The 72,089-nt window shown below is 43.3% G+C and overlaps 2 protein-coding genes and 1 pseudogene across 2 annotated transcripts; all 3 read left to right on the top strand.

The window, feature by feature from the left end:
* The first annotated feature begins 19,842 nt into the window (after positions 1–19,842).
* Positions 19,843–20,521, top strand: LOC147429994 (uncharacterized). The gene is made up of 2 exons (XM_086495083.1): positions 19,843–20,462; positions 20,512–20,521. Exons 1-2 carry the CDS (start codon positions 19,843–19,845, stop codon positions 20,519–20,521), a joined length of 630 nt encoding a protein of 209 aa, XP_086351209.1.
* Positions 20,522–20,529: 8 nt separating this feature from the next.
* On the top strand, positions 20,530–21,465 carry LOC147429993 (uncharacterized; annotated as a pseudogene).
* A 24,571-nt stretch (positions 21,466–46,036) lies between these two features.
* On the top strand, positions 46,037–69,238 carry LOC147429992 (putative E3 ubiquitin-protein ligase XBOS34). The gene is made up of 9 exons (XM_086496179.1): positions 46,037–46,179; positions 46,532–46,645; positions 46,886–47,000; positions 47,087–47,167; positions 67,361–67,449; positions 67,618–67,709; positions 67,813–67,894; positions 68,014–68,116; positions 68,199–69,238. The coding sequence occupies exons 2-9, from the start codon at positions 46,544–46,546 to the stop codon at positions 68,963–68,965; spliced, it is 1,431 nt and encodes a 476-aa protein (XP_086352305.1). The 5' UTR covers positions 46,037–46,179; positions 46,532–46,543; the 3' UTR covers positions 68,966–69,238.
* The last annotated feature ends 2,851 nt before the right edge of the window (positions 69,239–72,089 follow it).

Raw genomic sequence — 72,089 nt, 5'->3', positions numbered from 1 at the left:
ACGTCTACATGATAGTGCATGTAGTGGACAAAACCCCTTTGCCTCTTCTCTAGCTGTAGCATTTCACAGCATCTTAACATCTTTTCACATAGATCTTTTCACCGTTCGTCTAACTCTAAATTTTTTATCGTAATCTCAAAGGTAGACTCTAATATAAAAACTCAATCAAAATCTAATCTTAAATCTAACCTAATTGAACATGTGGTGATTCGCTCCATTGAAGGGTAAAAGACATACCAATGGGGCTACTAGCTGCGTAGATGTGAATGGGCCTCACATATACAAATACTTCAATGCAAGAGTTTAATAATCTCACCTCTCCACCCCGTCGACACTCCTCTCTTTCAAGCCAGTCAGGTCTGGCATCTATGCGTCTGACCTCCGATGCTTCATGCATGTAGTCGCGTATGCGTCTCCTCATCCAAGCATCGTCAAATGTATTCTCTAGAGAGGGAACTGGAAACTCCCGATGCAGTGTAGCAATAAGATCATCCTTGGAGGCTTTATCCTGAGCCCTCCGAGAGACCATGACAGACTACAGTGTGTCAGAAAACCTGTCTACACAATTGTCGTATTGCGGCCCATCACCTGCTTCCCCTCATGGGTCATGATGATCTCATCGGACATACGATCGATGAGGTACGCGTATCCCTTTGGCATGTCCCTCCTGTGAACTATAGTAACCCTGTCCAGGGAATGCTCATTGTCCAGGCCTCTAGGCGACCCCGATGAAGTGGTCGGATCACTCCTCAGCATCTCCGACGCAGTGGCCGGGACACCACTCTCAAACGCGTGGGCAATATGATCCTTCGATGTAGTCTGAGCAGTCTCACAAGCAGGGACACTCCTCGGTGTGTCCTAGGGACTCTGCAACACATGAGCTCCAGGAACGACGTGCTCCTCGCCACAACAACCACCATCGCTAAACTGTCGTGGAATTGCTCGTCCGCATGGTCCATCGAACATAAATCTAGATCTAATTTAATCTTAAACTCAAAATAAACCTAAATTTAATCTAAATTAACGTAAATCTAAATCTAATGCACGTAAATAAACCTAAACTAATCTAACGTAAATCTAACTCACAATAAACCTAAATCTAATATAATCTAACCTAAATAAATATAAATGTAATCTAACGTAAATCTCAATCTAACCTAATCTTAAACGATAAAAAGAGGAAAATGGTATAACCGTTCTATCACCGAAGTGTGGTAGATTGGTTATGCCATTTCCCTCTTGAATAACAGGTCTTGAGTTCAACTCCTCGTGGACTAGATCTTTAAGGTCTCTTGGGATAGTTTCCTACAACGTTAAAACTTTCTTCTTCTCGGGTGTGTGTGTGTGTGTGGGTGTGTGTGTGTGTGCCAATAAAAAGAGGAAAATGGTATAACCTTTCTACCACCCAAGTGTGGTAGATTGGTTATGCCATTTCCCTCTTGAGTAACAGGTCTTGAGTTCAACTCCTCGTCGGCTAGATCTTTAAGGTCTCTTGGGATAGTTTCCTACGACATTAAATTAAACTCTCTTCTTCTCGGGTGTGTGTGTGTGTGGGTGTGTGTGCGCACCAATAAAAGGAGGAAAATGGTATAACCTTTCTATCACCCAAGTGTGGTAGATTGGTTATGCCATTTCCCTCTTGAATAACAGGTCTTGAGTTCAACTCCTCGTCGACTAGATCTTTAAGGTCTCTTGGGATAGTTTCCTACAACCTTAAAACTCTCTTCTTCTTCTTCTTCTTCTTCTTCTCTCTCTCTCTCTCTCTCTCTCTCTCTCTCTCTCTCTCTCTCTCTCTCAATGTGTGTGTGTATGCATTCTTTGTTTCTGCATGTGTGTGTGTGTGTGCGTGTGTGTGTGTGTGTGTTTTGTTTATTCATGTGCTCTCTCTCTCTCTCTCTCTCTCTCTCTCTCTCTCTCTCTCTCTCTCTCTCTTTCAAAAACACAATGTGTGTGTGTGAGAGAGAGAGAGGGAGAGAGAGAGAAAGAGGGGAAGGGAACATGAGAAAGAGGAGAGGGAAGGAGCATACCTAGCTTTCCTTCCTCTCCTCGTGTGTGTGTGTGTGTGTGTGTGTGTGTGTGTGTGTGTGTGTGTGTGTGGAAAAAAGAGAGAGGGAGGGGAGAGCGCGGGTTACCTTTGCTTGCTTGAGCGCCAAAAACTCAGATCTGAGATCTGAGTTTTCGGACGCTCTCGGTTATCCTTTTACCCCTGTCGGCGTCGCTATGAGCGTTGCTAGTTTACTTGTAACTTAGCGACGCCCTGGGTTTTCACTTTTGAGCATCGCACTGCGAGCATCGCTAATATTAAGTACCTCTTGTAGTGTTCATTACCTCTGTAGGTGGTAATGTCACACATCTTTTTCCACAATTGAAACTCACTAGGATTTTTGGAATTCAGAATAGTCTGAAAGAAAATGCCTAGCTTTACTACCCCACATACATATTTTATTACGACGATCTTGTGTACTTCCAGATGCCTTCTTGTCCTTTGATAGCTCAACTGCACCCCCATGTAGATCAACACTTAATAGAATAGATTCAAGTTCTCTGATACAGTCTTCTCTTCTTTCTGCATGCTCCATATTCCAAGCATAATTAATATGGTTCATAAGCAACTTGTCAAGAATTTGTATACGGGCATGAAGAGTGCACATATGCAAATTTATGAGAGGAATCGGTAGAATAGGATCCCAATTTGGATCGTCCATGTCTCGATTATTAGGGGACACACACTCGTTACAACTGAGAATACCTTGAAACATTGTTTTAGTGCTTTACCCACTGTTGTGTAGTGGGCATACCTTTCGGAGAGTTAACTACAGCTTTGCCACCCTTACCCTTTATGCCCTTTGACTTGCTGACCTTTGCACCCTTGCCCTCAGTTCTTGATGAGACTTTACTATGGTAGCAATAAATGCATGGAAAGAGAGTCATTGCACCTTGTTTGCACCCCAACATACACTTGAGAGTTTTCATGTCTCCCACCAAATGCCACTCCACTTGGAGCGTACCCAGACTTGAAACCTACAATCGTTGTCCTTCTTGTTGTTGCCGAATGACATCCACAATTGGGGTGTGATTAAAATACCATTTGAGGGACTCATGTGTCTCATGTGGGAGATGAAAAGCTGCCAACCACCAAATATTCTTCTTTGGTTGAACACCTAAACATGTGTTTTCCTTCTTGTTGGCATTTAGCTCAACATCGACATCCACCAAGGCTCTATTCATGAGTGTAACACTTACCCTTTCGAGCCATTGACCTTTGACAATCTGGCACTCATCAAGCTTCATCACAAATATAACTTTGCCATCACACTCTTTCTGTGTCAACCCATAAAATATGATCATTGATTCTTGGAGCTTCAACAAGTCAACATAGACATTATTGAACTTGTTGTTATGGAAGAATTTGCTCTCTTCCAATGGCAGGGCATCCTCCACATATTGAAATCCACCCAACAAGCTTGCAATATCATGTGCACCTTTTTGCAACACTGACATTGTAAGGTATTGAAAGCAACATAAACAAACCTTTTTCTCTGTGACCTAGTGTGACAATTCTATACAAATCTTCGTAGACCTTGAAATGTATTCTTACGCTATCACACACCTCCATCATCTCCTAAGGAGACACAATGCTCTTTAGCTCACTGAAATACTTCTGGCACAAAACATCAGCAATGCCAGCATTGGGTGGATCATCCAATAGCTCCACCAACTCCTTTGGCCTGATGATATGCTACAGCAGAGTATGTTCAATCGTTTGAGAATTAGAATCGATTCCCATCATCATCCGAGCCAAGTTCCTACATATTGAAATAATATTACAGCAAGATTACATCAACCTACAAAAAATGTAAGAAATTAGACTCTTGTACTTGTATCCTTATCGAGTTTGACGAATACGTTTCTTTTGAGCTTGAAGGTAGCATAGACATGGCATGTCTCTTGCGCTTGCAAATGTGGTAGCCCAATGAAATGCATGTGAGATGATCGATTTGCCGGTGCATATTACGTGCAGTGTGTTGTAGTTGAACATAATTGTCTAGACGACGCGCTTGCTACTTTTTTTGATGCTCTATTTTTTTATTAAGCTTCACTATCTCATTATTTAGCTGCTTCGTCTTCTTGTTGGCTTCCTCTCTGACTTGCTGAATGCCTTTCACGTACTTCTCTTGCAATGATGAATAGGTAGCATAGAGATGTTTTCTTGCTTTTTCATTGAAGAAAGCTGAATATAATCTCCAACAATAGCCAAACAATCCGTCTCTCCCATCTTTAATAAAACACAGTAGCTTAGTGATGCTACAAAAGGGTGGCGATGCATTGGTCATTGGATTGCTAGGGTAAATATGGCCATCAATCCATAAGCTGATTGCATTGCATTTTGGTTTCTTCTTATAAATATTTATACCTAGGTGTGTGTTTTATTAGGCTATGTATGCCTTCTTTTATCCTATTGCACCATAACTATATTTTTTTTGCCAATGTGTACATTCTCTAATCTCATAAATATTTTTTTCTTTTATACAAATCACCTCCATATTTTTTCCTCACCCTTGTGAAAACAAAAAACCGGCTCCTACTCACTTTTTTCATATAATTCTCATTTACTTGCATACTTTTCCTCTTTCACCCAAAATAATACAAAAGAGGGACCATATCATATGATTTCAATATCTTTTTTCATATCCATAATTCTTTCATATTTTTCATTATGTACTCATTATTCTAACCTCATGTGCTCATTGAGCTAAAATCCATGAATAGTCCATACACTAGTCCCACCATGTATATATTTCTTTATTCACTGTTAACCCTCACGGCTCACGGACACCCCATGTTGTCGTCACAACACGACAAGGCAGAAAATCATTTTTTATTTTCTGCAGTTAGCTTGTTTAGCAGACAGACTTGTATGTAATTTGGGGTCAGCAAGGACCAAATGTAATGATTTGGGGCATATACCTCCAGCTTGTAACATATGTACACAGTAAGACATGTGAGACCCATAGAGGGGTTGAATTTTGGAAGGAGGGACGAGTTTTTTTGGGGGGGACTATGAAGTGAAGAGAGCAGAAGAGGTAAAAGCCTCTTGACAGGCATATCTTTATGGGTCCATATCTCTCTTTGTGCTAAGTATTTTGCTATGAAGTTTTGTGTATGCAATGTTGATGCTTTGATTTACACTTTGATGTAAGTTGTTGCATGTAAAAAACAATATAGGCAAACATCACGACACTTTTTGGCCGTGTTGCTATTTTGCTCATATCTTGAGGTAGGAGTGTCCAAATTAGATTATTTTTGGTGCATGAGGTCAGGCTCACAAAGGGCTTTACACTGATGTCATCAATCGTCATTTTTCATGACCTGCAAACATCATTACGTTTTTTGTCCACGGCTTGTAAATTGCAGATCTAGGACATTCTAGCTTCCAAAAGTGCATTCTAGTGATACCATTGGCATTAGGGACCTTGTGGGGTGTTGAGGAGTGATTTTGGAACATTTTCATTTTTTACAGCATTACGCCCTACATCATTACGCGTATTGGTGTCAAGTACCCAGATGCTACAGGTGATGCCAAAGTGTTGGGATATAGTCTAGACTTGCTTTTAGCATGTTTCCTTGCATTGTTGATGCCCAGAGGACCTAGTTTAGTGCCTGGACTCTTGTAGACGGAATAGCGTCGTGCTGACTAGAGAGTCGTAGCAAGTGCTAGTTTAAAGGACTCCATGGCTTGACAACCCATCGGGGCCTCCGACTGCCTATCCGTGGTCCATACTCCCTGTATCGACAATTAGTAAAGCTAGTTGTGAGACAGATCCACTATACTGCATAGAGTAGTGGTGACAATCCCCGAGGCGCAGTGTTGATCCATGAGACGATATTGCGTCCGACAACAAGTTTTTGGCGCCGCTGCCGGGGAGTAAGACCTAGGATAAAGTCCTTTTGAAAGAGAGCATAGGTAGAAGGATCTAGTCCTTAGCTCTATTTGCGAGACGGCTAGCGAAGTGTTACTCTTAGGAAGTGATTCCTTGTGAGTTAGTGCTTGCGAGCTAGTTTGAGTCGATAGTGGGATATTTTGTGTGTCAGTTTAGCGACTGATTGACAAGTGTCCTAGGAAGGTCGTAACAGAGTCAGATTTGGTCGTAATTTGGTAGATAGCTGAAATAGATGATGTATTTTCATTGTACAGTGTCATTTTAGGTTTTAGGATTAGGTTAGGCTAGGAAACTGAGTGGTTTTCACAGTCATTCCAGCTAGGTTATGGTCAACTTGACCATAAACTCCAAAGTCGCAAAAGCAAACAGAAAACTGAGCATAACTTGAGATCCAGAGCTTCAAATTGAACCAAACCACATAGAGAGGCTCAGGAGACTAGGGGCAAGGTGAAGGAGTAATCACAGTCAAAAAAGGCCAAGTCTGGAGCAATTTGACATCAACACGCATGTTGATGTTGGACAGCATCTCGAAAAAGTGATTATACTATCTGATAGAGCTAGGTGAGGTGGTCTCATCAAGCCTACTTAATTCAGATTTGGACAAGGTTGCTAGAGTAACTTGGTCAAGAATTCATTTCTGGAGTGTCGTGCTGTGAAGCAGGCCTCTTTGAGTGACTAAATCAAGTCCAAATTGAATAAAACTTGGGATACAAGGTCTAGAGGACTAGGACAACACACCCTAGAGTCTGGGTTGCATTCTTACAAACTTTTTGTCAAATAGCAACACGCGTATTGATGTTGAAATTGGCCCCTACCCAACTTTTGATGGCACAAACCTGTAGAGGGTGTTGAGGTGAGCACATTTCTACCCTCATATCCCAGTTTGGACAAAATTTCATATGCCAAAAGGGTCTGGAGCTAGGAAGCTTTGCAACTAGGAACTGGTCTCAAACACTAGCCAAATTTGATGCATTTGCTACCAAACTCCACACAAGTGCTTAATACACCTAGGACAAGCTACCATACAAGTTTGGTGTGAAAAGGACAAAATTTTTCTAGAGCATCAACACGCGTAGTGATGTTGGAAATTTTCAGAAATTGGAATCTGACCATACCAGCTTGTAGTAGACATTGAGGGGATCCTAGTGGTACCTTTGGATCTGAATTTGGACAAGTTTTGGTGTGCTGAAAAGCCCAAGAGCTAGCAGATCTTGTAGCTAGAAATCAGAGCTAGAAAGTGGTCTTTGGGAGTAAAAGTGCAACCAAAACTCTGACATAGTGCTTAACATACCCAAGGCTAGCTACCCTAGAAGTTGGGTACAGTTTGGACAAAATTTTCCCAGAATAGCAACACGCGTGTTGCTGTTGGAATTGCAGATTTTTGGGAAGCTGGTCACATAGCTTGGAAGCCCTAGACATTGTGAGCACTGTTGTATAATTTTGGTCAAGTTTGGATCATTAGTTTGCAAGTTAGGAGCAGTTTAGTCTGAAGAGCACGACACTGCATCATATTGCTAAATGGAAGTTTGTTTTCGTCCAGAGTTCTAGCAAAAAGTGCGAGCAGCTAGTGGAACTTCGGAGATTGCAAGATGGACAAGAGGAGCTAAGTACCGGCAGGTATTCCTCTATCCTTGTGTGTCTATATGTATTTGAGATCAGGGACTTACTACGCTACGGGAGGAGCTAGTGTGCCAAGCACAAAAAGCGGAAAATCTTCGGAGGAGAGTATCTCGAACTTTCCTGCACATCTAGAGCCAATCCTAGAGGAGGTAGAAATCCTATCCACGACTAGCTCAAGCATGTCGATGGACATGAACATGAATGCGGATGGAAGACCAGAGAGTTCACGGAATCCGTACACCATCTGTCTGGTTTATGTCAAGACGAATGAGTATGGTGCGAAGTTGTTCCAGGATCCTTATAATCGTTGGGCTGTGAAGGTTGAAACCCATCCTACGGAGTTCAATCAAGCACCAATGGTAAATTTCCAAGGAAACAACACTTACATCGCCATAGATGGTGCAAGTTATGTATTGACTGATGAACCAGAGAGAGTCGATAAGTTTGGAGTGCTTGTCAATGCGTTTCGAGAGGAAACCGTGCAAGACAGAGATCCATTCTTAGACAATGAAATAGGAAAGCTAGTGGCAAGTTGGTATGTGACTTTAGTGCCGACGGATGATCTAACTAAGATAGTTTACCGACGACAAAGCGGTGACAACATGGTGTATTACGCCAAGAGACCAATGGCAATGACTGAAGTTAACCATTGAGCCAAAAGCTGTATATGTACACTTGCGGATTAGAGACTGGCAAACCATATTTTGCCTTCTTTGACTGCAATGGTGGTCAGTACGAAGGATTGGATGCACAGCAAGTGAGAGCATCGACATACAACGGAATTCCTGTAGAATTCGCAACGAGAGTGGACTCACCAAGTAGGAACGACAAGTTCAATGAATTTGCAAGAACATCGAGTGCAAGTCTTCGAAGACCTCTTGCACCAGAATTTCCGAGTACAAGTGCCATGTCAGGTCAAGCTAGTTCTAGACCTGGAGCGACTTTTCATACATCATATCCACCACCACCATGGGTACCGCCAGCTAGAAGTGCTTCAATGCATGTGAATCCACCAGTAAGTGCGTTTAGGGATGGCAATGCGACTATGAGAGAGTCAGGAATGCCATACGACCATAGGCTAGGACGAGAACCTCCAACGATGGGTTCATGGAATCCTTTTGCGAATCGATTTGCAGAACACTCCAGGAGAGTAAGACCAAGCCATTTCCAGAAAGGAGTGAAAGCTTACAACGGATCAGGTGATCCTCATGATCACTTGGCAAGAGTCAGGCAGTTTGCTAGAGCCGAACACGTTCAGGACTTACACACGTTGATAGAGGGATTTGGATTAACCCTAGAAGGAAAGGCTGTTCAGTGGTTTCAAACTCTGAACTTGGAGAGCTTTTACAGCCTAGAAGAGCTTGAGAGGGAATTCATTACGGAATTCTCCAAGACGGGAATGAAGCACGATGAGCTATCAAGCTTGTACGGGTTCAAACAAGAGAAGGGAGAGTCGATGAGGGATTGTGCGGCTAGGTTAAAGAAATATCTGGCTAGATGTCCACAAAACGAGAGACCGACACAACCTAGACTCATATCCATCTTCTTAGAAGGTTTGTTAGACAAGGCAATGTATAAGACTCTGTACATGAAACATCACGTTGATCTCGATCAGTGCAGCCATGATGCGATTGATTATGAAGACAACTGCAATGATGTCAAGAGTATACATAGTGCCAAAGAAGAGGATCACAAGTCAGTGCAAATTCAAGTCGAGGAAATAACTAAAGAAGTGGTTGAGAAAATGCGGCAGATGTTTGTGACGCAACCACCACGAGTTCACGAACAGTATTGGAGACCGGATAGACCATATGTCTATGGAGTGTGTGGAGGCAATCACCCCACTGCTCAATGTTTACCCAAGCCGAAGATGGTGCGACCAGATGGCAAACCGTCATTGTGGTGTGACTTTCATAATAAATGGGAAACCATGAGACAAAAGAGTGTTACAATAGAATACGACACATGAGGGAGCAAGCTATGAAGCAAGCAGGTGTAGCAGCAGGGGATATGGCTAAGCCAGTACTGGAAAGGCAACCATTACCTCCGGGTGCCGCTGCAGCTGTGCGCTTGTACAATCCTGAGGAAGAGGATCAATACGCGAAAGCCTTAGTGCCAGTAACACCTTATGTAGAAACGGAAAAGTTTTGGAAAACGGATCCAGCGGAAACATGGAGACCTCCACCAATAGGGTATAATGAAGGTCAATACAATATGGACTTGAATACGCTCATGTTCATAGCAGGACAAGGGAGGCCGGCTCAGCAGCCTAACGCTTATGCAAAAAGAGCGCCGAACGCACCTTTGGGACCATGCTATAACTGTGGAGGAGATCATTTGATCAGAGATTGTCCCGATCCAAAACAGCCAAGAGCGGTAGACGGAAACACTGTGCCTATGCTGGTGCGATACTGCTTGGAATGTGGTATCAAGCATTTGGTTGCAGATTGTCCACAAAATCCGGAATTTAAGAAGAAAACAACATTGAACTCGGTCACGGTAGAAATCTCGACAAGCAGTGGAGAAGAAAACACTGACGTTGTGCCAGTAGATGTGTTAACCCGTGCCCAAGCCAAAGAAAAAGGGGAAGATCCAACCGAAGCAGCTATCCTGACTAGCGAAACAGAGAAACTGGCTAGACGTAACTACTGGAGAGCTAGAAGACAAAAAAGAACTGAAGCAAGGAAGAAACAAAAGGAAGCTGAAACCATGAAAAGCGAGGTTCATGAGGAAGTGAAACAGAGAGCATACGAAGTAGGGTCAGTCCTAGCAGATAAGATGGCTCAGCCATTAAAGGCCATGATGGATGCATATCAAGCAAGGCTAAAACCAAACGATACCCTAGAAGAAAGATACAGGAGTTACCCGGATCCCTTGTTGGAAACGAAATGACTGGAGGTGTTCCAGAAAATGATAGAGGTAATTCAGGCTGCACTAGAGAGACAGGCAATTCCGACTAAGTCAGAGTCCGCGAAGCTTGTAGAAACAAAAGATGACAAAAACGCAGAGACGAAGGAAGTAGGTGAAACCAAAACAACGAAGAACTCTAGGAGGAAACGCAAAGCGAAAAAGAATCTGGACAAAACAACCACTGAGGCTTTGGTCGAAGATACTTCTGCGGAAAAGCCAGTGACCAAATACCCGAAAACAAAAGAAAAGAGCACACCAATGATGGTACCAGATAGTGTATCGCCAGAGGAATCAGAGAATTGGATGCAGACCTTATGGAATGAGATTAGAGACGAGAAATGCAAGGAAATTCCACAAGAGGATGCACCAATCATAGAAGTGGATCTAGACAAACCATGTGTTGAGCATGGAGAAACTCCTAGATCAGACTCAGGTGAATCGAGACATGAAAAGGGAAGCAAGGCTAATTCTGTAAGGACTTTGCCTTCTTTCGTGGGAGACTATGAGGTCAAATCGGACATTCGCAAAGTTCCCACTCAATATAAGAAATCACCTAAAGTATTGGACACCGACAATCGTCAAGCATTGTTGTCAACGAAAGTGAAAGTAACGCTACCCTTGGCGGATGTCTTGAAGATCAGACCACAACTGTGGAAAGAGGTGCTCATAGGTTTGGAGAAACTGGGTATGAAAGTGCCTGATCAGACTCCGGACATGGATACCAAGTCAGAGAAAAGGAAAGGATCAAAGTGTGAGCCTGTTCCAATCAACAAAGTGGGTGACTACTGTGAAGGAGAGGACGGGAATACTACTTTACCTGTAACCTATGAAGAGCACACGAGTCTAGCAATAATGGACAGTGGTGCAGGAATTGCTATAGCTACCAAGCAAGTATGGGAAGCATGGGACAAACCAGCCATCAGGAAAACTAGGTTGAAATTACAGTTGGCAGACGGCTATGTCGAACAACCTTTAGGGTTGCTAGAGAAAGTCATTGTTTCTTCATGCAACATTGAGTATGAACCACACCTTTGCGGTGGTGGACTTCGGGAAGAAACCCAACTATGAAATCATCCTAGGACGCCCATTCATGCGGCAGTTGAAAATGATTCAAGATTGGGGCTATAACTACTTGTACCTTAGACAGCCTAATGCTACCATGAGGATTTATCTTAGGGATCATTCGTTTAGAGACGTTGTCAACACTCCAGTGCGAGACTTAGTGTCAACCACAGCAGAAGAAATAACGCCATCTTGGTTAATTCAAGACAAGCCAGTATGGTTTTGCGATCCAAGAGACGACGACATTGCAGAAGAAAAGAGTGAAAAGAGTTCTGACGACTACATTGCAGAGCCATTTCCATAACATCAATTTGAGCCTTATGGGTGGCAGGACATCCTTGCCACATTGGATGTGTGTGTGGACAAGATCCATGCAACCAGACATTGCGACGAAGAGGGATACGACATAAGATCTATTAATATGGTGAGTGTCATCCTGGAAGAACTTTCAGGAAGCGATCTAGAGAGGAATAGATCTTTACAGGGAATTCATTCAGAGAACTCGGGGAGTAGAGATGAGAGTATAGAAATGGAGGGACCAGGCGCAGACATGTCCAAAATAACTCAAGTTGTCTTTGACGGCAAGAGATATGTCACGGACATCAAACAGCTGAGAGCCAGAAATGAGATCTCATCCTTCGAAATGGAATCTAAGACCAGGGAAGAAGGGTTCGAGTCAGGGATTAGTCTAGAGGTTGAACAAGCGGAATGTTACGACGCATCTGACGACTCTTTCCTTGACGACGATAGAATTAGTGTTGTTGCGAATCCCAGACTGCGGAGAAGAGATGGTATGGAAATTTCGTTTAAATGGGATAATGAAGCATCTCTAAAGAACCAGAATAAGACTAAAAGACGCAGAAATGTTCTAGAGCGAAAGCGCAAAGACAAAAGAGTTGAGAAGCGAACACAAAAACCTGTAAAAGTCAAAGAAAAACAAGGGGAACAATGGGAAGACTCCGGTCCTATTCCGGATCTGGCTAACTCAAAAGCATACTTGGCTTTGGTCAATGCAGAAGATTGCATCAAGGATCGTGTAACCGGATTATATTCGATGCATCTGCAAACAACCTTGGCAAGTAGGATGTCGAGGAAACAGGAAAAAGCAAAGAACAAAATGAAAGAGATGACAAAGAAGCAAAAACAGAAACAAAATAAAACCACCGAGAAACTCGAGGAGGCTAGTCTTCACAGGTGGAGCACAGAATCAGAGTCTAGTTATGAGGAAACAGAGAAAAGAAAGATGGATGTAATTAGTATGCCCTCTCATTACAAGAAGTATACGGTGGAAGAGAGAAAAATCATGGCTCAGGCTCCAGAGAGAAGAGGACAAGAAGGGGTGTCTTACGATGGTCCCGAAGTCGCCAAGAAGATAGACATTGCGGAACCAGGAGAAGAGTCAAGACCAATGTATATTGCGAATGATTTGACTCCTGAAGAAGAAGATGACCTGATCAAGTTATTGAAAGAGTTTAGAGATGTGTTTGCATGGTCGATCAAGGATCTGAAAGGCGTGGATGCAGCAGTCTGTCAGCATACCATCCCTATGAGAGAAGATGCAAAACCGAGCAAACAACGTCCATACTCGTATAATGATAACTTTGCAGCCAAAATTAAGGAGGAGATTGATAAACTAAAAGATGCAGGTTTTATCTATGAGATCGAGCATACGGAATGGGTCTCACCAATCGTGGTGGTGCCTAAGAAGAACGGTAAATTGCGGGTTTGCGTAAATCTCAAAAAGGTGAACGCTGCAACTATTAGAGATCACTATCCTCTACCGATCACGGATCATGTCTTGGAGAGAGTAGCAGGAAAGAAAGCGTATAGCTTTCTGGATGGATTTTCGGGATACAACCAATTGTCCATTCATCCCTGGGATCAACATAAGACAGCATTTGCTACAAAATGGGGGACATTTGCATATAGGGTTATGCCATTTGGTCTAACCAATGCACCTGCAACCTTCCAGAGACTAATGTGTCACATCTTCAAAGAATTTCTCCGAGACTTCTTGGAGGTGTACGTAGATGACTTGTGCGTTAATTCCAAAGAGAGAAGGGATCATCTACAAAAATTGCGACAAGTGTTTGAGAAGTGTCGAATTTACAGGCTATGTCTTAACCCTTCATGGTTAGACAGGGAAAGATATTGGGACATATCGTCTCGGAAAATTGCATTTCTACAGACGAAGAGAAAATAGCAGCTATCGTAAACATGCCAAAGCCTCAGAAAGCAAAAGATGTCCAGTCTTTTATGGGACACTGTGGCTACTATCGCAGATTCATATTTCAGTTCGCCATAATTGCCAGACCTCTTTATGCCTTGATAGTAGAATTCAACTGGACGCCAGAGTGTGATGAAGATTTTGAAAAGCTTAAGTCGTCTTTGATAACAGCACCCATTTTGAGAGCACCAGATTGGAGAAAGATCTTCCATGTTCATGTAGATGCTTCAAACTTCGCTATTGGATGTGTCTTAACACAACCAGGAGAGCATAACATGGATTTTCCTATCTCATACGCTAGTCGACAACTTATAAGTGCAGAACGCAACTATACGACTACGGAACGCGAAGGACTAGCAATGGTATATGCGGTTAAGAAATTCAGACACTATCTGTTGGCCAATAAGTTTGTTTTTTATACTGACCACCAAGCATTGTTATATCTAGTGAACAAACCTTGCCAAACAGGACGAATAGTGCGATGGTTTCTTATACTGCTATAATTTGACTTTACGGTAGTGGTAAAGAAGGGTGTGACTCATCAGAGAGCTGACCACCTTTCTAGATTGACCAATAAAGAACCAGCTACAGGAATTCAGGATGATCTACCAGATGCATATCTGTTTAATATTGACATGGTATCAAGTTGGAGCAAAGATATTGTGCCATTGTTGACGTTGGGCAAGCTCCAATTAACTTCGTCAATTGACGCAAATTTGGCTCAAGTAGAGAAATCCAGAAACTTTAGTATGCTGGCAGGTTGTTTGTACAAGCAATGGCAAGACCAAATATTGCGTCTTTGCATAGACCCTAGTAGCGCAGAACCATATCTTGAAAGAGCTCACGTGGCAATTGGCAACATTCATCTCTCTCCAGAGCAGACATTGCGAAGGTTGGAAAGAATGGGTGTCTATTGTCCCACAATGAGACAGGATATGTATAAAAGAGTGCGGGAGTGTACATGCGGGTTAGGGAAGCAACCGATCGAGACAAATGCCATTACCCTATTCCAAATCAACACTCTTGCACCTAATTGGGCTAAAACCATAGTGGAGTATCTGCAAAACAAAACGTTTCCAGAGCACATGAGTAAAGTTAGGCAAAGATATCTGCAGAAACAAGCGAATGATTTTACTGTCATTGCCAACCAACTTTACCATCGTGAAAAAGATGGAACCCTAAGAATTTGTGTTCTAGAAAGCGAGTATGTTTCCGTGTTGGAGCACGCTCATTCAGGAGTCCCAGGTGGACATTTCTCAGCGGATGTAACGGCAAAAGCGATCATGAGAGCAGGCCTTTGGTGGCCGACATTATTTCAAGACGCCACGATGTATGTAAAAAGTTGTGAAGAGTGTCACAGAGCCAAGGTTCCTGTCCGGAGGGATGAGATGCCTCTCAGACCAATGATGGGAGCAAGAGCGTTTGCTAAGTGGGGAATAGACTTAGTAGGTCCTATTCATCCTGCAGCAATGCGTACACATGCAGAGTACATCATTGTCGCAACAGATTATGTTACCAAATGGGTAGAAGCCAAAGCAATGGTGAAGAATGATGCATACACCACCGCGAAGTTTTTGTATGAAAATGTCTTCACAAGATACGGGTTGCCGATAGAGATAGTCAGCGATAGGGGTACACACTTCTTAAATGAAGTCATTGAGAACTTGCTTAGCGAGTTCATGGTGATACATAAGAAGTCAGCTCCCTATCATCCCCAAGCGAATGGTCAAGCAGAAAGCACGAACAAAATTATGTGTACAGTGCTCAAGAAGATTGTCAGTGATACGAAGACAGATTGGGAAATGAAACTGCCATCTGTTCTGTGGGCTTACAGGGTTGCTTATAAAACGGCAATTGGTACGACTCCCTTCAACATGGTTTTTGGGTTGGATTCCATACTGCCAATGGAGTTCCTAATGCCAACCCTACGTGTTGCAAAAGAACTAGAATGGACACGACATGAGTTGTCAGAACGAATAGAAGAGCTAGAAAAGCTTGATGAGACTAGACTGAAAGCAGTCGCAAGAATGTACGCTTTGAAGCGAAGACAGAAGCAATTTCACGATGATCATATCATCACAAGGCAGTTCAAGCTAGGTGATCTGGTGTTAGTATACACTCTGAAGGAGTTTGCCAAGAAGTTCACCAAGCGCGGACGAGGTCCTTACGTGATTAGTCAATTGTCTTCAGGAGGCGCAGTCAGGCTTTCAACTCTAGATGGAGAGCAGATGCCGAATTGGATCAGTGGCTATCGTATAAAGAAGTATCATATGCCACTGACCAACGAGCAACTAGCTAAGTTGCACAAAGCAAAGTGGAGACAGGAGAAGAAGCGTCTTACAATTGAGTTAGCTCAAGAGGAGGCAAAAATTCGGGCTCAAAAACGCAAAAAAGCAATTCCACTCAAGGAAGGTGTAGGAAAGCGTTACAAGATAGAGTTCATAGATGATTCGCTAGTAGATGCACCTCTGCCTTTCATTGAGGTCACAGTAAATAATCAATTGCAAACACATGCATTCATAGATACAAGAGCAGATGGTAATACCATTTCACATGAACTGTATGGGTGTTTGAATGACATGTCTGTATGTCCTACGGTGTTACAATTTCAGGATTATTCAAGACATAGGTCCACTGCATTAGGTGCTTGCGATTTGATGATAAATGTTGGTGACCTAACCTGTGGGGACGAGTTCTTTGTCACCCAACCTAAGTTGCAGGACGTGCCTATCATTTTGGGAAGGACATGGCAAGCGAAATACGACTGTTACTTCAATTGGGGGGAAAGGTCAGTACACTGCAAGGTAGATGGACAACACAAGTGGGTGGATCTGGTGACTCCAACTCAATTCTATGGTCCACAAGTGCTGCCATTACCAGAAGCACAGGCAAAAGAGGCATCGGATTCACCACAAGACTCCACAAAGGAAAAAAAAACTACACTAGCAACAGGGACTAACAAGCAAATCACAACTCACACTGATAAACAAGAAAAAGAACTACCAGAAAGAGTCGCGGCAAAAGGGAAGTGGATATGGGTAAAGAAATCCAGCAAAAAAAATGTCAAATCCACGACTCACACGACTCCCAATTAAGCAAAGACTGAGAAAGAAAAGCAGACAATCAAGAAGCCAAGCATAGCCGCGCGAAAAGAGCAATGGATTTGGAAAAGAAAAGATACACGGCTATGCAGAAACAAGCAAAGACAAATGCCAAGAATACCAAACCCAAAGAGCAAGCAAAGTCTAGAAACACACGAACTCATAGTGGTACACAGGTTTGGATCAGAAAGGATGAAGTGCAAAGCTTGACGAAGCAGGAAACAACAAAAAAGCTGACACGAAGAACACACGAAGAATACCCAAAGGGGAAACACTAGATGAAGTGGGTTCCCAAGAGTCTAATTCATCCGGCTTATAATGGTATGAGTTGGGTTCCCAAAACGCTAATGTCGCAAAAGCCATCAAAGACAACACACAACAGTTCTCAAGGAGTAAAGCGAGACATGCAAATACTAAAGAAACCCAAGATGCATAGCAAGATATGGGTGAAGAAAGTGAGTTTTGTTCTCATACAAAACACAGCAAGGGTAGACGTGGCGATTCCAAGCAAAAAGACGATTTGGTATCAAGCTATGGAATTGTAGCGTAAGCTATTCGGATGGAGCTCAATGTTACTGCCAACAAAGTCATGGTTACAAATGGTTCGTCACCAACAAGGATATGTGAAGTTGCCATCACAACCCTGGCAAGAGAGAGTTCGGAAGAAGCAAGGATATCAACGTATCCCTATGACACCATGATCTTCAAGGTCATTCTAGTGACAAAGCACCAAAGACATCGCCTACATTGTACATAATCAATTAGAATAGGATGGGATAGAGCTTCGCCATCGACAGCCCATGGAAACATCGTCCATGACCCATTCTTGCACAGCATATGGTTTAACATGCATGATCTGTGTACGCATACATAGGGTCACTCAAGACCTTGCATAGACACGAGCTTCGTACCCGACACACTCCTACAACAACCACGTTGTCGCACGTAGTGCTTCGATTAAGTGGGGGGGAGTCACGAGTGATGGACAGGTCAACCGTGAGGAGGATTGTTTTTCAATTTTTAAAATCTAATGTCTCGAGAACACATTGGGCTTCGTGTGATGTCGCGCGGCGTGTGTGTATGGTTGTTTTCTTGAAATTTTTTGCCTTTTTGAGCCAAAACGAGCCCAAAATGCACTTTCCAGGCACTAACTAGGAGAATTCAGAGCTCAAATGGAGTCCAAAAGGTGTTATCATGAAAAAAGTTGAGCAAATGTGCTAAAGTGTGTTGATGAGCTTTATTCGTGTTTTTTTTTGTCAATTTTGACATTTTTCTTTAATTTTCCTTATTTTTCTTCAATTTCTTTTGAAAAAACCATAAAATTTGCTGGAAGCTCCAAATTAGAAACGGACTTCAAACGCCGAAGGTACAAGTGAAGAGGTTTCTAAGGAGTGGTCAAATGACAGAATCGGAAAAGAACGCCCGAATGGCCACTTAACGGCAAGAGCTTGAAGATGTCAAAGACTAGAGAAGAGCGTCGTCAAGCAAAGCATGTGATGTATACAGTCAATTTTGCATGTCACGGAATATGCTACACAATGGTATGCTCAGAATCAAGTGTCAAGGTAAGTCACGGAAACCTGTGGGTATATAGGCCATTTGGGGACCTCATTTGGTCATTGCACTAGTGAGAGAGCTAGAGAGAGAGCTTTTCTGTGCGCGCAGTCACTGGCCTAGTAGAGCTCGAGCACATCACCCTTTGCAGTGAGAGTGCACAGGAGTGCTCACCCTACATTACAAAGCGCACTCACTCACCCACGCAACTCAGATCCACACACAGACGGCTAGCACGACACTATGGCGTCGGGATCCCACCGCCCCGATACACGCGGTGCAAGTCATGTTCCGCAGTAGGGAACAATGGAAGCGGGATCCAGTCAAGTGCCGGCAACACAAGTCGAAGGTATAGTGCCACAGTTTGAAGTGATCGCACAACAGGCTGTGATCAAATGTTTCATCAGTTGCGAGAGCTTGGAAGCTGTGAAGACATTCGTGCTGAAGACAAAGTATCAGACTCCAGCAGGCGACAACCTGACAATCATGTCAGTGCCGCAGTCTTTTCGGAATTTACAGAGAATGTCCGAAGTGCGGAAAGTGATGCAAATGATTGGATTAGAGAATTGGAATTTGCAAGATGTGGTGGCGGTCCACGCACGAAGGTGCTACGAGCTTATGACATCCCTCAAGGAAGACGGCACCGCATCAGTCACCTCAAACAAAGAGAAGCTTCTCCAAATCCAAATCACATCCGACGTGATTAGAGAAGCCCTAGAAATCAAGACTGGAAGATTCAACATAGCTAAGCTGCGGACAACTCAGAGCATGAAGAGTTCCACATTTCTGCAGACTGATGGGCAGAAAACTTTCTATGATATACTTAACGATCAGATAATCTTGCCCATGCAGATTTTACATCAGATGTTCAGCATCATCAAACCACAAAAATATACACATCTAGAAGTGGGACTCACCTATTGGCTAACTACAGCAATGAGCCATCCACAACCACTGAGATCCAATATGCCGGAGAAGATCTTAATGGATATCAAGAGAGCGGCAAAGACGCAAACAGTGCAAAAGAAGGGTTATTTGGGAGCTGGGCAAATGCTTACACGAGTAGTCTACCAAGCTCTTGGCATGAAGGAAGACTTGAAGCTGCAGGCCTCAGATAACGCAACCCTAATTCACATGGCGAGGCATTTGCGCAAGAATCTCCTGTCAAGCCAAGCAGAGGAAGAAGAGTCTGAGGATGAAGAAGCCACTGCCACAGCCACAGCTTCAGTCCACAAACCAATAGAAAGGGAAGAAGAAGAAGCTACAGTACAACCTGAGCCGCACAAAGAGGAGACACGATCCGAGACAAGAGCAACAAAGGGTAATAGAGGAGATTAGTCATCAAACCGAACCTCAACCCAAGAGGCAAAGGCAAGTTGCTCCCCACAGACAAAAGCATGAAGAGCAACTACAGCATTTGACTCGCATGAGTAGATTGGGACGAAGATTAGCTGAAGAAAAAGTGAGAAGAAGACATGATGAAGAGGGAGCTCCACAAGAAGAGACAACTGCTGTTGTAGAAGAGGAAACCGTGCAGTACTCTGAGACGGTACAGCATATGGAAGTGGAACTAGAAGAAGAACTTCGAGCAGCTTATGACGAGCGCCAAGTACCACGAGCATCCACAGAGGAGCCAGAAAGTCTGCTAGAGGACATTTCTACAAAGGAGGACTGGACATCCATGATAAATCTGGAAGCAGGCAACACTCTACCTCCTTCACCAAGACAAGATTTGGTTCCTTCACAACCATCTTCTCCATTAATAGCTCAACCTGCAGAAGTTAGTGAGCCAAGCCCGGCTCCAATCGAGCAAAGTCCTCCAAGACCAAAAATCGCAGAAGAGGCTCAAGAAGAAGGAAGGAGAGAAGCAGACTTGCCAATGCTCGCCAGAGATGAACAAATAGAAGATTGGAGAAACCGCATGATCCGAGAAATCAATGAGATGGTAGCATTGTCGCAGAGTCAAAGCCAATTAAAAAGAGAGGAGGAGGAAAGAAGACGAAGTGTCCAAGACGAACTTGCCAAAGCCAGAGCAGACGCAAAGAAGTCGGAGGAAGAAAACCAAGCACTGAAGCGACAGATCCATATCCTCCAGACTCAAGTAAAGGAAGCAATGGAAGCAAAGAAAGTGGCCGAGGACAGAAACGCAGAAACTGAAAACCAAATGGCCATTATAAGAAAGGTGCATCAGGTGGCTATGGAAAAGCAAAGGTGGATGCAGGCTCAGCTTGATGAGCTTCTCATGCAGCCGTTATTGGCTCCTCAACCATCCGCGCAGCCAACTCAGAGTATCGAAGGTCAAGAGATGCTCAGGGAGCTGGAAGCACTCAAGAAAGAAGTGGCGGAACTCAAGGAACAGAGAGAACTAATGACAGCCACGACAGCTCAAGCATCAAGAACTAATTTTGAAGAGATGCCAGAAATGGAACAGACTGAAGCAATGGACACAGAGGAACCTACATAAATCGAAGAGCCGATGGCCGAAGAACCCAGTGGGGAAATGGCTGCGGAAACCGAAGACAACGAACTGCTCCGCACTATGCAGCAGGAGGTAGAAGAAGAGCAAGAGCCTACTATCAAGGCATACAAGAAGTGGGAGTATGAGGTAGTGTCAGTTGCGGTGAAGCAGTATAAAAATGCACAACAGATCATTGACAGTATGATACAACCGTCCCTACCTTATCCTCTCCTTCGGCTCATCAATACCATGCAAATAAAAGAATTGTTGCCTTCTTGCACTATGGAAGAGACAGGAGGATATGAACCTCTCACATCATCTGAAATGTCAGGGACTGCTCCTCTCAGGAATCAGCCGAATTGGCGGCTAACATGGTTCGCCCAGCACATGGGGTCTACCATAGAATACAACATGGCACCCAGGGCTCAAAGGATTGATCCAACTTATTGCCCAGTCGCCAGACGAAGGGTGTGGACAGTGTTTCAACAGACAAAGGTCAGACATCCGAATTGGCTAAATTACCCAGAACTGCCACGACCCTCAGGATTCACTACGAATGCATACTTTGTCAGAGCCTGGAGGAGAACATAGGACAAATTTAGGGGCGTTCCAGATCTTGCATGTGTCGTGCTTACAAAGGTAGCTGATCTTTTTATCAAGATCTTCCAGACCTTCAAAGAAGACCTACCTGACGACACAACATGGGAACTTTTCTTAGAAGGCGACGAGGGATTGGCATATGATTTGACAAAGCAGCCAACTCATCACCAAATGATGGGACTATTTGCCAGATGCCAGTTCCTACCTAGCTCTTACATGATGACATTCGAAGAGCTATTTCACACAGGATTCTTCGAGGTGGACACACACTTGTTCAAGCCAGTCATCCAGAACTTGGCTTTGAGGTATGTAGCATTCAAAGATGCACAGAATGCAAATCCAGTGCATGAGCGGATCAGAGAAGCAGAAAACAAAGAGAGACAAGAAGAAATACGAAGAGCTATAGCAGCCCGACGACATTCCCAAAGCACCTAAAGAAAAAGTATGTCCAAGGACGGACAATGGATTAAGTGGGGGGGAGTGTTGTCATCACATCATGACAAGGCGGAAAAGCATTTTTTATTTTCTGCAGTTAGCTTGTTTAGCAGACAGACTTGTATGTAATTTGGGGTCAGCAAGGACCAAATGTAATGATTTGGGGCATATACCTCCAGCTTATAACATATGTACACAGTAAGACATGTGAGACCCATAGAGGGGTTGCATTTTGGAAGGAGGGATGAGTTTTTTTTGGGGGGGACTATGAAGTGAAGAGAGCAGAAGAGGTAAAAGCCTCTTGACAGGCATATCTTTATGGGTCTATATCTCTCTTTGTGCTAAGTATTTTGATATGAAGTTTTGTGTGTGCAATGTTGATGCTTTGATCTACACTTTGATGTAAGTTGTTGCATGTAAAAAACAGTATAGGCAAACATCACGACACTTTTTGGCCGTGTTGCTATTTTGCTCATATCTTGAGGTAGGAGTGTCCAAATTAGATTATTTTTGGTGCATGAGGTCAGGCTCACAAAGGGCTTTACACAGATGTCATCAATCGTCATTTTTCATGGCCTGCAAACATCATTACGTTTTTTGTCCACGGCTTGTAAATTGCAGATCTAGGACATTCTAGCTTCCAAAAGTGCATTCTAGTGATACCATTGCGGCATTAGGGACCTTGTGGGGTGTTGAGGAGTGATTTTGGACCATTTTCATTTTTTACAGCATTACGCCCTACATCATTACGCGTATTGGTGTCAGGTACCCAGGTGCTACAGGTGATGCCAAAGTGTTGGGATATAGTCTAGACTTGCTTTTAGCATGTTTCCTTGCATTGTTGATGCCCAGAGGACCTAGTTTAGTGCCTGGACTCTTGTAGACGGAATAGCGTCGTGCTGACTAGAGAGTCATAGCAAGTGCTAGTTTAAAGGACTCCATGGCTTGACAACCCATCGGGGCCTCCGACTGCCTATCCGTGGTCCATACTCCCTGTATCGACAATTAGTAAAGCTAGTTGTGAGACAGATCCACTATACTGCATAGAGTAGTGGTGACAATCCCCGAGGCGCAGTGTTGATCCATGAGACGATATTGCGCCCGACAACACCCCATCACCTACGACGGACGTGTATTATGTATTTGGTAGAGTCAGGTACCGGGCTTGTCGGACCAATAGGAAAAGGGTAAGAGTGATCGCCGATGAGAGGCGCACTCTAACTAGGCATTCAAGGGATTAGTTGGCTAAGCATGGGCGCCCAAGTGTGAATGGGGTGAGCTCATATAAAAGCCAACTAAACCTAAAATTCACTCATTCTCTCATTTGTGCAATAGAAGAGTGCTCTTGCTCCATCTCCATCTCCATCTTCTTCTTCTTCACCTCCTTGTGTGTGTGTGTATGTGTGAGAGAGAGAGAGAGAGCGCAATCGAGCATTGCGGCGGCACAACGACGGTGAAGCAGTTGAGCGCGACGTAGCGGCGTCTCCTTCTTCTTTGCAGCGAGGAATCCTCCACGGCAGGAGCATAGAGCGGTGAGTGACACACCATTGCCCTCTTTTGAGCTTACTAGTTAAGCTAGTTGTGTGCTTGGAGCCGTCTATGGCTCGCACACAGTGTAAGGCAAGGCCCTTGCTTCGACAGTGCGGCAAGGAGCGCACATTTTTGGCACCACTGCCGGGGAATCGCCCTACACTAAGCCCAAGAGGCACTTTGTGCTTCTCCTATGAGTTGTTTGCAGTAGGAAAGAAGAGGAAGAGGAAGAGGAATGAGTTATTTTTCTGCAAGTTGTTAATTTCTGTATTGTCTTCAAGTTCTGTGATTTCTGCATAATGTTGTGTTTTCTGTTTGCACACATTCTTTGCACAATTAGTAGTCGTTAGCTTGTTCGCAGTGAATGAATAAGTAGGTAGGCAGTTAGCAATTTCTGTTTGCATACAGTCTGTACACAGTTTTCTGTCAAGGTTTGCCTGCACACAGTCTTTGCACAATAAGGTAGTGAGAGAGGAAGTAGGTGGACAGTTAGCCCACTGTCAGTAAGCAGTTAGCAGAGTGGTTAACAGATTAGTTAGTAGATTAGTTAGTGGTTAGCAGCACTATTAGTAAGTAGATAAGGTAGTGAGCTGTCTGTGAGTTGTTGACAGAGAGGTTAGGTAGGTGTTGACAGTGTGTGTGGCCAAGAAAGGGTCACCTAAACCGCGCGTAGTCGTCGCCCAAAATAATAATAATAATAATAATAATTAAAAAAATTAAAAAAATTAAAAAAAAAACGAAAATTTTTAAGCGTGAGTGACTGGGGGACTACACTAAAATTTTGATCGGGATCGGGGTCATTTCCCCAAGCCCAGGCCCAGGCCTCAGTCCTCAGTCCTATGATATGTACTAGACTCACTCTTATATATATACCCTACCCCCTCAAGAGGGAATGAGAGCATGCGGGGCAAGTCCTCCACTCTCCTCCCTTCTCTTCCCACTTGCACCCTTAGACTTTCTAATTTGGGCCTAGTTCCCTACTAGAAATTGACGGTTTTAGGGATTCTGAGGGCATAAAGTGACCAAACGGAGGGCTGTAAAGCACAGCACGTCCCTCTGACCGAGATGCTCGTTTTGAGCTATCATACGTTCTATAGCTGGTCAGAAAAAAAGGACCAAAAAATCAAAAAATAAAAAAAAATTAAGAAAAGAATTGGGTTGCAAAACACCCAAAAATATAGGTGAGCAGCCTTCACGGGCACTCACTGACACTTCTAGGGGATCCAAGTCATATGAACCTACGCTCTGGACGAGTGTTAGAGCATGAGCATATTGGTAGTGCCTCCATTTACGCGGGCACACATTATTCCTCCACCCTAGGTTTTGGACCTTCGGCCGGAACTCAAGGTAGCGCGACCCAAGATCCTCATATTGCGTCTAGTGATTCTTCCTCTGACTACGAAGTCATGGAGGGGTATCCTACACCAAACCCTGATAGTTCAAGTCAAGACATGCATGCCATGGGCCCACGGCCCAGGTCCAGCGTGTTTAGCCGCTTAAAAGAGACCCTTAGTAGAGCTACTCGCTCCGAACATGCGGTTAATGAAATAAATGAAGGGAGTGGGGAAGTAAATTCGTCATTCATGCCTAAAATAGACCCTATGCTTCTTGAGAGTGTGCATGTGAATGTTCCATCCACTGCACCTCCTGATCCTTTAGGACTATCTCCCTCTGAGGTTTTACTTCCCGATGGTAGGAGTCTTGCCGAAGTACAAGAGATCGAACGCTATATGCAAGCAACAAGGGAGAGGGAAATTGAGAACCTACGAAGGTTGGAACAAAGTCGAGCCCTGAAAGCAAAGGCTCCTATGACAACAATCATGCCAGCCGAGCAACCGAGTGCTCCCAAGGTAGCAGTCACGGAGGGGCAAGCAATGGGGAGCAATAATGCTTCCACTTCGAGGGAAACCTCCAGCACGCCAGGCCTAGATGGGATATTCCTAAACGAAAATTCGGAGTATGACCTACAAGCAGAAGCTTTAACTGATCGGTACACAGGACACACCTATCATGTGGGTTGGTTAGATGTTCTACAATCCACATCGGGTGCTAGTAGCATAGATGAGCAACAACAGACAGTCTGTGATGTCCTCCATAGGATTGTCGAGTTAGAAAGACAGAACACAGGGATCAACATGCCTTCAACAGGCCTAATGAGATTCTTGGATACGGGAAAGGCCAACCAACCAACCCTATCACAAATGGAGACTCCCTCAGTGAGCCCCATTGATCCTCCATATGTTGTTTCGCCAGGAGCCTCAGTACAATCTGAGCCCACAAGTGGCAGCTTTACCTTCCCAGATCTAGCTCATCTTTCTCTTAATGACACTACGGCTACCATGCATATCCCAGTGGTGAGCATGACAAGAAGTACACCATGGAGTTTATTTGTTAACACTGCGTCGATGCCTAGTAGCACAGTGCCCCCAACTATACCTACATGTATGTATCAATCATGTGCACCTGTCGTACCTCAGCCTCATGTAGCTCCTACACCTCCGATTATTCCAAGAGCTTACAATCCACAATGGAATTATCCAAGCGCTTACAAGTGGAGCCATGCCATTTAATAATAACATGCCATATGAGGCACCCCCTATGCCTAGGGCCACGCCTGTAAACTTTGGACCACCGTCTGGTACACCACCATACGAAATATGGGACCTAAGAGCCGCGCGTATGCCAAGGCCAAGGCCAACTCCCATCTCACATGTGGTTCCAGGAGCACATACACCCATTATACCTGCTCAAATAGGAGATTTGGCAGCATTTGCTCAAACTATTGGTCGCTCTATTGCGGAAAACATGCGTAGTGCACCTGATAGAGAGCCTAGGAGCAAGGCAGTTCAAGTAGCTAAGCTCACACAGAAATTCAGTGGAGACGAAGATGCTAGAAAGCATATGGAAGTCTTTGAACATGTGTGCGATTCCTTGGAAGAGCACAATGAGCTACATAAGTGTAAGGCTTTGAGTTTGACCCTAAGCGGAAAGGCTGGAGATTGGTATAGAACCTTAAGAGTAGAAGAGAAAACGATCTACTCTACTCTTAGGAGACTGTTCTTAAAAGAATACATACGAGAGGGAGTACTTTGGGGTGTAGCCTCTCAGCTCCAGAAAGCCCAACGAGAAGAAGGTGAATCCGTGAGAGACTTCATTAGTCGCCTAAAGAATTTGAATTCTCGATGCAATCCAAACGAGCGATTAAACAACAACCAATTGCTCGATAGATTCATTAGGGGACTACGACATGAAAGTATCTATAATGGCCTAGTCATTAGAGGTATCACTACTTGGGAAGCAGTCACCATGAATGCAATCCAATTGGAGGATAATTTAATGATTGCAGGAGAAAGAGTGTCTGCCGAGCCGAAGTCTAGTAGCTCGCAAGCGTCAGGGCATGAGCCAATGAAGATAAAGCCAATCGTGAAAGAGAAAACGATATCTGAGATGACTCTGGCAGATCTCACCAAGGCCATCCAAGAAAGCCTTAGGGGTAATCGTGCTCCACAAAACACTCATATGTATCCAAGAAGGGAGCAACAATGGTGCTCAATTTGCTTGGGCCCACATACTACGAGTGAATGCCCTACTTTCAGAGTAAAGTTTAACGGGACTTGTAACGCGTGTGGTAGGTATGGCCATCAAGCGAAGGATTGCCTAATGCTTAAACACATCATGGAAAATAGACCGCCTATAGCTTGGGCAGACTCACCTCGAGTTCCTGCATTGATGCCTACCCCACCCATGGAGCAACAGTTGCCATTACAGCACATGATCCCTAGAACCCAAAATGTGGTCCACACCACACCGTTGCCACCTCCAGTGCTAGGACCGCAACCCCCTCATCCAAGAGTTACACCTATGAACCAAATAGGTTGCGAGTCATCTAGTACTTATGTAGATTGCGAAGAGGACATAGACTCTAGTATCACCTATGGAGTCGACATGCTTGAGGAGTGTCCCATGTACTATGTGGAAGACCATTGGGGACAAATCAAACCGGTATATCAAGCTACAGCGCTAGCAGCAAGAGGCCAAAACATTAATAGTTTTGCCAAGAGACCACCTCTTCAGTGCCACGAATGTGGTGGACCACATCGAGTAGCTGAGTGCCCCATTAGAATGCAAAAGAATGTTGCACTAATGCAAACAAGTCAAGGGAGTGCATTGGCAATGCCAATACTCACTTGTAATCGTTGTGGCATAGATCATTTGGTCGCACAGTGTCCTAACAATCCAAACGCACCGAAAATCACACCATTGAGCTTAATAGAGATTGTTGATGGGACACCACCAACTATAAACATAGCACCAGTGAATGCACTCACACGGTCGATGCTCCAAAAGCAAAATTACATCCTCGAAGAGAGAGATGCTGCATCCATTGGCCGAGCGAGAAAGAAGAAAACACGAAGAAAGAAATCCCTTAATGCTTCTAGCTCAAAACCTAGTTCAAAAACTAACATAGGGACAGGAGAGGATCCCGTGTATATGAATGACCCTGAGGATGACTCAGATTCGATAGAGACCACGGAGACCAAAACTGTTACTACAAAGGAAAAAGCCAGTGAGGAGGATCACGAGAGGGAATTACGACAAACACCAAAAGAGTATTCAAAGTTAAACCACCCAGTTACGAACCCCCAAGATAAGCCACGAGAGACAAAAAATGAGGATTGCAAGAGAAAGATTGGAACCTATCCAAACCCAACAGTGGAAATTGAACGAGTCCAACAACTGAGGGGTTTGGTGGAAGAAACTCAACGAACATTAGAACCTGAACCCAAACATATCCAGATGTCGGACACAGTGTTTCCCACACAAGTTCAACCTCACAAGAACTAGGCCATTAGCTATACCCAGTATCATTCGGGAAGAGAGTGAGGGTAGGACATCTGAAAGTGGACACACACCTTTCCTACTAGAGAGAATGTTTGGTGAGGGAATGCCCGACCCCCTTGAGGAAGTGGAGATTCCATCTTCACCATTCTCTTGTCAATGTCCTACGTCCCACAAGATGCCATTAAATGTTGCCAAATTGATGGATTTCATGTCTTCAGAAGTTAGAACCACCATCATGTCCAAACTATATAAAGACCCCGAGCTAGTCTCAGCTCTTTGAGCCTTCCTCAATGGAGAATTACAGGCCGGATTACCACAGTTTGCACATATGAACAAACCTGACTCAGTAATGAATGATGAGGAACATTTAGCACCACCATCTGACCTAGCGGGACATGAATCTGTAATTGAAGTACCCGTTAACAAGTTGGGGCAATACTTTGAAGGTGATGAATTTAATGCTACTCTACCAATCACTACTAAAGGATTAACTGTAAAGGGGATCCTTGACGGTGGTGCGGGAGTCAGCATGGTGACAAAGAGTTGTTGGGAGTCTATGGGGCGACCTCACCTTGAAGCCACAAGCGTAGTGGTAAAAATGGCTAATGGATCTATTGTTACGTCTATTGGAATGCTAAAGGATCTCAGAATCAAGGTCTTGGGACACAAGGTAAGGCAGACTTTCATTGTTATGGATTTTTCCAAGCATCCTATGTCATTTGAGATGATCTTAGGGTGTCCATTCATGAGGGAAGCAAAAATGGTGCATGACTGGTCCAAAAACCACGTCTACTTACAGTTCCAAGACTCTGTCATTCGAGTTGATTTTTTAAGTGGTCGAACACATCCTCTAGGAAATAAATTCATCATTGATAATCGATCAGACACAACAATTCACTCAGGTCCATTACAGTATTGTTATACGTGTCACGAAGACACGGATATTGGGGAGAACTCTCCTTATATGGATATCCTACCCGGAATGGCTGAGTCGGACAATGTCGATTGGGTACACCTAGCGGCAACTATAGATACATGGGGAGCTAGAGGAACAACCTGGGTAACACCAGATGGGGAAGAGATACCACACATTGCACCAGTAAACATGTTAGGTGTAGCGCATGTAACATCCGATGATAAGAAAGAGGCACACCTACCTGAGAGTGAAACAGATGATTCCTCACCTACCTGAGAGTGAAACCGATGATTCCTCAAAGGCTTCAGGCCAATACACATCAGAAACGGAATCTCAGGGAGAAATGGATTGAGAACCTGAGGAAACATGGAGTGAACCAAGTATAGAAACTGAACACTCAAGGCCTAGTACGACCATCTATGGTAATTTATATGAGAGTGAAGAATATACAAGCGAAGACCTATCAGGCGAGTCGAATTCAAACATTTACCAAAATCAAAACCTTAACAAGAAACAAAGGTCATATACAAGACGACGATATCGAGAAAATGTGAGAGCTAGGATAAACAAGGAAAGATCTACTGCAGAATGGCTTAGCTATCTAGGGGCATGTGATGCTCATCGAAAGCTAGTAGAAAATTGGGGTGAACATCTCCAGAGTGTCATGTGGTGCAGCCCGCGACCCATTGACCTCGCTCAATTGGAGGTTACAGAGCCGAAATTGAGTCGAACTATAAGAAGACGTCAAAACCGAGAGTTAGCACAACAACAAAAGGAGGCAGAACTAAAAGAAAGGTCTCCGTCAGGACAAGAGCCTGCTGACTTACATACGGCTCCTAAACATTTTAAATCTTATACCACAGGGGAGCGAAAGGTTGTGTATGCCAAAGCCCAACAAATACCTACCAATGGAAGCAGTGGAGTCTTTGATGGTCCAGCGGTAGTTAAAGAGATAGAATTAGCAGAACCAGGTGAGGAGTCTAAACCAGTCTTTATTTCTCAAGACCTTACCGAAACTGAAGAGGTTGTACTTAAGGAGCTCCTCAAGGAATACAAGGATATCTTTGCTTGGACATATCACGACATGAAGGGCGTTCCACCTTCTGTGGTGCAACATACAATTCCCATGATCAACACTGCGAAACCCGTCCAGCAATGACCCTATCCAATGAATCCTAAGTACGCCAAAATTGTACAAGAGGAGATTGAAAAACTTATCCAATGTGGATTCATATACCCTATTGAGCACTCAGAATGGGTTTCTCCAATAGTCATTGTGCCAAAAAAGAATGGTAAACTAAGAGTGTGCGTGGACCTCAACAAAGTTAATGCAGCTACTAGGAGAGATCATTATCCCTTGCCATATTCAGAACATGTGCTTGAAAGAGTTGCCGGCAAGGAAGCTTATAGCTTTTTAGATGGGTACTCTGGTTACAATCAAATCACAATTGCATTAGAGGACCAAGCTAAAACTGCTTTTATCACAGAGTTTGGAGTGTTTGCATTTCGTGTTATGGCTTTTGGCTTAACAAATGCCCGTGCTACATTCCAACGATTGATAAACACTGCGTTTAAAGAATTTCTAAGGGAGTTTTGTGAAGCTTTCCTAGACGACCTTTGTGTTTATTCTTCTTGGGAGAAGCATTTGTTATATCTACGAAAAATATTTGAAAGGTGCAGATTTTATCGCATCTCATTGAACCCTTTCAAATGCCAATTTTGGGTTAAGCATGGAGTCATTCTAGGGCATATAGTGTCCAAGAACGGGATATCCACAGATGAGAGTAAGATTAAAACCATTGCCGATTTGCCACCACCTACTAACTATAAAGGAGTTCAAAGATTTATGGGCCATGTTGGTCATTATCGAAGGTTTATTTTAAACTTTGCGGAGATAGCGCGTCCATTGTACAAGCTTCTTATCGAGTTTCACTGGACGGAAGAATGTCATCAATCTTATGAGTTATTAAAGAATGCCCTAACAAGTGCTCCAATCCTGCGAACACCTGATTGGAATGTACCTTTTCATGTGCATATTGATGATTACTTAGTGTGCAAATGGAAAGATTGATAGCCCTAGAGTGATGGGCGTATATACAATGCACGGGGGAAAAACCTCCTAAAGAGGGAAAAAATGCCCCAGCGGTCCTAGTGTGTTCACACACATCACTACCACATGTATATGGTAGCATGTAAATCATTTTAAGAAATGAAAAAAAAAGTGTTGTCACTTTTAAATTGAGATTCAATGGAGGCCCAACGCCAAATGTTAGGATATCCTCTCTTCTTTAGAGAGCCTGACAAGGATGCCGAGTTATTTTTAGCAAATTTCAAAATGGCTTGCCGCATAAAGAGAGTGATAGGAGATGATGAATGCTTAGAAATGTTTGAAGTGATCCTTAGGAAAGATGTTAGCACTTGGTTTGACTCTCTATCTCAGAAAGTTAAGGGAAACTATAAGGAAGTCATTGATCATTTCAAGTGATACTTCTTTGATCCCCAAAACACTTAATAGCTATGGCAAGACATCATTTTTCTCACAAGCAAAAAAAACTTAGATTACTACATGTACAAACAAGAGTTTCTATGTCTTTGGATTGTATGGGTGAGAAATGTTACCAACCCTGGTGATGGTTCAGAGTTCCTAAAGAAGGAGAGATTCATAGCCAATCTCTTTCCCACACTCAAGATAAAAGTTGAGGCGGGTGCACCTGCTACCTTTGATGCAGCTGAAACTAGGGCTGCTGATAAGTGTCAAAAAACTCAAGTGCCTAAGGGGAGAGGTTCCAATAGAGGGTCCTAGACCCAAGGAAAAGTTGCAAGCATCAACATCTAGAGAGATTCTTGAGGTAACAATTGAGGTGATTGAGAAGATGAATGAGTCATTGAGCAACTTGTCAATTCACCTTGCACAAGCTGTAGGTCCAAGGGACGCACAAAGAAAGCTGAGGAGCAAGAGCCACGACTTAGGTGAGTACTACAATGTTGGAATTGTGGAGAATCTGGGCATGGGATGTATAATTGTCCTTGTCCTTGTGGGGAGCCAGAGAGACCTAACTTGAATTACCGAGTGATGAATGTAGGTGAAGGAACTAGTCAACAACCAAGGCTTCTACAATGGCCAAATGAAGCAAGACCACCTCCACAAGGAGTGGAAAGAGTTCCACCTTTGCCAGATCCAAATGTGCATGTGGTAGAGGTGACAAATTCAAATGAGATTGACATGGAAGCAAATGGTATTAAGCGTGGCCGTGGAAAAGGTAAGGAGAAAGAAGGAGTTACATCACAATGTAACCATGGATGAGAAAAGAAGGCAAAGGAGACCAAGGAAACCAAGAGGGCTCGACATCGTATCAACCTCCAAGACTTTCCTCTTGGACATGGTATGGCTCCATACAACTTGTTGGAAGACATGAGAGGTAAGGGCCCTGATATCTCATGGCCTCAGTTTCTTGCATTATGTCCACAATTTAGGAGGGATTTAACAAAGGCAATTAGCACTAGGAGAAAGGTAAAAGAGAGTGTGTCTGTTGTAAAAATTGCACAAGCTGGAATGAATGAAGACATTACACTGGTGCTGAACTGTTACATCAAAGGAAAGTTAGTTAGGAAAGGTCTAGTGGATGGGGGTGCACAAATTTGCATCATGACAGAGGGACTCATGCAGAGACTAGGCATGCACATCCATGAGACACCTGGAATCAAAGTAAAAATGGCAAACAATAGCAAGGCTAGGTGCGTAGGGATTTGTAAAAATGTTTTTGTGAAAGCCTTTGGCATTAAGAAGGCAGTGGATTTCTATGTTATGTCTACCAAAGGAAATAGTTACCCATTTATCCTAGGAAGACCATGGCTACTGAAAATGAGAACTTTGCAGGATTAGGATTTGCAGGATTAGGAGAGTGGGAAGTTAATTTGCAGGAATGACAATCATAAGAAGGTTGTCTTTGACATGAAGGAGCAACACCAAGAGGAGCTCCAGGAAGAATCATCTCAAAGTGAGATGGAGGAAGACTGGACCGATAGCACTTTAGAAGAAGAAAGTAGCGGCAACATTACTGAAGAGGAGTCTTCCATCAAAGTCATGGGGGCAAGGTTTAAGCCAAACAGCCAAGAGACCTCTTGCCCAAGCTTGGAGGAGGTAGGTCCTCTAGAGAACCAAGGTATGGAAGATGAAGGGATGCTAGAGGGTGTGATATCAACCACACTTACAGTGGAAGAAAGAGGGGAGTTCAAATGTGTGCTAAGGAAGCTTCCTAAGTTTTTTGCTAAAGACTACACCAACGTACGTGCAGTAGATTTTGTTCAACACAAGATTGAGTTAAAGACAAAGGTCACACCTAAGGCTCAAAAGCTACAAAGGCTAGCAGTCATCAAGAAACACTCTCTACTCAAGGAGGTAAGAAAGGTTCTAACAACAGGTTTCATCTATCCAGTGGAGAATTCAAACTGGTTCTCTCCCATTGTTGTCACTCCCAAGAAGAATGGTAAGTGGAGTGTGTGTGTGGATTACGTCCACTGAATGAGGCAACAAAAAGAGATCACTTTCCCCTCCCATTTCAAGATGAGATACTAAATGAGGTAGCCGATCATGAGAAGTACACTGCGTGATGGCTACTCAGGTTACTTTCAAATAGGGACTGCACTGGAGGATCAATTGAAAACAACCTTCATCACTCCTTGGGGTTGTTATGCTTTCAGAGTCATGCCTTTTGGCCAGAAAAATGCTCTTGCAACTTCCAACATTTCATGAACATGGGGTTTCAAGCATTCTTTGGAAAGTCCATTAGGGTTTAGCTCAAAGAGAGAGCTTATCTCCCAACCAGTCCTTATGCTTCCGGGTCTCTCAAAGCCATTTGAGGTCCAATGTGATGCTTGTGGTGATTGCCTTGGAGCAGTCTTGCTTCAAGAAGGGCATGCTATAGCATATGAGAGCCGAAGGCTCAATGCCGATGAGAGAGTCTTGGGCATATACAAAAAAGAGCTTTTAGTTGTTCTACATGTCCTAGACACATGGAAGCCCTATATATTGGGGACTCCATTTATTTTACAAACAAACCACCAAAGTCTCAAGTACTTTATGATGCAAACCAAGCTTTCTGACAAACATATGAGGTGGGAAAATTTTCTTTTGCAATTTTATTTTCATATTGCTCACATTGCTAATAAGCACAATCAAGTGGCGGATGCACTTTCACGAAGACCAAGAGTTAATGCGGTGTCTATAGCAACTCACAATGATCTATCTTCTATGATACATGAGTATGCTACAGACCCTGACTATAAAGACATAATGCCCGTCCTTGCTTTGGGGAAGAAAGAGGAACCGTTCACCTTGCATGATGGTTATCTTCTCCATGGCAATAGGCTATGTGTTACCCACTCCCTTCGTGAGAAAGTCATTTATGAATCCCATGCTCCCTCCTATGTGGGGCATGGAGGCATTCAACCTACTCTTCAAGGAGTACATACGTACTTCTATTGGCCCGCCATGAAAGTAGACATACAAGAGTATGTTTCAAAATGTGTGGTATGCCGCTAAACTAGCAAAAAGATACTATGGTCCTTTTCACATCTTGAAGGCAATGGCTTATCAACTCAAGCTTCCCAACCATTGGCTCATACACAATGCTTTTCATGTGAGCCTACTTAAGCCCTACAAAGGAGAGCCCCCAAGTGAACCAATTATTGAAGACCCCCTAGAAATCAAAGACCAAGAAGAGGTGCTACAACCCAAAGCTATCCTTCAGCATGAAGATAGGGTACAACGGCATGGTAAGATTATCCAACGATATCTTATTAAGTTCAATGAATATGGAAGCTTCAAGCACCAAGCTTACACTTGAAAACACAACATCAATTCCCTCACGGTCTCAGACCAAGACCTCACACACCTTCAAAGATGGTGAGAGCTAGTGGGGTATGAGAGTAGATCCAGAGGAAGGAGTATTCTTACAAGAAAGAAGTATGTATCCTCACATAATCACTCTTAATAGCTTTGCATAGCTTAGTAATTAGCATGGTAGAGGATATGAGCATGCATTGGAGCTTGGCTCTTGGTTGGATTTGCATCACAAAGCCAAGAGCTATTGGTGTAGGCCTCCCTTCTCACAAGCTTGGAGTAGATGATGAGCTTTCTATTAGAGCTTGAGAAGGAGATAGTCTCTTTACTTCACACATGAGATTGTGTGAGTATGTGTGTATTAATTCCTTGCCAAAAATCAGCCCCCTCTCTCTCTTGGTCGACCCCTCTTGCTATTTGCTCATGTTTTCATCCTATTGGCCCCTGTAAAGCTTAGCCAATGACAATTAAGAAGCATAAATGCTAGCCTTGTGACATGTGTCCCCCTTTCCCCTTTTGTGAGCACTTTGGGTATTTAAATAATGCGATTAAACTCTCATTGGACCTCTTAGTCTTCTAGACAATAGGAATCAGGCAAGCCATTGGGCTGTTGAATGCTCATTGGACCCCTTGGGATACTGTCCAATGGTCTTCTAGAGAGCTTAATTTCTATTGGTTCTTTTATCGAGTGTTTTTAAATGAATTAAACTAAATTTACTCTAGCCTAATTCTAATTGGTCCACCTCTAGGGCCATCCAATAGGATCTGAATGCACCTTGGGGGCAATTGGACTAGGAAGCTGACATGTGTCCACTATGCTCTTTGTGTAAAGGGAACTTGGAAGTGTGTGTGTGTGTGTGTGTGTGTGTGTGTGTGTTTTTCTCTCATCCCCTACTAATATGGATCGCCCCCTCCTTGATAGGGATGTGGGAAGACTTTTTAGTCTTCCCCATTACCATCCAATTCCCCCACACTTTGGCCATTTGACATTACCTTCGAATTTTGGAACCTTAGCACTTTGGAGGTCTTAATGGGCTGAACCTTAGAGTCTTTGAAGCCCATTGATGCACGTTGCTCTTTTGCAGATGGACCCCCCTTTGGATCCCTATTTTCCCTGCTTTGGATCCCTATTGTGACCGGTCTGCCAACCTAACCAATATTCTAGCTTTTTCTCCCCTTGTACTTCCCCATATTAAATGATCAGTTTAACATGAGAAAATCATTAGGAGAATTAGATATTAGTTATTATGACATTACCTCTCTTTTGAATTCATAGTCGTCCTCGACTATGAGGTAGAGAAGATAAAGCCTAGTCATTGGTCCTTTTTCTAGCGAGTAGAGGATCCCTATTTTACCCTACGACATCGTCCCAGAATGGATGACTAGTCCATTTGGTGCTTGAGAGCGTTAGCTGCCGCAAGCATGTCTGCACATTAGTCTCTATCAATCTTCCATAGAAGAGTGGCAAGCTCTACTTGGTGTTCGGGAGAGGTCGTCTCCACAAACATGATCCTAAGAATGCATGCTTCTTAACATTTGTGCACAATAAAGAAAAAGAGAGTCTTAAAAGACAAAAACTTTGTTCATTTTAAACAATTTTACATTTGTTTACTCTAGGGAAGCATTGTAAGCATTGACAAGGTTTAGGTTATCCTTTAATTGTATGCCTTGCATCCATCTAGCGTCTTCAAAAGGATAGTTCTTAAACTTAATAAGATACCGTCGGATAATCTTACCGCCTCTCAATACCTTGTCTTCATGTCAAAGAATGGACTCGGGCTGCAGCACCTCTTCTTGGTCCTCGATCTCCGGTGGGTCTTCAATAGTTGGTCCTTGAGGTGGCTCTCCTTTGTAAGGCTTTAGTAGGCTCACATGGAAAGCATTGTGTATGAGTCAATGATTGGGCAACTTGAGTTGATAGGCCATCTCATTGATTGGTCTAAGAATCGAGAAGGGACCATAGTACCTTTTTGCTAATTTAGCATAGTACTTTTGGTGTCCCGGAGGATTCTTGCTCGTTGTGTGCCTTAATCAAGCCTTGGGAAATTTAAGTAAGACCCAATCATTTTGTTTAAAGGTTTGAGATCTTCTGTGCTTATCAGCAGCAGCCTTTTGCCTTTGCTGTGAGATACAGATAGCATCCTTAATCTTTTGGAAAGATTCCTGTAGGTCTCGGCTATGCTCATCTGTAGCAAATATCTTCTCGTGTACCTTAAGTAGCAGAGGACTTTGAGATCTTCCCTCAATTACCTCAAAAGGTGCTTTTTCAGTGGAGGTATGTATAGTGTTATTGTAGGCATACTCCACTAATGGTAAGTACTTCTCTCATTGGGACCTTTGATCTACTTCCGTTACGTAGGCTTTTAGTAGATCAAAGAATTTTTAGGTTAGCTATTTCACTTTGGCCATCCATTTGAGGGTGATAGGCTAAAGAGAAGTTTAGCCTTGTCCCTAAATTCTCAAAGAGACCCTTCCAGAAATTAATGGTCATTCTAGGATCTCTATCCGACACTATGGACATTGACAAGCCATGGTACTTGAAGATTTGTGATATGAAGAGGGTTGCCATTTGATGGGCTTTGGTAGTCTTTTTGACAGGTATAAAATGAGCTTGTTTGTTGAACCTATCTACTATCGTCCATATTCTCGTATTCCCATGGATAGACTTAGGCAATCCAAAGATACAATCCAAAGATAAAATCCATGGATATGCTCTCCCATGGTGAATTAGGGATTGGCAAAGGTTTAGGCAATCCAGGTTGCTTCCCTCTATCAAACTTCGTCGTTTGGCATACCACACATTTAGAAACATACTCTGTATGTGTGATTTCATGGCAGGCCAATAGAAATATGTTTCTATCCCTTTTAGGGTAGACTGAACCCTTCTATGCCCCGCATAAGGAGGAGCATGAGATTCATACATTACTTTCTCATGTAGTGAGTTAGTAATGTATAGTCTATTGCCATAGAGAAGATAACCATCTTGTTATAAGGTAAATGGTTCCTCTTTCTCCCCTAATGCAAAGGCTGAAATCGCATCTCTAAAATCGGGATCAATAGCGTACTCATCTATCATAGAAGATAGATCATTGTGAGTTGCTACAGAAATTGCATTCACTCTCGGTCGTCTTGAGACTGCATCGGCTACTTGATTATGCTTTACAACAATGTGAGCAATATGAAAATGAAATTGCGAAAGGAAATTTGCCCACCTCATTTGTTTGTCGAAGAGCTTGGTCTGCGTCATGAAGTCCTTAAGGCTTTGGTGATCCGTCCGCAGAATGAAAGGAGTCCCCAATAAATAGTGCTTCCATGAGTCTAAGGCATGTAGAACTGCGAGGAGTTCCTTTTCATATATTCCTAGAGCTTGCTCAACAGGGTCGAGCCTTCAACTTTCATAGGCTATGGCGTGCCCTTCTTGGAGCAAAACAGTTAAGACAATCACAACAAGCGTCGGATTGGACCTCAAATGGTTTTGAGAGACCCGGCAGTGTAAGCACAAGTTGAGAGATAAGATTTTTGACAGCATTGTTCTCCTTGGTAGACCATGTATACCTAATGTTTTTCTTTGTTAGGTCATGTAATGGTCCTGCCATCTGTGAGAACTTTTCTATGAAGCGTCTATAGTATGCATACATACTATAGACGCCTTTAAAGTTTCTTAGTTCATGTAGATTCCTTGGATTAGGCCATCCCTTTATCACCTCTAGCTTTGATGGATCCATTTGGATGCCATCTTGAGAGATAATGTGACCTAAATACTGAATCTCTTGTAAGAGAAACTCACTTTTCTTTGGGTTGATATAAAGTTTATTCTCTCGTAAGACTTGAAATATTACCTGGAGATGTTGTGTTCATCTAGTGAATTAGAGTAGATGATTATATCATCAAAGAACACTTCAGTAAAGGTTTGGTGAGGCCTGAATAGTTTCTCCATCAAGCGGTTAAATGTGGTTGGTGCGTTGATCGAGCCGAAAGGCATGACAATGTACTCGTAAAGACCAAACACAGTACAAAATGCGGTCTTTACAATGTCTTGATCAACTATCCTTATTTGATGGTAGCCACTTTTCAAGTCAATCCTACTGAAGTAGGTCGACCCTTGTAGCTTATCAAATATATCTTCTGCCCGTGGAACGGGATACCTATTTTTTATAGTGATACCATTTAGTGCTCTATAGTTGACACACGTACGATATGTGCCGTCTTTCTTTTAACACTAGTGAACAAAATGGAGATGAGCTAGGCCTAACCATTCCCTTCTCAACTAACTCATGCACTTGCCGCATAATCTCCTCTTGTTGAGCTTGAGAAACTCTATAAGGAGGTTTATTAGGCAATGAACTTCCTGGAAGAAGTTCAATTGCATGGTCATCATTGCCCAGTTTAGGAGGTAGTTCACAAGGGATGTCGTCAATAAAAACATCTTGAAATCCCTTGAGAAAATTGGATAACTCTAATTCCTTGTGATTGTTTATATTTTCTTTTGCTAAAGCGCATAGGTTTGTTTTGAGAATCTTTAACAAAAATCATATACACAGAAATAGAGATCTTTATTGACTTATTGAAAGCTCGCGTATGTACAATGGGTATGGTGTTACCCAACTCCTTAGCATATATGTACATATCTTTTTCCCTGAACCTAAAGTAGATTTTCCTTTCAGAGAATTTAACATTGGTAGCCATGCGATCAAACCATGGTGCCCCTAGGATTACATCCTCGTGCTTGAGAGGAGGGATAAAGAAGTCCTCGTTGTCCACATAGCTTTGGACATGGAGCCTCAATTTCCCAATTAAGAGAGTGACTGAGACTTCTTTCCCCTTGAAAGCACCATCGACGGGTAGGACATCTCCCATCTCATAGGCTTGGATGCCTAGCTTGGTGGCCAACTCTATGGATATGAAATTGTGAGTAGAATCAGGGTCAAAGAGAATAAAAGCATCATGTTCTCTTAGCTTTCCCCAAGCATGGCATAGACGAGATCCTTTGTGGTGAGCATCCTCTTCTTGGATTTTGACTAAGGTAGCTCTAGGAGGCTCATTTCATATTCTTATGAGGACAATCACGATAGGCATGCCCTTGCTCCCCGCACTTGAAACAACGGTTATCTTTACAATAACGCTCAAGCTCTTCAGGAGAGATTTTATTTTTGCCTATATAAACTCCCTTCTCCTTAGCTTTGTTGTTGTTGGCATTGCCTTTAGGAGACTTTTGGACATTGTCCTTCCCCTTAGGCTCGTTATTACGGTCCTTGTTCTCCGTGGGCTTAAGATTGCTTAAGATTTCTCTTAGCCCCTTGTTGGAAATTGATTTGTGAAGCCACTATGGTATGGTGTATGACCGCAGCTATGGTGCACGGCCTTTGGGAGTTGACATACTCCACCATATCTTCAATTAAACCCGCAAAAAATTGTTGTTTTTGCTCTCCAAAATCCATCTTTTTGAGACAATGGCTTTGAGATGTAATTCCCAAAACTTGTCTACATATTTGTGAATATATTAGTAAGGAGAGAGCTTCAAGCTTCTCCATTCGATGAGTACTTTGTCTTTGGCATCAGTAGCCAAAAACTGCTTCATGATGGAAGCTCTTAAATCTTTCCATGTTCGTGGAGCTTCACCATTTGACCGTAGGCTAGACCACCATTGCTTGGTAGACTTTTGAAAATGCATAGCTACATGGATAGCTTAGAGGACTCCATGAAGCCCTCATCTCCAAACACCACATCGAATTGATGCATGAAGGACAAAACTTTGTCCCTAGCACCAAAGGTGCCATCGTAGGTAAGGAAAGAGATGTTCTTTCCTCCCTTTTTGAACTTTTTGAGCTTGGACGACCTCTTCCATGCGGCATAGGATTTCCTATGGCCTCTTCTTTTTGGTGGTTCAAAAGCTGCACCATCACTTTCTTTAGAAGAGGAAGAATTTGAGGAGGATGGAGAAGAGGGTGACCTCTTTCTCGCCTTTTCTTCGTTGGTTCCTCCTTGTCTGCACCATCACTTTCTTCATAAGAGGAAGAGGATGAAGAAGATGGAGAAGAGATTGACCTCTTTCGCACCTTTTTCTTCTCTTGTTTGTGTCGTCCCTCTTTGAATTATGGTGTAGAGAAGTGTGCGATGGTCTTCTCTGTTTAGGGGGTGTTCGAAAACATTTTGCCCGCCGTCTTCATGGAGCCATCTCTATCGAGGTGGCAAGAGGCTCGCTTCTTTCTCGTTCTTTTGGTCGGGGCTCTACCATTGAAACTTGAGTTCTCCTTTGGGAAGGAGATGCGTCGTCAAGTAGTAGATTTTTGAGCCCTTTGTAAGGATCCTCTTCTTCTTCCCTTATCGGAGAGAGGCCTCTTTTGGAAGTCTCACAAGGAGGCTTTCTAGGTACTCTCTCTTCTTGGTGGGGAGTTTGGAGAATCCCATGAGCACGTAGCTGCTATTGCACTTCACTTTGGAGGGATGGATTGCCCATGGCTTTTTGAAGCCTAGAAACAAGGTAATTAACAAGCATAGGAGCATCATTAGTAGCCTGTTCATTAGCAAAATCAAAGCTATCAACATTAATTTCACTCTCTTTACTATTGTCAGCCATTCTAACAACTTTTAGGTGTAAAATTTTTAAGTGTACTTTGGCACTTCAAGCTCTAGTTGCTACTTCTCTTAACCCCTTTAGAAAAGCACTCAAGCTCCTATACCCGTGGCTCGAATATCATTAATTGCAAGGAATAGAAGAGAGGGTCTTTCACCACCAAAATAGTACCGGCTCCTGTCAAGCTTCTAATAGCTCAATAGTGGTTAAGCCGTAGGCAAGCCCCGTAGGACTCCACTATTAAGACAATAGCTCTCGACGGTGATGCCCCATTATCTGCACGAAGCAGGCGCACTGCAAGGCTGAAAAATCTCTATTCTACTTACTCAATTGCAATTAATAATACCAACCAATTATAGTTAGCTTGAGGACCTCTCTTCTTGAGCAAGCAAAAGGAGAAACCTTGTGCTCTGATACCAATGTAACATTAAATGGTCTAGTAACTTGTGTGTAGCGGAAAATAACATAGACATAATGAGCATTTCATTAAGATTAGATTCCTAATGAGCATAGCAAGAGTGCTTGGATGGAGAGAGCAACAAAAGCATAACACCTAGTTAGATAGGCATGAACAATACTTCAAAACGAGAGAGAAATTAAACTATTGACAACAGTTGAGGACCGGATTTACATTGAGCCGGTCCCCCCTCCAAAAGGCTTTGTATTATAGGTTTCTCCCATCAAGAGAGACATTTTACAATACAATACTTTGTGTTCCTTCAATAACTTGCTGATGCAATGAAGATGGAAGCTTCAAGCACCAAGCTTACACTTGAAAACACAACATCAATTCCCTCACGGTCTTCGACCCAAGACCTCACACAACTTCGAAGATGGTGAGAGCTAGCGGGGTATGGGAGTAGATTGAGAGGAAGAAGGAGTAGTTTTACGAGAAAGAAGTATGTCTCCTCTTAATAACTTAGCATAGCTTAGTAATTAGCATGGTAGAGGAGATAAGCATGCATTGGAGCTTGGCTCTTGGTTGGATTTGCATCACAAAGCCAAGAGTTGGTGTAGGCCTCCCTTCTCATAAGCTTGGAGTAGATGATGAGCTTTCCATTAAAGCTTGAGAAGGAGATAGTCTCCTTTACTTCACACATGAGATTGTGCGAGTGTGTGTGTGATAATGCCTTGCCAAAAATCAGCCCCCCTCTCTCTTGGTCGACCCCTCTTGCTATTTCCTCATGCTGGCATCCTATTGGCCCCTGCAAAGTTTAGCCAATGACAATTAAGAAGCATTAGTGATAGCCTTGTGACATGTGTCCCCCTTTCCCCTTTTGTGAGTGCTTTAGATATTTAAATAATGCAACTAAACTCTCATTGGACCTCTTAGTCTTCTGGTGACGAATAGGAATCAGGCAGGGTGTGTGTGTTTCTTTCTCATCCCCTACTAATATGGCTCGCCCCCTCCTTGATAAAGATGTGGGAAGACTTTTTAGTCTTCCCCATGACCATCCAATTCCCCCACAATTTGGCCATTGGACATAATCTTTGAATTTTTGAACCTTAGCATTTTGGAAGTCTTAATGGACTGAACCTTAGGGTCTTTGAGCCCATTGATGCACATTTCTCTTTCGCAGATGGTCCCCCCTTTGGATCCCTATTTTCTCTCCTTTGGATCCCTATTGTGACCGGTCTGCCAACCTAACCAATATTCTAGTTTTTTCTCCCTTGGTACTTCCACATATTAAATGACCAGTTTAACATAAGAAAATCATTTAGGAGAATTAGATATTAGTTATTATGACATTAGTCATCCATCTTGAAATGATTTCGTAGGGTGAAAAGGGATCCTCTACCCGCTAAGAAACATTGACTAATGACTAAGGCTTTATCTCTTCTACCTCATAGCCGAGAACGACTATGATTTCAAGAGAGAGGTAATGTCATAAAATCTAATATATAACCTACCCAAATTATTCTCATATTAAACTGATCATTTAATGTGGGAGAATAAATGGGAACAAGGGTTAGAATATAGACATCTGCTTACAGATCTATCTCAACACGGGGCCAATGGTAAAGGGGTTCAAATGAGAGATGGTCTATCAAAGAGCAAGGCTAGCTAATGGAGCTTAAATACCTTAGGGTTAGCTTCAAGACCTCCAAAGGTTAGTGTTAAAAGTCCTTTGACCTTAGGTAAGCTAGGGATGTGCTTGAGGTGCTTGTCGTGCTTGTTGACTAAGGTCCTTGAGGTGCTTAATGACTAAGGTGCTAAGGTGCTAAGGTGTAAGGTTCTTGAGGGGTTAAGGTGTTCAAAAAGTCAATGCACATCCCTACACAAGGGGGGACGATTCCTCATTGTAGGAGCTAGAGAGAGAACACACACACCCTCACACAAGGCAAGCTTGGTATACAGGAAACAACTAGGACACTTGTCAAGTTCCTCTTCATGTTGCCCTCATGGTGTGCCTAAAGCCTATTGGTTGGCCTCCCAAGGGGTCCAATGATAATTTAACTAATTTAATTAATTGTGTCTACATTTATCAAGCCCTCTCTCTCAAAGGGGGTAGAAGGACACTTGTCCTAATGCTACCCTTGTTGCTTGATATGCACTAAACATGTGCTAGAAGAGGGGGTCGACCAAAGCAAGGAGGGGGCTAGCTTGGGGGGTATGCTGCGCCCCCCCCCCCCCCCCCCCAACCCACACACACACACACACACACTCTCATTGTGTGAGGTGCAAAGTGCAAGAGCTCCATCTCCTTCTCCAAGCTTGTAGAGAAGTTGAGAGCCTACACCAACACTATTGGCTATGGAATGCAAATCCAACCAAGAGTCATGCTCCAATGCTTAAGCTTGCCATCTTCTCCATCTTCATTACTATGCTATTATGTATGCTAAGCAAGAAGAGTGATGACAAGTGAGAAACTATTTCTTTCTCCTATGAATGTTTCTTCTTCCTATTCCCTATCCTCATTCCCCGCTAGCTCTCTCCACCTTTGAAGGTGTTTGAGGCCTTGGGACTGAGGCCGGAGATGGTTAATGCTTTCTAAAAAGTCTATGTTATGCTCGTGATGCATGAAGCTTTCCATCTTCATTGCATCACCTAGGTCATAAGGAACACAAAGATTGTATTGTACCAAGTCTCTCTTGATCAAAGAATCTATAATACAAAAGCCTATTGGAGGGAGGACCGGCTCCCATAAATCCGATCCTCAACTGTTGTCAAGTTCTCTAAAACTTTCTCTCTTGCAAAAGTATTGTTCATGACAAGTTAATTAAGTATTATGGTTATGTTATGTTGCTACTGCTAATAAAGTTAATTAAGTATTATGGTTATGTTATGTTGCTACCGCTAATAAAGTTATGTTGCTATGTTATGTTATGTTAATTAAGTATTATGGTTATGTTATGTTATGTTGCTACCGCTAATAAAGTTCACCCTCAATGTTTCAAAGTAGTCTCACAAAAATGCTCACTCTAATTCTCCTAATTCCGCTATTCTCAAAGTTCATAGGCCATTTCCATTACATTTAAACCAATGCAAGTATGGTTTGCAAGATGCTTGTAGAAAAGCCGCCATAACTATTTATGCAATGGACCCTTGACATAGAACATAAAGTTAGATTTGTTTCTCTTTAATTTTAATCAATATCATGTATCTTTTGTATTTGTTTTGACTCCTATTTTGTGTCTGACAAAGAGGACATATATTCACCACATTGGACGTTTTGATTGCACAAGCACGATTTGAACTCGACAACATTGCAATGTCCGTTATTTGCATCTAATTCCCTATGCCTACACGTTTGCTTGGCACACCACATAAATGTTGCGAGACAGAGCACGGCTTCCATTTCTTATTATTTCTTGAGAGACCATAGTGCCAATTCTCCACCATACTTTTGTATGGCACTTTTGCATGGCGTGCACTTTATACTTAGCATTTTCAATATGTGACACTTCATTGCAAAACAAAATGTTTAACTATTCGCATTGCTTTTTTGTAGCTTGACTCGAAGATCAGCGTGTAGCTTGGACAATGGAAAACCACCTGTACAATATTGCAGGTCAGTAAAGCACTTAATTTCTTATTGCAATCATTGATGCTTTATCCATTTGCTTGTTTTAAAATTTTACACATTGCTCCCTTTAGTTTGGTTTACCTGCATGTTGTTTTCAGAATTATACACTCTATGTCGATCAACATTTGTACATATTAATTAGACACACAATTCTTTGCACACAGTTGCTAACCAATGCATGTACTTTATTACACTAGTGAATGCACTTGTGTATCTTTACTTTAGTCCTAAATAATTGATACCATGATCATTCATACCCACCAAGAAAGACTAGTTGAATGCACCTTGTGGATCTTTACTTTAGTCCTAGATAATTGATACCATAAACATTCATTCCCGTCAATCAAGTCGTTTAATAGCATCTTTTAAAGATTCCTGTAAAAAGAATTTTCAAAATTGGGTACACTTGCCCTTCGTCAAGTAAAATATTTCCTCAACTTCGCCGTGCGCGATCGCTGGGACACCCGCACGAACACAGCTTGCCGTGCGATCGCTGCCAAAGAGCACTCCTTTCTCTCGCGCAACACCTCTTAGCCAGGTTGGTTCTCTGAAACAGAGTGGTCCTTAATCAACAATTTCTATCGAGATTCATGGAAATGCCTTTACATTGACTAGCCCCGCCGACAGGAGTTGTATGCAATAGAGGCTCATGTCAGCAATTCATCTGATGTGCATTTTCCTTGCCTTGATTGTGACCATTTGTCTACTTGCCCTTAAAGTAGATGAATGAAGATCTCTGGCAGTAGATTGCCCACTCTGGGCATTCAATGCTCTTTGACACCTATTATCTATACCTTGTCTTAGATTGTATACCATGTTTAGATGCTGAATTGTGCAGAATTGAGCTTGACATTTGATTGAAAAGACCTGCGCTGTGAATTCCTTTGCAGGAGAAACGTCACATGGGTGCTGGCCAGTCCAAGGATGAGCTTCTTTACCAAGAAGTGCAGAATGGAAACCATGATGCTGTGAAGGCCCTTCGTCGGAGTGGAGCGTCCTTAGAAGTAATACCTCTATTTTGAATCTTTGACATTTTATATTCTGTTTTCAATATATTCTCCCTGAGCTCAATTTGCTTGCAACCAAGCATGGTAAAACTTCTGCCCAGTTTAGTGTCCTCGGCTTCATCTATTGTGTGGGCATTCTACAATGCATGTTTGTTACATTGTTTTTTGATCTTATCAAGTTTTGGTGCTAAACATCCATGCACTTTGGTACAAATTCTGATGTTCTTTGCAACCCAGTGGATCGACAAGGAAGGACGATCTCCTCTCATTTTAGCGTGCACTCGGGGCGAGCTGCTAGACATGGCTATCACACTGTTGAACCTTGGGGCCAACATCGATGTATACCGTCCAGGTTTTGTTTTATTGGCTGTGAGTTGTTACCACATCTGCCTTCTGCTTCTATGTTTGAATGTTAATGTTTCAACATAAATACTGTAGGAACACATAGAGGAACACCGTTACACCATGCTGCAAAGAGGGGCCTTGAAAAAACCGTCACTCTATTGCTCTCACGAGGAGGTTAGTTATTTCTTCTTATTTATGTTTGAGTAAGTTAAATTTTTTAGTATTAGATTTCTTTTGCTTATGGGGCTAGTTGTATAAGACAAGGACGTTTTTCAAATGTGCAATGATAAGAGTAGGTTTCTTCTGCGTGAAAATAAGGACGTTTTTCAAATGTGGAATGATAACAGTAGGTTTCTTCTGGTTGAAAATATGTAAGATAGCAATTGTTTGAGTAAGGCAATTAGGACCCCTACATAACCTTCCTGACATAAATGATTGTACAAGGCGCCATTGGGCAATCGGCGGTGTTAGTAGTCATAGTTTACCTTCCATGTGCTTTCCCTTCTACCTACAGGCTTTCTCATCACGTGCATTGGCCCTTGGTTGAGGGTTTGCCCCCGTACATTGCCAAACACGAATCATAGGCACACTTAGGGGTTGCATGGGCATTTGTGAAGTATTTTGAGTGATTCTCTCGTATGTCGTGCTAGATTTCTGACTTGGGGTGCCCAAGTCTGTAACAGTGGTATCAGAGCTTCAGGCGTGTGCTTTTCTCAAAGCATACCGGTCCTACCAAAGAGTAGATAGAGCACTTGGGCACTTTGGAAATTATGTATTGAAGAATCTTCATGTCCCGACCCCGGACTTATTAGCCACTCCCACGCTTGCTTCATCACGCATCAGACGTGCTCCTGTCTTCATCGCTCTGTCTTACAGGGCATAAACCATCAAAAACCCAAGAGTACACATGGGTTTTCACAGAGAATCTGACAGAGATAACATCTCTCGGAGAGCAGGCAAAGAAAAGTTGAAATCCGGTGCGGCAATTGAAGAATAGAATGAAGAATAGGACAAATTTTCGGTAGGGAAGTTTGGTAGAAGACCTTAAAAAATCTCTTCAACGGTTGAGAATTTGGATATGCGACAGAAGGCAAAGTTGATCCTCTCAACAAGCTCTACGTGTTGACACAAACAGATCTTATATCCAACAACTGTGGAAAATTAGGGTTTTTGCATAAATTTTAGTATGTGTGGAATTAATGTTTTTGGAAGCTCTTGTTATCTGTGTGCAGATAACTACTAGGAGCGAGGAACATGCATATGAAAGCATTTGGAAGCATGGAACCGGCCATCGACTCTTTTGCAATGAGGTGAACCATTTGCTTGAAATTTTGCCTGTTTTCCATATGAAATCGAGGATGACATGGCAAGGAATTTGCATCTGAAAGCAATCGGGAGCAACGGTAGTTCAGGAATGAATCCGTCAATTCAAGATAAAAATTATGAATTTTGTTTTTAAATGATAATTCATGAAATGATGAATGATGAAATAAGATTTTAGTACATCAAGATTCCCTTACGAATGAGATGATTGGATACTGTGGTGAGCGCATCAAGAGTTCCTGCGGGATGAGATAGCTATACAAGAATCTAGGTGTATTAAGACTTCTGGACGGATGAGATGACTAGACTCAATGATTGAAACATTGTGTTCAATATGACCTAAGTGTGTGAATGAAGAACTTTGAAATAGGAATTTCCAAAGATGATTTTGATTAATGTATGTAATTAATTTTTTTGGAAGAACTTGCTATTTGTGAATAGATAACAGGTGAAATCAAGAATGAGATGATGACGAATCGTAGCAATGACAGCTCCAGAATGAACCCGATCACGATCATGAATCTTGAATGATGCTGATGAATGATTGAATGAAACTGTGGTGAGTGCATCAAGAGTTCCCAAGGGATGAGATAGCCACACAGCGAAAAGATGACTAGTACTGAATGATTGAAACACTTTGTGTTTGATTGATGAATTGGAATTCCCAAAAATGATTACTCACACATGTGATTGTGTTTGAGTGCAAGATTAAAAGATAGAATAATTGATGAAATGACTGCAGCATTTCGGTCTTGAGAAATCTATGGACATGATTGCAATAAGGACTAGTTAATCCGACATCAGTGAGGTCTCTGATGTGGATCTAGATGCGATTGCTAGATACGTTGCCAGGAATCATGGTCCTAGATTAGAATGGATTCTATGTGATGTGGTCTGAAGGTGATGTGACTGTCGTCTTTGTACAAGTGCTGGATTGTGTTGTCTAGTGCATCGATACTTAAGAGTCAGTGTCTATTGAACTGGTTTATGGATAGTGTCTGATTTTGCAGGTGTAATCGAGGATGGTTACAATTCTTTCAAGAAGGGGGTATGTCACAAAGTGCTGACGTGGCGTGACCACCCGAGATCGGAACTGATGACGTGGGCTGTTGTACGGAAGCCCCGAAATTTGCGTTGACATGTTGATGTGGCAGACAATACGGATTTTCGCGTTTTGCGTTAGTAGTTGCTGACGTGGCAGACTGTACAGATTTCCGCTGTCACAAACGGGAGCGCATAGCAATATAAAATATACTCGGATAAATAAAATTTATCACTTAATATTGAAGCCAGAGGATATAGAGAGAAATAGATATATAGAGAGAGAGAGAGAGAGAGGGAGAGAGATAAAGTGAGAAGATCGACACAGTATTGGGGACCAGAAGATGGGCTGGTCCCCCCCCCCGTATCTTTATTACTGAGGAGAAGTCTATACAAGCACTTGAACCAAACGTATTACCACGAATAAGACTTGATGGTTCCCGGAAGCCTCAGCTTCCGATTCCTAGGGCAAAACCCTATTCCAAGGAACTTCCGTTCCTTATTCCAAATCCTTGAGAATCAAGGTCCTCGCCTCTGGATCTCACCTTCCAGACTCAGGGCATGACCTCTCTTTTCCAACTCCGTTTCCAGAGTCCTCTTCCCGCAGAACAACTCTGCTTTCCCGGACACGAAGTCCTTACTTGGGAATCCCAACTTCCGGATCACAACTTGAGAGACTACCTCTCTCCGATCCGTGGATCTACTTCCCAAACTCGGGTACAAAACCCCTGGGCTGATCTGGCTCTAGTTCCTCAGAGCGCTTTTCTCCTGCAGAGGCTCATACCTTCCTCTGCTCCTACTCCCTCACTAAGAGGAAGTACACCTGCAAACAAATACTCAGAGTTCATAACATGAAAATCGTTACCTTCAAAGTCTCGACGCTCGAAACGCAACTCCGTTCTCGAAAAGCAATTCCCCAGAAGAGATCTCTCCATAGAAAATCCTCTCTTCCAATCCTACACACAAAAGAGGTGTGTTCTGCGGTTCCTTCTCATAAATCAGCCCCGTCTACAACGTTTAGGGGCTGAAATCAGAGAAAAACAGCAGCTTGTCGCGATGGAAACACGCTCCGTAGGCACTTCTTCGCTAGGGAACTCGCGCACTGGGTCTTGGCGACATCTGGTACACTTGGGGCAGCCATGGGCATCACCTGCAACGTCTTCTTTACGACTGAAATTTGCAATAGCATCTCCTCCTTGCAAAGATTAGTCCTCCTCTCTGAGTAAGGGCATGTGATGCTTTTATAGCTCCTAGCCACGGGCACGAATAGCTGCTCGCGTAGAGATCGCGGCCTTTTTTTTTTTTTTTTTTTTAATAAAAAATTTTTGTTTTTCTTTTTCGCTGCTCTGCCAAAAAAAGAGAGAGAGAGAGAAAACGCTGGCTGATCTGTTGCCTTATTTATCAGATGGCTGCCCACTTATTAAGTGGGCGGTCGGTCACCTTTAAAAATGGTATAAATCTGTCCAAAAACTCAATAAAACCTTATAAGTTAAAAACAATGCTTTCACAGCACTTCCCAGGCGTCCCTGGATGCAATCACATGCACAGTTGCAATGCAGACATAGACTTCCTCGCGAGAAAGCATCTGCTTTCCCGAAAGGCAATCCTGCTTTCTCAAAAAGCATGTGTTTTTCCACAAAGTTTCCTCTGAACCCATCTTCATTCAAGTGCTTGGTTTTTCCCTGTGCACAATTCTAACACAGTTCGGAATTTCCTCTCGACTATGGATATTCACTTTCCAATGCACCCGTTGTCACAAAGTGATGACGTGGCGGACAGCAGAAACCCTAAAATTCCTGCAAACCCTAAAAACTGCCAGAAACCCTAACTGCTGGTTGAAACCCTAATTTCTGGCGCCAGTGCCACGTGGCAGGGTTGTACGGATTTTCCGAAAATTGTGCCGCAATTTGCGCTGGCAGCTTTTGGGCGTTGCTTTTTGCATGAAAGAGAGAACTTGTTTTTTTTTTTAAATTGAGACTCTCTCTAAGAGAGAGAACTGATGCTTTTGATTTTGAAAGCTTTTGGGGCTCTGCTTTTGGGCATCCCTTGTAACCTTTAAATTAGTGGTGAGGGCCTCACTTCTCAGAGCATCTGGACGCAGAGTCTGAGAGTGAAACCCTAACCGCTCTCTTGTACTTTGATGATTGATTAATATAAAAAGAAATACCGAAAGGGGCGCCAGTCTTTGGGGCCAATATCTCTAGGCACGGAACTCCGCTGGGCCAGTGCAAATCTATTGTGATCTGTGAATTGTTTTGAAGTGGTTATTTGATGCTGTCGCAATTGATTCTTGACTTGGAGTGTCCAAGTCTGTTACAGTGGTATCAGAGCACGGCCGATTTCTCTTCTACGGGAAATCCGATCCCCGAATTTTTTTCCGCGGCACCTATGGCTTCAGGCAATGATCAGTCGACTCCCTCTGCATCTGGAGATGCGGGCTGGGATCACAACGAAGATTCAGACAGAGTATGGCCTGCCTCGGCCTACTCAGGCGGAGCAAAGAGAGATGGAGCGTCGTCAATTGATTGGCGATGCAACAAAGATGATGCTCAATTTTGCCAAGGACCCGAAGATGGCAAATATATGAACCAGACCTCTTTGGAAGAGGTACAGAGGGAGTGGCAGAGAACCACAACACCACTCCCGAAACCCGCTCTCAAGAAACCTTCTGCCTCCAAGAAATATACGGAGAAGGAACTGGAGAACGTGGTTGATGCACGGATTGCTTAGCTTTTCGACGTGCAAAAGAAAGGCAAAAAGCACGGCAAAAAGCAGAACAAAGGTACTGACTTCCCGGGATATTTGGGTCGTCAGTCGACATTCGACAAGGCAAAGAAACAGAAGAAGCGTGTTCGATTTGAAGGAGTACCCAGTTCTTCTAGCTCCTCGGATTCGAGCGAAGAAGACAGAAAAAGCAAAAAGCGAAGCAAGAAACAAAGCTTCGGAAAGGGCAAGAAAAAAGGCAAAGAAGGCTACATCTCGCCCAGAGACTGACAGTTCTACTCAGGACTCGTCTACAGACAGCTCAGATTCCGATGACGGAAACTTTTATGCGAACAAGAAGAATTTTTTTTACAAAGCCAACCAGTATGACTTTCTCGAAGATGAAAGCAAGAAAGTCCGAGAGTTTAAGGAAGGTGGCCACTCGATCAAGTTTGATACTTTTCAGGATACTCACATGCTTCGAAGGCTTTGTCTTTTATACAGCAGTTTGACATCGCTTTCGCGGGAGGACGCTATTCAGAGCACTCCAAGATTCGGAGAGCTGCCTCTTACTTTAAGGGGAATGCTCGTACTTGGTGGTCCACGCTTCTATTAAGCAAGACTGTGCCAGTTACATGGCTGAAATTCAAGAGGCTTTTTGTTTCTTCTTGGTTGACTCCAGAGTTTGAGCGAGATATACGAGCTGCTTGGAACCATCTCCGGATGACCAAGAGCGATACAGTGAATTCTTATTGTGAAAGATTCTGGAGCTCTTTTCTACCCGCCTCTTCATTCAAGAAGATCTCGTTCAGAGAACAGATTGAACGGTTTACCTTGGGTCTACCTACAGAGATCCGAGATCATTGATTGGAACAGAAGTCAGCTTCTATTCAGGAGTTGATGAGTCATGCGTAGCGGGGCTTTGCCATTCACTCTGGCAGTCTAACCTACCCCACAGATGAGGCCATGACACAACGAGCCGAACAGACTTATGGGAATGAAAGTAGAAAGAAAAAAGAGCAACCCAGAGTAAAATGATGAACGACCCAAGCTTACTCCTGAGGAGAGAGCTCGCTTCATCAGAGAGGGGAAGTGCTTTGGATGCGGGGAACACGGACATATCTCGCGAAGTGCTCTAAAAAGGCACAGAAAGAACAGAATGATAAGAACGACGACAGGCCTCAGAGTTCGAGAGCAGTTGAGGAACGTGGCAGAAAAGGCAGATAGAAAAGTAGAACTGGTACCACATAGCGTGGGACCTGCACCGAATCTAATGATGAAAGTACAAACTTTGTCGCTTTTGGGGCAAAGTGAAGGATCAGGAAGCTCTTTTGAAGGAGCCAAGGCCAACTTCTTTTCACTTGGAATTGGCGGCTTGATTTGGAATTATGCCCGACAGACTGACGCCACAGGCGGAGGTAGTTCGACTGGCACCCGGATGGGATTTGCCATTACACCAAGCATTGGCAAACTTCGTTTGCAATGACAGGGGTGTTCAGGGCACGCGAGTGACGTTCTACTCGGGATCCCTTGGTACCACAAGAACTACGCCGTGGTTGACTACCGGGCCGAGAAAGCGACTTTGATAAATGAAGGGCTTAAAGATTGTACTTGATGAACTTCAGTTTTCTTACTCATTCTTTTGAGAGAACTGAACGATGGACAAAGGTTGAATAAGTTTTGACCTGAAGAAAAGAACGCCAAGATTTTTCTCCACACTCATGCCGATTGCTTTTCAGAGGGCCTGAAGATCAATGATCAAACCATTGATCTGATATCTAGAAGCACGCCACCGAATCGGCCACCTTATCGTGTGAGCCGAGTACAGAATGAAAAGATTATGAACCAAGTGAAAGACCTCTTGGAAAAGGGTCTTGTCCAGCCTAGTACTTCACCGTATTGCTCTCCAGTGTTGTTGGTTTTGAAGAAAGACGGATCTTGGAGAATGTACATCGATTATAGCACTCTCAACGAAATCACCATCAAGAACAGATTTTCGATTCCTAGGATCGATGATATACTCGACAGGTTACAGGGATTCTCGTGCTTTAGCAGGATTGACTTGAAGAGTGGATATCATCAGATCAGGATAGCGCCAGGAGATGTCTACAAGACAGCTTTTCGGACGACTTTTGGGTTATTTGAGTTTCTGGTGATGCCTTTTGGCTTAACCAATGCTCCTGCGACATTTAACCGAATGATGGACAGGATCTTTTTTTCGAGAGTACAGGCTATTTGTTGGCACTTTCTTTGACGACATCATTGTTTTCTCCAAGAATGAGGCAGAACACAGAGATCATCTGCTTCAAGTCTTTCAGGCATTACGAGATCACACGTTAGTGATTAATGCAAAAAGAAAAGTGAATTTTTCCTACCAGAGATACACTTTTTTGGGACACATTGTGTCAGCAACAGCAGGAGTGCAAATGGACCCGGCCAAGATAGAGACTATCCGTGATTGGCCCGATTTGAGGAATGTCCATGAAGTTAGAAGCTTCTTGGGACTGTACAGGCGGTTCATAGAAAGTTTGTAGAGGTTGCTTCCCCTTTGCATACCTTGACACAGAAAGGAGTACCTTTTCGTGGGGACCCATTGAGGTGACTGCCTTTCGGACATTGAAAGAGAAATTGACTACAGGACCAGAGCTGACTTTGCCGGACTTGCAGAAGTCATTTGAAGTATTTTGTGATGCTTGTGGTTGTAGTCTGGGTGCGGTCTTGATGCAAGAAGGCCATGTCATAGCTTACGAGAGCCGTTTGTTCTCTAGGCCGGAGATGACAGCACAGATCTATGAGAAAGAGCTTTTGGCGGTTATCCATGCTCTTACTCAGTGGCGGCAGTACCTACTCGGAGCGGATTTTCCTGTCTTTACAGACCATCAGAGTTTGCGCTACTTCTTGTCCTAGAAGCAGCTTTCGAAAAAGCAGATGCGGTGGGCGAACATCTTGTCACAGTTCCACTTCCAGATTGTCCATGTGCAGGGACAGAAGAATGTGGTGGCAGAAGCTTTGTCTCGGAAACCGTTGGTTATGGCTATTTCCGCGATACATCATAGGAGCTTCGAGGATATGGTCGATCAGTATGCCACAGATACAGATTTTGCAGATATTTTCACACGGATACGGGATGGGGAGACAGTAGCTGGATACTCCCTTCGGGAAGGCTACTTGATGAAAAAGACTATGTTGTGCGTTACACGCCCGTTGAGGGAAAAGGTTATGACTGAATGCCACTGTCCACCTTTTACAGGTCACCGCGGCATTGCTACCACCATGAAGGGGGTAGAGAAATACTTCTTTGGGCCGAGACTCAAAAAGGATGTGGAAGAGTTTGTGCGCAGTTGCTTGGTATGCCAGAAGGTCAAGTTTGACAGGCATAAGGCACATGGATTGTTACAGCCTTTACCCGTACCCACCCACCCCTGGGAAAGTATTGCAATGGATTTCATTTTTGATCTCCCGAGAACACAGAATGATCACAATGATTTTCCGATTACATGGCACGTCTGAGACGATTGTCTCCGACAGAGACCCCAGATTTATGAGTTGGTTTTGGAAGGCAATTTGGGAGAACATTGGCACGCAGTTGCAGTTCTCGTCATCGTTCCACTTGCAGACTGACGGGCAATTTGAGATTGCCAATTCAGTGATTTTAGATTTATTGAAGTCTTGTATCTCGGATCAGAAGACTCAATGGAAAAAGAACTTACCTTTGGTGGAATTTGCCTACAATAACACGATACACTCTTCGACGGGGAAGACGCCATGTGAGATTGTTGAAAGTGTTGCGAAGGTTCCATCCTTCCTGAGCATGAAGATTATATATTTGAAGCGGATGAATATTCGCGAGATTTGGATACGGCTTTTGCCAAGGTTCGCGAGACTTTGCAGGAGTCTCAAGAACGATAAAAAAAGGCAGCGGATCGCCATCGTCGCGACTTGAAACTGAAGGAGGATGATTGGGTGCTCTTACTTTTGAGAAGGCACGCCTAAGAAAGAAAAAGGGAAAGGAGAGGCTTTTTCCAAAGCTTAGTATGCGATACTACGGACCTTTCCAGATCACTGACAAGATAAATGATGTCTCCTTCCGATTGGAACTGCTAGATACTTGGAGGATTCATAATGCATTGCATGTGAGTCTCTTGAACCTTGTTAAGGGTGATGTGCCTGATGATGGGGAGCCTGATGAGCAACCCGCAGTGGAAGAAAACGAGGAGATCCTTGTTCCTAAACAGATTTTGGCACATAACGATACGAAGAAAGGTAAAGTCCGAAGGCGGTTCTTGGTTTAGTTCAAGAACTTTCCTGCATTTGATGCGAAGTGGATGGAGGAGGAGGACCTAGCAGATACTCCTCGGATTGTGAAACTTTACCTCGATGTTTTGGTTTAGCATAGTCTACTCCAAATAGAACCCAGAAATTCAGCTTGGACGGAGATCTGGTGCAGTGGGATGCACAAGAGGGGAGTCACTCCGCTCCCTTGTCAACAGATGCCTCGATTTTGATACTAAAGTCACTGTTGTCTCTTTGAGCTTCAGGGATACTGAGAGCTGACAGTATTCTGCTGGATGACTTTATGAAATGGAATTCCTTATTATGATACTGATTTGTTCTTGACTTCTTGTGAGTGCAGGAACTGATAGCCGAAATGACTGCAGCATTTTGGTCTGATTGATCTCGAATAGACATGGTTGCAATAGGGGTTAGTCAATCGGACATCGATGAGGTCCCGATTGGACCTAGATGTGATTGCTAGCTACATTGCCAATAAATCATGGTCTAAGATCTGAATGAATGTTGAATGTCATGTGATGTCCTGTGATGTCGTGTGATGTGACTGTCGATTTTGTACATGTGCTAGATGTGTGTTCCTAGTACGTAGGTACTAACAGTCAGTGTCTGCTAAGACGGTTTATGGCTTTTGTCGGTTTTGCAGGCGTAATCGTGGTCGATTACAATGTTTTCAAGAGGGGGGTATGTCACAAAGTGATGACGTGGCGGACAGCAAAAACCCTAAAATTCCTGCAAACCCTAAAAACTGCCAGAAACCCTAATTCACAGCAAACCCTAACTGCTGGAAACCCTAACTGCTGGTTGAAATCCTAATTTTTGGCGCCAGTGCCACGTGGCAGGGTTGTACGGATTTTTCGGAAATTGCGCCGACAGCTTTTGGGCGTTGCGTTTTGCATGAAAGAGAGAACTTGTTTTTTTTTTAAAATTTTTTAAAAAAAGAGACTCTCTAAGAGAGAGAATTGATGCTTTTGATTTTGAAAGCTTTTGGGGCTCTGCTTTTGGGCATCCCTTGTAACCTTTAAATTAGTGGTGAGGGCCTCACTTCTCAGAGCATCTGGACGCAGAGTCTGAGAGTGAAACCCTAACCGCTCTCTTGTACTTTGATGATTGATTAATGTAAAAAGAAATACCGAAAGGGGCGCCAGTCTTTGGGGCCAATATCTCTAGGCACGGAACTCCGCCGGGCCAGTGCAAATCTATTGTGATCTGTGAATTGTTTTGAAGTGGTTATTTGGTGCTGTCGCAATTGATTCTTGACTTGGAGTGTCCAAGTCTGTTACACCCATCACCCACCTTGTGACGCATCAGGAATACCCATCACCTAGTCCTTGCCTACCGAACTTACGGTACAATCTCCTTCACAATGCTCTATGTCACCCATCCTATGACGCATCAGAGATGTCCGTTCCCGGATGGTCGAATACTTCTTTCCGATGCTCCCTGTCACCCATCCGATGTGACGCATCAGAAGTACCCGTTCCTGGTGGCCTTACAGATATTCCCGTTCTCAGTGTTCCCATCATTACTTTAAATGATGCACTAGGAATACTCTGTACTCGGATGTCTCCAGTGAGAAAAGCCCTCTCACTTAAAATTCCAATAATTCATTTAGAATTATTTTTCCTTGGTTTTCCAAGCGAGAAAACCCTCTCACTTATAAATCCAATAATTCATTTAGAATTATTTTTTTGTAAGATAAAGCCAATTTAGCAACATCCCTCTCACTTATAAACAATTGTCCTCAACTGTAGAGGTCCAACTGAACTGCCGGGGAAAATTCCAAATCTTGCTCAATGGTGAGTTGAGCTGGTCCTTTCTCAAAAGAGAACTTAAAAATTAAATTAAACAGAAATTCAATAATTCAATACTTACCTTACCGGTTCATGTCCTTCCTCTAGTACCTCGAGTATATCCTTCACCAATCATGAAACTTATGAGCCATGTAAGAACTTGTCGTTCGCGTCTTTCCGAGAATCTGTTAACTCAATTCCACCTTCTCAATCCCGAGAAGAATCATCCTCCTAAAAATCAATTTAGGTCTATGTCCTTGTGCATAACCTTGCGCTATTAGTCCTGAGGATATTAAACCTCTTCTGTCCTCCCGCATAGGGCATGTCGAGAGCATTAAGCTCATGTGAATCTTCCTATGGCAGAACAAGTGTGTCATCTTACCAAAGTAAGTTCTTATTCCGGGCCTTTGCTTTGGGTAGGCCAATTGTTCTGATCCAAAGTTTCCTTATCTAAGACTCTGTTAACTTGATTCTGTCTTCTCAAATTCGAGAAGAATGATCTTCCTAGAAATCAATCTAGGTATTTGTCCTTGCGTATAATCCTACTCTGTTAGTCCAGAGGGTATTAAACCTCTTGTGTCCTCCCACATAGGGAATGCCCAAGTCATAGAGCATTAAGTTCGATGTCTTTCTTCCACAATTTGCGATCACCTTAAAGAAGGTTCTTGTTCCAGGCCGTCGCTCAACGTAGGCGGACGGTTCCAGTCCGAAGATTCCTTGTGGACGACAGCACTTCCTTCCAATCGTTTCCTCTTGCGAGTTATTACCACCAGCTGTGATTTCCCGACGCCCATTAGCGTCTCTTCCTTACAAAATCATAAAAAATGATTCACCTTGCGAGCATCAATGACGATTTGCAAAACCTCAGGCAGATAGGATTCTAGCCATAGCATTTTCTGAACGTACGTTCAAACCCAGTTCACAATAGAGCGAACCCTCTTTGATTCTCAGGGATATTCTCCTGTTTGTAATTCTTACCATTTTGAAATGGTTGGCGAATTATATTCTTACGAACAAAATAGTTCAAATTTATTCCAGCAGCGTGTAAATGCTACTTGACCTGCTCATGGAGAAACATATACCGCAACCAAAAGTTGCTACTATAATGGTAAAAGCACATAGCGTACTCAATGATCAACGATCATCAGAAAACCTCTTCTCCGTAGAGAAACTCAAATTCCTTCTACCAAACATATCTCAAATATAGATTCTCGTGTCGGAATATTCTTGCGTGGAAAAAGGCGCTCAAGAGAGTATAACAAACTCTCGTCCAGTTCCTTGGCATAGGTCTGCATCTTCGTGTGTTATCCATGTACTCAAAAGTGTACATAATTCTTAAGCTGTGTTAAAGTTTCGGTGAACTTGGGAAATTACCTTCCCTTCGTAAGATCCTTAGAGCGAAGACGCTCAACTTGATGATCACTTGGCTCGATCTTAGAGCAAAACCCGCTCATCAAATAATCTAGGATTTTAATCCTTAGATTCCTCAACAACAGGCCGTAGTCGTCGCTTGTTCCTTCCCTCCTAAAGAGAGTGTTCATTCACTTGTGCAAAAAGCACTACCATATCTTCCCTTACCGTGTAGGGGGTGTGGGCTCTGATACCACTGTCACAAACGAGAGCGCATAGCAATATAAAATATACTCGGATAAATAAAATTTATCTCTTAATATTGAAGCCAGAGGATATATATATATATATATATATAGAGAGAGAGAGAGAGAGAGAGAGAGAGAGAGAGGGAGAGAGATAAAGTGAGAAGATCGACACAGTACTGGGACCAGAAGATGGGCTGGTCCCCCCCCCGTAATAGTATTTTTATTACTGAGGAGAAGTCTATACAAGCACTTGAACCGAACGTATTACCACGTTCGTTCTAGAATAAGACTTGATGGTTCCCAGAAGCCTCCGCTTCCGATTCCTAGGGCAAAACCCTATTCCAAGGAACTTTCGTTCCTTATTCCAAATCCTTGAGAATCTTACCTTCCAGACTCAGGGCATGACATCCCTACAACTCTCTTTTCCAACTCCGTTTCCAGAGTCCTCTTCCCGCAGAACAACTCTGCTTTCCCGGACACGAAGTCCTTACTTGGGAATCCCAACTTCCGGATCACAACTTGAGAGACTACCTCTCTCCGATCCGTGGATCTACTTCCCAAACTCGGGTACAAAACCCCTGGGCTGATCTGGCTCTAGTTCCTCAGAGCGCTTTTCTCCTGCAGAGGCTCATACCTTCCTCTGCTCCTACTCCCTCACTAAGAGGAAGTACACCTGCAAACAAATACTCAGAGTTCATAACATGAAAATCGTTACCTTCAAAGTCTCGACGCTCGAAACGCAACTCCGTTCTCGAAAAGCAATTCCCCAGAAGAGATCTCTCCATAGAAAATCCTCTCTTCCAATCCTACACACAAAAGAGGTGTGTTCTGCGGTTCCTTCTCATAAATCAGCCCCGTCTACAACGTTTAGGGGCTGAAATCAGAGAAAAACAGCAGCTTGTCGCGATGGAAACACGCTCCGTAGGCACTTCTTCGCGAGGGAACTCGCGCACTGGGTCTTGGCGACATCTGGTACACTTGGGGCAGCCATGGGCATCACCTGCAACGTCTTCTTTACGACTGAAATTTGCAATAGCATCTCCTCCTTGCAAAGATTGGTCCTCCTCTCTGAGTAAGGGCATGTGATGCTTTTATAGCTCCTAGCCACGGGCACGAATAGCTGCTCGCGTAGAGATCGCGGCCGTTTTTTTTTTTTTTTTTTTTTCGTTTTTCTTTTTCGCTTCTCTTCTTGAAAAAGAGAGAGAGAGAAAACGTTGGTTGATCTGTTGCCTTATTTATCAGATGGTTGCCCACTTATGAAGTGGGCGGTCGGTCACCTTTAAGAATGGTATGAATCTGTCCAAAAACTCAATAAAACCTTATAAGTTAAAAACAATGCTTTCACAACACTTCCCAGGCGTCCCTGGATGCAATCACATGCACAGTTGCAATGCAAACATAGACTTCCTCGCGAGAAAGCATCTGCTTTCCCGAAAGGCAATCCCGCTTTCTCAAAAAGCATGTGTTTTTCCTCAAAGTTTCCTCTGAACCCATCTTCATTCAAGTGCTTGCTTTTTCCCTGTGCACAACTAACACAGTTCGGAATTTCCTCCCGACTATGGATATTCCCTTTCCAATGCACCCGTCACCCACCTTGTGACGCATCAGGAATACCCATCACCTAGTCCTTTCCTACCGAACTTACGGTACAATCTCCTTCACAATGCTCTATGTCACCCATCCTATGACGCATCAGAGATGTCCGTTCCCGGATGGTCGGATACTTCTTTCCGATGCTCCCTGTCACCCATCCGATGTGACGCATCAGAAGTACCCGTTCTTGGCGGCCTTACAGATATTCCCGTTCTCAGTGTTCCCGTCATTACTTTAAATGATGCACTAGGAATACTCTGTACTCGGATGTCTCCAGTGAGAAAAGCCCTCTCACTTAAAATTCCAATAATTCATTTAGAATTATTTTTCCTTGGTTTTCCAAGCGAGAAAACCCTCTCACTTATAAATCCAATAATTCATTTAGAATTATTTTTTGGTAAGATAACGCCAATTTAGCAACATCCGCCGTATGTGTTGGCTGCTTTTTGCACAGTTTTTAGAGTTTAGATGCTTTTGAGTTATTGCTTTTGAACTGAATGCTTTTGGGCCATCCCTTTAAGAATAAGTAAGATCCCTGGGGTCTCACTCTGCAGAGCATCTGGGCGTGGAGTTTGAGAGCAGAGGTCCCGCGGGTGTTGTACTTTGCTCAAGCATTAATATAAAACGAAATACCGAAAGGGGCGCCAGGTTTTGGGGCCAATACCTGGGCATGGAGCTACGCCAGGGCGTGTCGACTTCAATTATTAAAGTGTGATAAAGTTGTAAAGTATTTTAAGTGATTCTTGTGTGTCATGCTAGATTTCCGACTTGGGGTGCCCAAGTCTGTGACATAAAATCGAAGGGCGAGTCAGTCCCACTTGTATCGGCTTGTGCCATTTCCAGATTAATGAAATCGAGTGTGTTTGTTTACTTGATCTTCTTAAATGAGATAGATGACAAGAAAATGTCAAATTTGTCCGACCTTGAGAAAGATCGACAGGGAGTTTTGCAAGCTCAAGCTGACTGTTTCTCCGAAGGCTTACTAGGATAGTTACCTCCTCAACGTCTTGAAGATCACACGATTGATTTGATTTTGGATAGTACGAACCGGCCACGTTATAGCGTAAGCAGAGCCCAAAATGAAGAGATTATGAACCAAGTGAAAAAATTATTGGAAAAAGGATTGATCCAACCCAATACATGTGTAACAAACTTGGACACTCCAAAGTCAAGATTCAACCGCAACTCAGCAAAGATTCACTCCAAAACAGTTCACAGTTTACAATTGATTCGACACGGCCCGGCGGAGTTCCGTGCCTAGAGATATTGGCCCCAAAGACTGGCGCCCCTTTCAGTATTTCTTTTTGTATTAATCTGCAACTCAAAGTACAAGGAGTGGGAGGGTTCTCACTCTCAGACTCTGCGTCCAAATGCTCTGCATAGTGGGAGCCCTGCCCATCTATTTATTGATTTACAAGGGATGCCAAAACCAAGGCCCCAAAAGCTGCCATATTTTAAAAGCATTAAAAATAAAGCAACTATTCAAAAGCTCTCTCTCTCTCTCTCTCTCTCTCTCTCTCTCTCTCTCTCTCTCTCTCTCTCTCTCTCTCTCTCTCTCTCTCGCATTGCGTAGGCTTTTCCTTGCTTTTCCCGGGGCAAAACTGAGAATCCGTATAACTGCCGCTTTTCCGTACGCTCAGCCACGTCAGTATCTGCTTTTTCTCCTTGATTTTGTGCCGCAATTCACGGGTCCGTACACTGCTGCCACGTCAGCACTGCAATGCGTTTTACGGGATTCTGCAGCCAGCCGGGGTGTAAGTGTGTGTGTATCCGGGCTGCCACGTCATTGGTTTGTGACATACACCCCCCTTGAAAGTATTGTAATCGCCCTCGATTACGCTTGCAAAACAGACATAAGCTGTAAACTGTTGTAAGGTGCAGGGGAATGAATGTTGTATTTTCTCAAGAATAGTGATCTTTATTGCTCAAGGTTCCTTTTAGTTCTTTAGGGAAAGAGAGAGCTTTCCGTCTTGTAGAGTGTTGTGGTCACGAACAAAGTGAGTGGATTGTGCGTGCAAGTGAATGAGACTGAGAGAAGGAGAGAGAAGAGATACGACACCCGAGAGGTTGTAAAACCCTCCTCCCAAGGCCCCACTCTCGTCGGCGAGAGTGGTCTATTCTTTGATTGCACAAAGGTGTACAATGCGTATGCAATGGACTATGCAACTTGGTCTATGCCGACGACGACGACGACGACGACGATGGCTGAAATCTGAGATCTTCTAGTTGCTGAATTTCGGGACTGTTTCGGTGGCTGAAAATGACTGTTTGGCTGCGTTTTCTTGGCTGAAAAATGAGGTTTCTTAGGGCTGAAAACTGATGGTCTTTACGGGCTGAATCTGCTACACTTTAGGTGAATAATGCCGGTCTTAATTTGCTGCTGAAATCCAAAAACGCCAGGGGCTGCCCCGTTCATTAAACACATGCAAACAATGAGGTCGAATCTTTTCTGTGTGATCGAAATCAATCAACTGTGGCAAATCACAATGGAAATGCCCATGCTTGGTGCTCATACAATCATGTGCTCGTTCAGAAACTGTGTCATGCCAAGGAAGAGACATGGAATGTGACTTCCTGACATACGAACTTTTCAACTTTTCATGCACAATCCGCATACATTCGTGCTCATCCATGAGAGAAACGCGCTCAACATACACTATGTCATACCTAGGAAAAGGGATCACATAACGATGCTGACTAAAATACAGGAAACCTTCACAAATGAAACACTCGAACAATGCGTGCGTATCAATCATGCAAACACATAGCACTTCCTGTGATGGTTCTTTGGACCAAGGCTCAAGAGCCAAGATCGGTTCGTCCTGAATGATCGAATCGTCCTGTGGGGGTTCTTTGGACCTCTACTCGAAAGCCAAGATCGGATCTTCGTGATTGATCAAATCTACAACGAGGTTAGCTTCTCTAGGAAAAGCATCCACTAACACATCATCCTTGTGAACAATCACATCATCTTCATGCAATTCATCATGTTTGTCTTTTCCATCCAAATCATCATACAATCATTATCATTCAAATCCTCATGCTTCTCATAATCATGCAAATCCTGTGTGTCATGCTGTGGAGAAAAAGAGACTGAGAGAGTCTCCTTATCTCGAATCTCTTGCATCGGTGCCCGCATTGGAGACAAGAGTCGCAAGAACTCTTGCATGTGTCGGTCGCACTGTTCTTGTCTTGTCTTTCTTGCTGCTTCTCTTTCTACTTCTCTTGCCTTTCTTTCTGCTTCTCTTTCTGCTTCTTCTTCTGCGTGTCTGCGTTTCATTTCTGCCATTCTTTCCTTAAACATCTGCTTTAACTCCTCCATAGGAGTTAGTGCAATCTTTGTCGTAGATAGGGAAGGGTCGGAAAAACCTCCTGGTGGGGAGAATCCTTCGTCGCCTCTCTCATGCTCATCACCTAAATGCAAAGTATCCATGCCGCTTCGGGTGACGACCATGCACTATGATCTTGGGGTCTTAAGCTTGCGAGGAACTTGGGTTCTTGAGGGTCTTGAGGTTCTTGAGGTCCTTGATTCGTGAGAATCTTGGCTTCTTGAGGTTCTTGAGTCTTGAGGGTCTTGGGTTCTTGGGGTTCGTGAGGTTTTCTTTGCTTGCAAATCGCGTTGGAGAAGGATCTTCTCTTCACCCGAGTTCTACTCCTTTCTGCGGGCGCACCCCTTGGTGGCCTTGCGCTCACACCAAAGTTGCTTTTTCCCACCTCATGTCGATTGGCTGGCCGCTAAGTGCACGGTCCGCTCTTAATGAGTGAAAAGAGACGCAAGGGGAGGCTGGACAAGCCCTTCTTTCTTGGGATTCCTATCACTCTTCAACAAAACACGATTAGGAATCGCCACGCCCAAGTAAACTTGGGTTCGTGCGATCGCAACAAGCAAAAAAAATTCTTGTGATTCTTGTGGTTCTTGTGGTTGAGTAATGCAGAACACTTCCAAAGCTCTGATACCAATGTAAGGTGCAGCGGAATGAATGTTGTATTTTCTCAAGATTAGTGATCTTTATTGCTCAAGGTTCCTTTTAGTTCTTTAGGGAAAGAGAGAGCTTTCCGTCTTGTAAAGTGCTGTGGTCACGAACAAAGTGAGTGGATTGTGCGTGCAAGTGAATGAAACTGAGAGAAGGAGAGAGAAGAGATACGACACCCGAGAGGTTGTAAAACCCTCCTCCCAAGGCCCCACTCTCGTCGGCGAGAGTGGTCTATTCTTTGATTGCACAAAGGTGTACAATGCGCATGCAATGGACTATGCAACTTGGTCTATGCCGATGACGACGGTGACGACGACGACGATGGCTGAAATCTGAGATCTTCTAGTTGCTGAATTTCGGGACTGTTTCGGTGGCTGAAAATGACTGTTTTGGCTGCGTTTTCTTGGCTGAAAAATGAGGTTTCTTAGGGCTGAAAACTGATGGTCTTTACGGGCTGAATCTGCTACACTTTAGGTGAATAATGCCGGTCTCAATTTGCTGCTGAAATCCAAAAACGCCAGGGGCTGAAATTGGTCCTTCTGTTGCCGGGGTTCTGCAAATGCAAAAACGCTAGGCTAATCTGCTGTGTCGTGATGACGCCGGGGCTGATCTGCTGTGCACAAATCGCCAAGGCTGATCTGATGCAAAAACGCTAGGTCTTCTGTGGAGAAAACACCAGAGTAGTCGCGGGGGTTGGTCTTGCTGAGAAGTTGCCTGTTGAGCAAGGTGCTCCTGCTGCCTCTTCTACCAGAAAGTGTGAACTTTGGTTTGCTTATATATTAACTTAGCAAAATTGTCCTACCTACTTTTGTTGGAAAGTCACTTAAAAATAATAAGTGAAAATCCCAATAAATAGGAAAATAGGCTAAATGCACTGGAAAATTCCCCTCACTGATGCTAATGGATTCTGATGGGAATTCCGATGATCATGCTGTGTGCAACCGGAGGATATGCATCTATGCTAAGTGATTGGGCATGCACGGTCTACGAATGGACTCACAAAAGTGCCAGATCACTGCTAATCTAACTTGATCGGACTGCCTGAACCCTGCTGTGGTGTAGCTTGTCCCGGACACATAGGGTTGGGATGTGTCACGTGACAACTGTCTTAGCAGACACTGACTGTTAGTACCGACACACTAGGAACGCACATCTAGCACATGTACCAATCGATAGTCACATCAGAGGACATCAAAGTGATGATGTGGCATGACCTAAAGGACAAACTCCGGACAGAGAGGGGTCAGAGACCTATGGAAAGATGTAGAGAAGTGCTACCAACTTGCAAAGCCTAGCCGAGAGACTTGAAAATAAAGACCAAGGATTTTAAAGTTGTTCCAACTTATGGGCTCTTGTCCGATAGGGCCTAAAGGGACACTAGAAGATTAAAATAAAGCGGGAACCCCCAAATCGCGTGGAGATGCTAACGTGGGAGCGCTGTACGGATTTTCCACAAATCATGTTGGTTGTTGATGTGGCACCTGTTCGGATTTCCGCGATTTGCGCTGGCTGCTGGAGCGCTGACTTTTGGGAACCAAATGCTTTTAGACTTGAAGCTTTTCATGTATACTGACTTTGGAAGGCCCATGGCCTATAAATAAAGTGCCAGTTGCTTAGCCTTAGGCAGATACGCTTGAGAGCATTGATGAGGATCCTCGGACATTGTACTTTGTGAAGCATTAATAATACAAAAATACCAAAAGGGGTGCCAGTCTTTGGGGCCAATCTCTCTAGGTGCGGAACTACGCCGTGCTGTGTCGTCTCTCTCTCAGTTTTGTTCAGTTCGTTTAGTTTGCTCACGTGTGTTGTGGCAGATTCCCGACTTGGGAGTGTCCAAGTCTGTTACAAGCGCCCCCCCGGTTATTGTGTTAGTGTGATGAAGGGTTTTGTATTACGTTTTATTATGTGCTGCTAAACCAATACTGGATGCATCACCATATGACCATAAAGTATGTAGGATTGGGGTTCAATTGTTCCAAAGTTTGCATCAAGTTATTTTTCTTTAGGTCATAAAAAATAAAGCCCTGTGTCTGTTTTGATCTTTGATTTCAGCCAACCCAATGGTCATCAATGATGCTGGTTTAACTCCACTCCAGATGGCAAGGAGCAGGGGCCATGTCTCTGTTGTGCGCATCTTAGAGGTAGCCACTTTTTCTGTAATTAGGTTCTTCTGAAAGACACCTTTTGTTTGCAAGAATGTCTGCTTTAGAGGCATCAACATTGTGCCTCTGTAGCAGACGGCCTGCTAATTTTGCACAAACTCTACATATTCTATCCTGTTTTTGATGCTTTTGCCTATATCATGACAGGAGCACTTGTGCCTCTTCAGTGGAATGATACGAGAAATCTCAGGTTTAGGTATTTTGGAGACTATAGCACCTAATCTGGTCACAAAGAAAGTGTAAGGAACTTTGAAAAGCATATCTCAGATGTGGATTATCGAAGCTTTCTCCTAGGTGAGAAACAAGGAAGGCATTGTTTGATGTTCACCTATGCTTCTGCAGTTGGGTGGTGGTGCTTCCCATAGAGTCTGTATCATCAAGGAGGCCTCCTACATTTGAGCTTGCTGTGTATCAATCAATCAAGGTTTGTCCTACTCAGTTGCATCCTATAATGTAATTTGGAATAACCAGCAGCCATACATGCAACTTTGCTATGCTCTTACATCGTTCTTAGTGGTTTTTACTTCTTTTTCGATATGCAAGGTGCCACAGCCAAGGACGGTTATTATACTCTCTAAAGCAGAGATAGAAGAGCCTAAGTTTAACATTCCAGATCCTGTGCTGTACATAACAGACAAAACCAATAGTAATTTTTCTTGATTTTGGATGCTTGAATATGCAATTAAGCTGGGGCAGCAAATTAATACGTTTCTTTTTGTATTGGCCAGAAACAAAGTACAAGTTTCTTTCTGAGAATGAAGGGGATAAGGCTCGATTAGAGAAGCTCTACAAAGCATGCAAGGGAATCCCACAAACCTCTTCAGCAAATGGCTCTTTTGCTAATCCATCAGGTGGACGACAGGATACTAGCACTGCTCCGCTCAGACAGCCGGTGCTGCAGTCTCTATCTGCTGATGCATCCAGGCCTGCAAACCAATCAGGGGAGGGATCACCTGAGAGTTTCAGTGGGTGGGGTGCACAAGATGAAGGCTTGAAGGGGTGGGGACCATCAACAAGCGGTGGAAAATCAACAGAGAAGCAAACATCAAAGACAAGTGGTGGAAAATCAACAGAGAAACAAACATCAAAGACAAAAGGAGGTGAAGGATGGGATGCGGAACCAAGTTCTTATAGTGGTTGGGGTCCTGGCGAGGCCGGACCAAGTGCAGTACACAGTAGTCCTGTTAATCAACCAGCTGTTGAAGCATCTTATGCCCGACCATCGGCACCTCCCCTGCCAGAGGATTCCTTTGACTACCCCTCCTTGAATGAGAGTGCGAACGCTGCCCATGCTACGGATACTAACATAGCAACTGATGAGAAGTCAGCTGGGACGTGTGTGATCTGCTGGGATGCTCCTGCGGAAGGCGCATGTGTACCTTGTGGGCACTTAGCAGGGTGCATGGAATGCTTGTCTGAGGTGAAAGCTAAGAATTGGGGCTGCCCTGTTTGTAGAGTACAAATACAGCAGATAGTGAAAGTTTATGCAGTGTGATTTTGTTTCAAAGTATAGGATGGATAGCTTGTGGGGTAGAGATCACAGTGCAGGGATTTAATGGAGAAGTATTGTGTATATGGACCATGATTCTTATACATGTGAAATTGGCATGAGTGTATGTAGATAGCAAATTCTTCCGTGTATTGTAATTTCTAGGCGGGACGGTCCACAGGAAATGAGTTTCGGTTGCTGATGAGTTTATGGCTTAACTCTTTGCTGGAAAATGGAGGGCATGAGGGCAAACTCAGTAATAATGATGAGTTTGAGCGACACGAGTTTTACTCTCAAGTAGCTAGGTTTTGTATAGAAGGGGTAAGTATCCCAAGAATTTGAAAAGTAAGCATCACGACGCTATTGAGGGCAGGGAAGCTATCTTGAATCAATCTTCTTTATTTGTACTGGTGATTAAGCTATGGATCAGAGTGCTGCTCGTGGCAAGTCTGAGCGCCAGATTCTCCGAAGTAGGACTGAAATAACGACCTACTCAGATTTGGGAAAAGACGGGTTCAACTGAGCCTAGAACTTGTTCACAATGGGGAAAATCCTTATCCCATTGTTTATGAGAAGGAAAAAGAAAATAGAACTTCTGAATTTCCAAATTTTAGGGTTATGCTTTTCAAGTTTATTTGTTAAAATCCCTCCAAAAATATGGTAATTTCCCTCTCTTATCATTTAGGGAAAGTGAGTATATCTAACGTCTTCTATGTGACCTATACGAAAATGTTCCCTTAAACTTAAACTCGCAGTCATCCATGCAAGTATATTTGCACTATGTGACTTAGTTGTGTGATGTGTTTGTTGCACATCCATATGCAACTTTCAGCAGAGTGAGTTGCAACTTCAAACTTGCTTAGCTAAGACCATCAGAGAACCATGCTTTCTAAGAACTTGACGTGGTTGGTGGTCTATCTAGATTAGGTTTGGAAACAAAGAAATGCAAAGCTTTAGAGGCTGCTTCAGCTGTGTTTCTCCTTTTGAAGAGCAATTAGGTGGACCGGTGGTAGTGATGATTTTTGTGTTACATGGTGGTGGTGCTAGTTATGGTGAGTGATTGTGTTTACTTGCAAAGAGAGTTTGCAGATGAATTCAGCCTTATTTTGGTAAGTTTTTGGCTTACAGTAGGCCTTGGTAAAGCATGGGCTCTTGGGAGCAATTGTGGATTGTTAGATAAAGCTTGTTGATTAGTGCCACGTGGCAAGTTAATGATGGCAATCAGGTTTTGGACATGCATTTTAATCTTTTTTGGGTATTTTTGTTTGTATATGGATGTCTCTCTTCAAAGAATACACTAAATTGAATAAAAAAATGTTTTTTTTTTTTAATTGAAGAGCTAGAGTGCGTGTAAAAAATTAGCGTTGGATGGCAATCCATTTTCTTGTAAGAGGATTAACTAAGCATCACATTATCTATCTGTAAGTCAATGTGAGTTGACATTTGTTTTTCTAATTATGTAAAGAGGGCATTGAGTAGGTCCCTACCATTTCAAAAAAAGGGAAATTCTTTCAAAACATGTAAAGTGAAGACTTTTAAAGTTAGATCACTTCACTAGGGAAATGAAAAGGATAGAGTGAAAAATTAAAGGTAGGTCCTTTAATGTGGAAAGGGAAATAAAAGGGCTAGAGTATTTCAAAATGCCAAAAGTCCTTTCACTCCTTACATAGCTTTCGTATAAAATGTTGTGGACTTTTTGGTAAGTGGCAAAAGGATAGATCTTTCGACACTTGGGAGCCCCACTAGCAGTTAACATAACGTACAAATAAAGATTCCAATGGGTTTTAGACAAAGTAAAGGGCAAGATGCGAAGGTGGAAGTATGTATTACTTCCCTTTTCAAGCAAGATTAATGTTATTAATTCGTTTATGCTCCCATATATTGCCTTCACTAGGCCAATCCTAAAGATGGCCGAGTGCAACTGAAAATAATTTTTGAAATTAATAAAAAGATTCTTGTGGAAAAAGAACACTAAGGATTTGTTGCCCTAGCATTGGGCTAAGTGGGAGTTGGCCGCTAGGTAAGTGGAGCAAGGAGGCATCGGGATACTTAGCCCTATTATTCATGCAAAAGCCCAATGTGCCAAGTTTGTGGTATCAATTGCCAAGTAGGACCAAGCATGGGCTATTATGACGAAGGATATGATGGACAAAACTAAGCTTGTCTCCCAAGGAGGGCAATGGGAAGGGTTAGAAGCTCATGACAAATTACTCCTTGTGACTAGGTGGCTCAATAGGGGAGCTGGTGAGTAAGTGCAACAAAGCAATGGAGGCCTTGGAATGGGGAGAGGTTACCAGATATTTCCAAAATTCCATAACAAACTAGTCCACTTGGCTTTTCAAAGTAGGTATCGCACCCATATTGGAGAGAAAAAGCCAAAAAAGCGAACAACAAAGGTCTTTGACGGTTGGCCCATTTCTGGGATGGCAACCGTAAGAGTTGGAAAGAAGAAACTGGCTACCAAGTACCACTTTAATGACATCAAACAGCTTTTGGTGAACATGATTATAGAAGGCTTGGAAAAGCATGTGATGCCTATTTGCAAATCGAACCTTGAGTGCAAAGCTTGGAGATGGCCCAATTGTAGGCATTTTGGTATCCCACATACCGAAGAGTATATACCACACTTTAATGCTCAAGATTGATGGGTTCTCTCCCCTTAACAAATAATGGGGCTTGCAATGGCCGGAAGCAAAATGGGCTATGGTTACAAATAACATCTAGAACCCACATTGGCCATATTTGATAAAGAGATTCTTGTGGAAGGTGTTATGGAGGGCTCTACCGACAAAAGTAAGGTCATGGCCACTCGAATAGATGTTCGGGGTGTAAAAAGGCAAGTGAGGACCTCTCTCACTTATTCGGGGGATGCCCGACAATTTGTAGCCTAACAAGATAGGGTTCTACAAGAACGATCTTTCCTTTGGAAGGGATGGTGCTGAAAAATCAAGCGATTCTTACATGCGCACAATTGATTAGGTTTTGTTTTTTTCAGCATGTTTGGAAGTCCAGGAATTGATAAGTATTTGAAAATGACTGCTCAATTGCGAGCTTCATGTGGAAATTATCTAAGAGATCAGAGAAATGGTTTTTGCCTTTGGAAAAAGGAGGAACTCGAAATAGTGGAATT

This window comes from Adiantum capillus-veneris, chromosome 22 (genome assembly GCF_014529385.1).
Source record: "Adiantum capillus-veneris isolate H3 chromosome 22, ASM1452938v2, whole genome shotgun sequence".
In the NCBI taxonomy this organism is placed as follows: Eukaryota; Viridiplantae; Streptophyta; class Polypodiopsida; order Polypodiales; family Pteridaceae; genus Adiantum; species Adiantum capillus-veneris.
Note: the sequence above shows the minus strand (reverse complement) of the source record. Positions and strands in the feature narration are given on the sequence as shown.

What these genes read in the sequence shown, in the direction of transcription:
- LOC147429994 (XM_086495083.1), top strand. Translation starts at nt 19,843, where the DNA reads ATGAGTAGATTGGGACGAAGATTAGCTGAAGAAAAAGTGAGAAGAAGA.
- LOC147429992 (XM_086496179.1), top strand. Translation starts at nt 46,544, where the DNA reads ATGGGTGCTGGCCAGTCCAAGGATGAGCTTCTTTACCAAGAAGTGCAG. An exon ending in GGAGTGGAGCGTCCTTAGAA is followed by an intron (nt 46,646 to 46,885) that starts GTAATACCTCTA and finishes TTTGCAACCCAG; the next exon opens with TGGATCGACAAGGAAGGACG. An exon ending in CTGTGTATCAATCAATCAAG is followed by an intron (nt 67,895 to 68,013) that starts GTTTGTCCTACT and finishes TCGATATGCAAG; the next exon opens with GTGCCACAGCCAAGGACGGT.